The 72,089-nt window shown below is 34.6% G+C and overlaps 2 protein-coding genes and 2 long non-coding RNA genes across 5 annotated transcripts; 1 reads left to right on the top strand and 3 right to left on the bottom strand.

Moving 5' to 3' along the window:
- Positions 1-7,350: 7,350 nt before the first annotated feature.
- On the bottom strand, positions 7,351-13,047 carry LOC18424440 (NAD(P)-binding Rossmann-fold superfamily protein). The gene is made up of 2 exons (XM_006829027.4): positions 12,868-13,047; positions 7,351-8,578 (listed from the first exon to the last, which is right to left on the bottom strand). Exon 2 carries the CDS (start codon positions 8,536-8,538, stop codon positions 7,495-7,497), a length of 1,044 nt encoding a protein of 347 aa, XP_006829090.1. The 5' UTR covers positions 8,539-8,578; positions 12,868-13,047; the 3' UTR covers positions 7,351-7,494.
- A 21,145-nt stretch (positions 13,048-34,192) lies between these two features.
- On the bottom strand, positions 34,193-39,245 carry LOC18424441 (BEL1-like homeodomain protein 10). Of its 2 annotated transcripts, XM_011630702.3 has the most exons (5): positions 38,843-39,245; positions 37,865-38,549; positions 36,416-36,810; positions 36,133-36,193; positions 34,193-35,131 (listed from the first exon to the last, which is right to left on the bottom strand). In XM_011630702.3, the coding sequence occupies exons 2-5, from the start codon at positions 38,534-38,536 to the stop codon at positions 34,529-34,531; spliced, it is 1,731 nt and encodes a 576-aa protein (XP_011629004.2). In that variant the 5' UTR covers positions 38,537-38,549; positions 38,843-39,245; the 3' UTR covers positions 34,193-34,528. The 2 variants fall into 2 exon arrangements, with proteins under 2 accessions (XP_011629004.2, XP_020517349.2); XM_020661690.2 differs by having other exon boundaries at positions 37,865-39,245.
- A 22,145-nt stretch (positions 39,246-61,390) lies between these two features.
- LOC148780411 (uncharacterized) lies at positions 61,391-68,797 on the top strand. Its single transcript, XR_016041451.1, has 2 exons — positions 61,391-62,085; positions 67,653-68,797. It is a non-coding gene; the product is annotated as an uncharacterized LOC148780411 (long non-coding RNA).
- LOC148780412 (uncharacterized) lies at positions 65,285-67,864 on the bottom strand. The gene is made up of 2 exons (XR_016041450.1): positions 67,613-67,864; positions 65,285-65,544 (listed from the first exon to the last, which is right to left on the bottom strand). It is a non-coding gene; the product is annotated as an uncharacterized LOC148780412 (long non-coding RNA).
- Positions 68,798-72,089: the final 3,292 nt, after the last annotated feature.

Genomic DNA, 72,089 nt, shown 5'->3' on the forward strand with positions numbered 1-72,089 from the left:
GGTCTTCTTTAAAATATGCATTTTAGTAATCTCTAAGCTCTAACTTATCAATTGTTCATAGTTTTTAGGTTTTTGACCTATGAGGTATTATGGTAGAATGAGGCATAGACTTATCGTCAAAGAGGAATCCATGAGCTAGGATTGTGTATCATTCATTTATTGGTTGAATGTGATAGTCTAAACATGAACCTCTGTGAAGGGCTATAAGTAATGAGAACTGTTGAATTAGTCTGAGAAGATGATAGTGAGATGCAATTTCTAAAAATGATGGAGTCTTCAGTATATTTGTGATATTCCTAACATTTTGGATCCAATTTCCATCAAATCTTTTTAATTATGTTTAATTATATTTAAATTATACTTTAGATAATTAAAATAAATTTTTAGATCTCTCCGGATATTATATTTTAGTGAAAAAGTATTTTTTAATAAGGAAATAAATAACTTTTTGGATTTATTTAATTCAGATAGGGAAATAATATTTACTGGTTTTTTAAAATTATTTTTATTTATCTAAAATTCATTTTCGGATATGGGGGCTTTTTGGGACTTCGAGCCCACCACAACTAAGCCCATAAAGTTGGAGTGTGAGCTCACATAACCCACTATGTGTAAGAGGTCCCACACTTCACTTTTGTCCTTTCAGTGTGGCTTGTGATGGAAGCCGCCTACTTGTTTTGAAAAATTAAGAGGAAGTTTGTATGGAATAAGTTTGACTGATTTAAAATAAGAAGGTGAAAAGATTGATTGAAATCTAATATGTAAATACATAGTGTTTTTTTGCACAAATATTTGATGAGAATAGAGTTATGAAAACTTGGGGATGATGGTTCTAGTTTATTCCTTTAATCATGATGGCTGATTTAAAGAATGAAGGGCTTATATCTCTTTACTCCACAAGTCTTCATGATTTATGATCAATATTAAATATCATAATGATGGCAAAACCTAGCCTCCTCTCTATAGTGATTTATTATGGGTGTGTATTTTCTACTCGGATTTAAATTGGCCCCTCTCTCTTTCTCTCTCTTAAGGTAGGTACTCCTAAGCCCTCTCTCTTTCTCTTGTTCATTTTTTAGGATTTTTAATTAGTTTCGTAAGTCAGAACCCCTAAGGGGGGTACGCCCATGCCACAAGGGTGGTACTCTCCACTCTATGCACTCGACCCTTTGAGATTGTGTGTTATGCTTGAGTTTGGGTCCATCCCATGTCATGCTTTCAAGAGGATTTTCTTATACTCCCTGAGTTATGAGACGAGGTTAGGACTGAGATTCCATGTGCCCCTGGAGACCCGGTGTAGGGTGTACGAAGTCTTTGGGGGCAACCAAAGGCAAAGTATGTGATATTGCTTTATTTGATATTTTGTTAAGTTTATTAAAAGTCTTACATAAAATTTCATATTTGTGTATTGAATAGGAATTTGTTTGATGACATGCTTGTGAGAATCCAAATTTCCGTATATTGAATGAGAAATTGTTTTGATAACATGCAAATGAGAATACTAGATATATTTGTTATTTTTGGAGTTCATAAGTTATATATGGACCCATGTAAATGATCTGGGAGGTAAAAAAAAATATATATTTAATTGTTACGTACTTGCCTGGGTCGCTTGATAACACGTTTGTTTCGGGTACAAAATGTCATGGGTTCAAATCCTGTCATCCCTACCTATTACTTCTCCTATGGGCAGTAACGGGGAGTCAATTGGAAATCACTTAGAATCCTTAATGAGACTATATAACATAGTCCAACTTTCAGATCTGTGAGAGTATTTTTAATTGATGTTTGGATAAAGGCATATCTCTTGTATCTAAAATTGTAATCTTGATTGTGATAGTAGATTTCTATTTGCCGAGGCCATGTATGCAACCCTACGGGGTAAACCACATAAATTTTGTGTCGCTGTAGTGATTTTAGATTTTGCTTTATTTTTTGCACTCAATTTATAGTTGTATTCATCTTTTTCATATTTAACCAATTGTGTGCATAATCTTGGGTGGAATCCTTATATTTTTTACTCCTAGTTTCGCAAGCGAGGGGTTTTCGAGAACCCTACAATTGGTATCAGAGCACAAGGTGTGTACAACACTAAGGCTTATATGAAAACAAAGATGAATGGTGAAGTTAGATGAGTACATAATTCGAGGTGGAGAATTATGGAAACAGAGTCCTTATCAATTGTGGGGTCCTCAAGAACCCGTCATTGTGGAATTGGGAACCCCAAATACTAGGATCTTACCCAAAATTATATACATAGTTGACTAAATATAAAATAAATGAATACAACCATAAACCAAGTTTAATAAACAAAACAAAACCAAAACCACCCCAATGACACAGGTTCACCCTATAGGGCTACTTCCACGGCCTTGGCAATTGGAAATCTACTTTCACAATAAAGATTATAGTTTTGTTTTACAAGAGATATACTTATCTCTAAACATTGGTAAATAACTAACTTCAACGATCTTCCCTTCTAAACCTGCTCTCCTAACTAAATCACACCATCGATCAACATCTTCTTTCCCATTGTAACTTTGCTACTAGAAAGATAACCTTGAGAGTAATCGAGAGACTCTCTATATGTAGAAGTGAAACCCAAACAACCCAAAATCCCATGGAAAAACTGCATCTATCTAAGAGACCACATCTCTCTCTCTTGGAGACGTATCTCTTTCTTGGAGACCCATCTCCATTTAGGAGATCCCTTCCCATATGACCCTCAAAGCGATGACCCTGAAAATGATATATTATATCTTCTTTGACCCCCTTTTAAAAAGATCACCATGCTTCTTTCTTGTTCTCTCAAAAAACACAATTTTTATTTTGCCATAATGCCTTTAATCTTTTTAAAAAATATAAGTGTGATGCTTTTGACTATTATCAAACCTAATAGTAATTCTCTCGGTATATAATAAGAAAGATAGATACTTAGATTGAGCATTCGTTGTTATGCCAAATGCCTCCAGCCTGCTTATTAGGGGGTGTTCTATCTAAAAACAATGAAAACTAATAATTCAAATGTTTTTTTTTACTAGAATTATCATTTCTATTTTTTTAAATTTATTTGTTTTTTCATATTCATGATCTTCATGTTAGAGATTACAAGTCGGCAAAAATTAAGTCTTAAAGTTGATCTCAAAAATAGATTTATTAAGAGGCCCGTATTGGTATATATATATATGGGTTTGGCCTCATAGAAACCGGGTCCCAAACCATTAATAATCATTAGCTCATAGTAAAGGTACGGACTTGACACCCAACTCTCTTGCAAAACAATCATAGAATATTGGATATTTTTCTAAAGCATATCAGACTTTGGATCGTGGCTTTGTATGGTGCCAAAATCATGTCATATCTTTCTTGACATCAGTTGGTGTAAGTCATCCTGTCCCAATATGCCTTTGTAAGTCGGTTTTAGAAATGGGTGCAGTTTGTATAGAGCTGAGGCTCTAAACAATCAAAGTAAAGCACGCTTTCAAATCGTGTCGAGAAATCTAGTTTTAATTCTGAAAATCTTTGTGTTATCTTTAAATATATTTTCATCTTTAATTAAAAAATTTAAGCCTTAAAAAATAGTGCTGATTGGGCACATCTATGAAAACTTGAAATTGTTGAAAATTGATAGTAAGAAAATGTGTAACAAAATGCACCATTTCCAAAATTTTGAGTTTTTTTTTTTCCTTTCTTTTTTTTATGATGTCTATGCATATTGATGTCGAGATGATCAATTTGAAGTTATTTGAGCATCAAAACAACTTTTTCTAGTAAATTTTTTGAGGTGGGCTCTAATTTGATCATTTAAAGACTCATTTCTATATAAACTTTTTTTATTTTTTATTAAAAATCTCTAATAAACTCACTTGTATCTTCTTTCAAACATAAGGTAATGTAAAACAAAGAACAGTGTGAGATGAGATCATTTACTTTTGAGACGAGGAAGATCACATTGACTCCGATTTGTCAAACGTAAAATCAAATCGTGGCAAGGACGGAGTACAAAAGGTCTTGATGATCGATAACGAACTTTTCACCCCCTTTTCCTTTTTTTATCCCCAAGGGACTACATGGAATTTTCGTGGAAAGAAAAAGAAAAGAAACCTTTGAATGCAGTATTAAAATCAAAGGACACTGAGAATTGAAGGTTGAACGCAACCCACTTATTGAGAATCCAATATGTTGTCTTCTATGCTCGAGGTAAGGGGTAGCAATGCAGTCGGTTCGACCACCAACTCGAAGGATTGAGCTAACACATGTTCAGGTTTGGATTCAAATATTGGACTTAGTGTTTAGAGAATTGTCGATCTGGATACCGATCTGAATCGGAAAGCGCCTTGAAGGATCTGTTTCTCGGAACTGGCCGTGTCTCCCCTGAAATCGATGATTCCACTTTTCAACTACGAACAATGCAGTTTGTTCACGGGTTTTCATTGTTTGATCAATTTTTTATCCGCTCGTGACACTTTTGTGGAGAATTATTGCTCTAAAATATTGAAAAATGGCTATAAAACCAATATTCAATTTATTATGAGTGATATGATAATATGAGATTTGTGGACCAATAATGGGGTTTTTGAAGGTTTTATACAAATCTGCCTTCCTTGAGATTTTAGCATTGATTTGCAACCAAATTTTCTGAATTTGGTTTTTTTTGAAGATAATTTAATCCTACACAGCATTCGAGTTCAGATTTGTTTGATTAAGCTAGGATTCCCCATTGATTTTTCTTTGAAAATCAAGAAGGTGAAGTTCCTGAAATTTTATGGTCAACCAAAATCAAAGACGAAAGTGCAGATTTGGGTTGCTTTTGATCCAATTTCAGTGGGGTTTGTAAACAGATATTTAAATTTCATATAAATAAGCTATATTTAATTTCCATTTCATTTTATTTTTACAATTTTTTTTCCGCCTATACACCACAGATTTTAGGGTTCCTCCATTTCAATTTCTTCTGCCTCAAACTTGAATCAAGTTTATTGAAGTTTGATTCAAAATGATCGCAGTGATTCTGTATTCCATATTACAAATGCAATACAACACATAGAAATCGAAAAGAGCATGGATTTTGCGTCATAACGCAGACCAGTTTTGGAGATTTTGAGTAATCATATTTTGAAAATTAATAATTTTTTGAATAAAACTGGGGCTTTTGATGCACATAGTTCATTGATTGTGATTCAATATTTTTCATTTTTTAAAATTTTCAAAAATTTGTGTCATTATATTCCATTTTTTATGGAAGAATTTTTTTTTTAAGAAGTTCTTTTTGTTAATGTCATTCACATTGAAATTTATAAGGGGTTTTACTTTTATTTTTAATCTTATGATATGGAAGTGAGTTTTATGTTTTATGTTTTTTGAATCATGTTTGAAACAATATTATAATATTATAATTAATAATTATACATTAAAATTTAAATCTTGTATTTTATTTATTTATTTTTATTATTACAAATTATGCAATGGTGTGGTTTCTATAAGGTTGCAACATTAAACAATCCAATTAAGGTGCACTTTTAAATTTTATCATGTAATTTTGGTGGAAAAATTATTAGGATTATCTCAAAATCTATTTTCGTATCTAATTATAAAATTTTAAACTCAAAAAATGGTTAAAATCAAGAAGATCTATAACAATATGAAAATCTTGAAAATAGACGGTCTAGATAATGTATTGCAAGATGCATTATTTCTGAGACTCAAAATACTTTTTTCCTTTCATATTCATATATCTTGATGTTGTGATAATCAATAAGAGGTTTTTTTCAACATTAAAACAACCTTTTTCCAATGGATTTTTGAGATAGATCTATAATTCTACATTTCATGGTTGCAACCTTATATAAGCTTTTTCCATTATGTAATGTATTATTTTTGTTATAGTTGTAAATAAGACTTTTAAAATTAGATAATATTTTAAGATAAAGTTTAAATTTAGGGCACAGGTTCTATATGTCCACGGACTCACATGTAGAAATGCACATCCTTTAAAAATTTATTTTTGGAATAGAATTTGATCCTAATTTTTAGGGAATATATAATCTTTAACATGTAGATTATTAATCTTTAAAAATAAATAAATTTTAGAAACTAGAAATGATATCTTTTTTGAAGAAAATATGCGAATTGTTGATTTTACTTCTTTTTTTTTTTTATGAAATACTATTTGTGGTGTAGATTTACACTTTCTTTGGTGAATGGTGTAGATCTCCAAACCAGCATAGTAAAAGGTGCGGGCTTGGACGCACCAAACAATTCTCCTAAAATTTATTCTTGTTTGTAATAGTAAAATAATTATAAAATATAAACTAATAATTCCAATTTTAGTATATAGTATTATAGTTGGTTAGATTGTGATACTTTTGGATGAATAGAGAGAATTAACGAATGTTTGATGTGATACTAATTTCACTTTATAAGAAGTTTTATTTTCTTATTCTTATAGCATAAAAGTGTTTTTTATTTTTTTTTAATCATGATTGATGCAGTATTATAATATAATATTTTATTATAATTCTGGGTTATGTTAAGGTGTTCACACCATAGAGCATAATTCTACTCAACAAACTTTGAACACTTAAATACTATTGTTTTGCAATACAATATTTTTTTAATAAGGATATTTTTAGTCATTAGGAGCGGTGTAACATCATCGGCATTGAGCATATTTAATACTCTTCAGACCCCATGCCGATGATGTCAGACCCATCTTGACCAAAAATACCCTTACTAAAAAAATATTAAATATACAAAACAATGGTACATAAGTGTCCAAAATTTAATGAGTATCATTATAGAATGATCTATAATGTGAACGCCCTAACATAATCCATAATTAATAATTATACAGACATCTAGATAGGGAAATATATAAATATTCACTTTTTTTACAAATAATGAAAGTACATAATGTAACACTCTCAATGTTTTTTTTCAAAACTCAAAAAACATAATTTTCAAGGATTTTTAGTAGTTTTTGATATTTTTTTGAGGGCAAAACCAACCGATTCTCCAATCTAGCTCGCCGATCCACCATTCTGATGTGGTTTTTAGGGTTGCCGATCCATGCCACGGATATGTTTTTTTTATGCCTTGATTAAGATCCGATGGGTTGGGTTTGGGTCTAAATTACTTGAGCCTGACATAGGTGGGTGTGATCGGTTCCATCCAGGACCTTATTAGGTTGGTTCAGGTGCAGGTCAAGGTCTACTCGATATGAAGGTATCGACCCCGTCCAACATTATTTACAGTATTTTATAATAAATTATATTTTCTTCTGCCCAAGCGACCTCACCAACAACACGACTCATTAACACCCTTGCTAACATCGATTAAACAATCCAAATATAACAATAATACGAAATTTAATAGATTACGAGACTGAAATTACATATAAAAAAAAAGAAACACAGAATAGTCTTCATTTCCAATAGTTAATAAACCAGGAATAAATGACTACAATATCATAAAGAACTATCAACTCCAATAAGCCTAAACGTTCCCTTGGATATAGGTCTCGTACACCATTTGTGCACTCAGCAGGTCCACGAGGCCCGAGCCCACCGATTTGAACACAGTGAGTTCCTCTCTCTTCATCCTCCCTCTCTCTAGGCCCTTCAACAAATCCACCAGTAAACCCACCTTAATCCCTTTCTCCCTCATCCCCACAATCTCACCCGCCTCCTCAAAAGCAGCCTCACAATCCACAAAAACCCTCCCTCTCTCAATGACCTCCTCATCGCACTCTCTCATAGTGGGCCTAAACGAGCCCACCAAGTCCAAGTGAACTCCAGGCCCACCAATTCTTAGCAGCATCTCACCCCTCACCATAGGCACCTCCGAACCAGTGGCGCAGCTCACCAGGTCCCCAGCCCTCACAGCTTCCTCTAGCCCTCGAGCCAACTCCAACTTGACCGAGCCCACTGCGGGCTCGAGATCATGGACCAGGGTTTGAGCCTTTTGCGGGGTCCGGTTCCATATTATGACCTTGTTTATAGAGGGCCTGGCCGAGAGGTGAGCTCGGATGAGGAACGGGGCCAATGAGCCGGCGCCGAGCATGGTCAGGGTCTGCGGGTCGGGGTCGGATAGGAAGGAGGAGGCAAGGGCGGAGAGGGCCGCGGTGCGCCAGAGTGTGAGCGCGGTGCCGTCGATTAGGGCTAGGGTTTGGCCTGTTAGAGAGTGAAGGAGGAGGTAAGAAGCTTTGATGGAAGGGGAGGAGTGAGGAAAGGAGGTGAGGAGTTTGATGCCGAGGTAAGGGAGGAGAGGGGAGGAGGAGAAGGAGGGCATGAGGAGGAGGGCAGAATCGGAATTGGGGATGGTGTTGTGTATGATGGGGTGGATGTGCCGATGGGGGGTGTGTATGGAAGGGGAGAGGCTTGGGAGGGTCGAGCGGAGGTGGTGTATGAGAGAGGGGAAGGAGAGGATGGAGTCCACGGCCGAGCCGTCGATGACCGCGATGCTGCTTATTTGGCGTGGAGGAGCGGGAGCAGGGTTTTGATGCTTCACTCCTTCTCCGTTGTTGGTTGAGGAGGCCATGTTTTTTTGGGGGGTTCTGCAGCGTTTGACTTGTGGACTCCTGTTAAGTAATCAGAAAATGGGAAGAAAAATAGTGATGCACATGTGGGGCATGGACGATAGACGGTGGATTTTAGGTTGGGTGAGTGTGCATCATCTTTCTTTTCTTGGTCTAGGTCATGTGAATTTCCCTCTGCGTAACCTGGATGACTTGCACACATTTCTATAGGAAGTGGGTGGAAATTGCGGATATTCATTTGCTATTCCACCCAAATTTCGAAAAGTTCCTGGGGGAGTCCGCTTTATATTTACTAGATTTCTTTCTCAAATTTAAGATCCTACATCTTAAAATGGTATCCTCCCCTAAATCCTAATATTGATTTTCTTTATATTTACCGTCAAGTTAAATAAATCAATAGATTTAAGACAAAAATGCTCTTGCTTTCTCTATTCTACTCTATTTTTCACATTTATGTTCTCTCAAAGTAAAAACATATTCTCTCTCTCTCATTCTCTAATAATGCATGCAATACGGTATATAGGGTACCATACCAAAATTTTTGAGTTCCAATAATGGTGGCTTGTAATTTGGTTTAGTACATTGCCTGTTAGAATTTGACTTAAGGCTGGTAATGTGGTTTGCGATCTGTGTCGGACTGCATTACCAACCTCAACTCAGATTCTAATTGGACCACAAAAATCTTAGTTCATAGCTAGAGAAAAAAAGAGAAAGAAAGAGAACAGATTTTTACTTTGGGAAAAGGAGTTCAGGCAGAGAGATAGTCATGTGGCCCCAATATAGAAAAAAGAGAGAGTAAAAGCATTTTTGTCTTAAATCTATTGACTTTTTACTTAAAGGATAATATAAAGAAAAACAATATTCGAATTTAGGGTAGGATATAAAAAGTTTTGAGTGATAGAACGTCTAAAAAGTTGAATTTGAGGGTATCTATAAATTATTGTATTTTCTAAGGTGTATCTCCATAATAGAAGTGTGGCAATGTGTCGGGTGTTGTTCTGGCTCCGGTCGGAGCCGACTCGACCAGACCCGAACTTCTCGGACCAATACCTAAACCTGCCCAGACCCGACTGGATTCAGACCAAGATCCAATTGGACCCAACCCAAAAATAATAAAAATATGTATATTTAAATATTATATTAAACATATACATATATTATTTAAATATTATAACTAAAAATATATAATTATATTTATTAAAAATATTATATATTACATATTATTTAAATATTAACACTATTCGGGGCCAGGTCACAGTCAGGTCTACCGGGACCTACCCAGACTTGACTAGTTTTCGGATCCAAATCTTGGACCCGGACTTGACTCGTTGGGTTCAATTTCTGGACCCATACCTGGATCTGGGTCAGCTTCAGTCGCCAGATCCCGGTCCATTGCCACCCCTACGTTATTTTGATATTGGATATATATGGACATGATACCAGATTTTAAGTCCTAAAAATAGTGTGCCTTCTAACACATTATCCGGCGTGCCTATCTTTAGGGTAACCTTTGTATTTGTATATCTACTCAATCTGCACTATCTTTTGAGTTTTAGGGGTCGTTTGGTACGTGTGAAAGTTTGACAGAAAAATATTTACACTTGCTAACAATTTACCGGAAAAATATACTCAAGCATGCTTTTTCCCATCTTTGAATTTTGAGATAGTTTCTTTCTCTAAATTTTTTAAAATAGTTTGTCTCTCTAATTTTTTCAATTTGATATAGTTTCTTTCGCAAAAAATTTTGAGACAGTATTTCTCTTTAAAACATAATTTTTTATATAGTTTGTCTTTAAAAAATTTAGAATTTGCTATAGCTTCTCTCTCTATAAACTTTGATATAGTTTCTCTTTGTAAAATTTGATGTAGTTTCTCTCTCTAAAATTTTAAAAAAATTTCTCTCTCTAAAACTTAAATGTTGGGATAGTGTCTCTCTAAAAATTTTGACCTAATTACTTTTTAAAATTTTTTAGGTATTTTGTTTCTCTAACATTTGATATACTCTCTCTAAAATTTTAATATACTTTCTCTCTCTTAAACTTAAAATTTGAGATAGTCTCTCTCTCTCTCTCTAGAAATTTTGGGATAGTTTCTCATTATAAAAATTTCTAGTGCTTCTCTCTCTAAAACTTAAAATTTCATAGAATTTCTCTCTAAAAATTTTGAGATAGATGTTTAGATAATTTCCCTCTCTAAGATACTTTCTCTCTCTAAACCTTAAAATTTGAGATAGTTTCTCTCTTTCTTTCTTATTCATGGATGTGTTTTGGCGAAATTAATTATACTAATAAAATGGACGGCACCAATATGTGAAAATAAATCGACATAAATGTTTCCCCACCTCAAGAGATGTGATTTTATTTTCACAAAAAAAATGTTCAATCCGTATTAAAATATTTACTATGAAAATTTTTTCACATGTATTTGTCGTGTACCAAATGTGCGTAATATAATTTTTACACGTAAGTATTTTAATACCTACCGAACATGCACAACTAAGATTGAAAACAATAGTAAAATAAGGAAAATTGGGGAAATAGAGTAAAATATGAAAAAGGATAAAAATACAAAAGATTTAAAAATCTTAGAAAATAATATGACTGTTTTTTTTTTTCTTCTTTTTTCTATTTTCTTGGATTTTCTAGATTTTTTGTGGTTTTTCCAGACCAAAAATTAAAAACTTAAAGGAAAAAACAACAAAAAAAGAAAAAAAACCAAATATAGTTTTATTATTTTCATAGTTTCTAAACTCTAGTAAATACTAAATATTACTAAATACGAAAACAATAAAAAATGAGTGGGAGAGATAGGGGGTTTTAAAGGCGAAAGAGACGGACGAACGGAGAAAACCTAGAGACTTCACTTTCTCTCTCTCTCTGATCTTGTGGGACGATTTTCTCTCTCTAAGATCTCGTGGCTTAACTCTTTCTCTAAGAATGTACGGCTTGTGTTTGATGAGTGGCAATGGACAGCGATGGGGAGGCCTTTGGGGAAATCAACGGATGTGAAGGCAGTTGGGGGACCCTGATTCAGTCACTTCCCATGTAAAATTGAGGAGCAGGTGATGAATAAAAATGGCCGATTCAAGCTTGGCAAATTCTGAGCCAGCAAAAAGCCTTGGACCACCACCAAATGGCATGAAGTTGTCTTACTAAGGCCCTTGCCCTCCTCCAATCGAAACCATCTCTCTTATCAAAATCTCTCTCTAAAACCACTTTCTAATGGAAAAAGTTTATATAAAGATGCAACTTTATAATGTAGAACTACGGATGCACCTTAAAAATCTTTTGGAAAATGTAGTTTTAGTGTTGAAAAACCCTTTGAATGATCATCTCGCATCGTGATGTATGACCATGAAAAATAAAAAAAATTTAAGTCTCAGAAATAATGCATTTTACAACATATTATCTACAACGTCCATTTTCAAGATTTCATATGTTTATAGATCTACTTGATTTTAACCATTTTTAAAATTTAAAATTTTATAATTAGATATAAAAATAGATTTTGAAATAATCCTAAAAACATTTTACATCAAAATTATATACCATGATAAAATTTGAGGATGCACCTTACGTCTACCGATGCATCCGCATGCCAACTGCACCCCTTTCTAATCTCTCTTCCTCTCTCTAGATCTCTCTCTAACAGTAAGACCAATCTCATCAAAATCTATCTTCCTTTCTCTAACATCTCTCTCTTTCTTTTTACAACCTCGTTCTAGTGCCCTTGATATGGCCGGGATTTCGCTGGAGTAGTTAAGATGTTCTTCGTACTCCAATGTTATGACCAATCTCAAAAAAGATAAAAACAAAAAAAAAAAATTCCAAAAAACCTTGTATGTGCCTCAAAATATAGTGTCATAAGATTGAAAAGAGATTAGCTATTTTTTCGAGAGTCAAATGTGTGTTTAATAACCCCAAATCCTAATATTTGTTTTTAAAATAATCTTATGACTCTTAAGTGGATCCTAAAATTATATATTGAAAAAAAATCTCCTAAATAGCTCTTTCACCAAAGAGAAGTATCTCTTTCACAAAGGAGTAAGTGCAAAGTACATTCCCTCATGAAAAGAGCACAGGCTTAATTGGTTAGTGCTTGATGAAAGATCATGGCTAGTGCTTGATGAAAGATCACTTGCAATTAGTTTTATTACAATAACTCTTGCTTCAAATAAAATAAAAATTTATAAATCCAATATCTTAAAGATTTTGATGCCACTAAACCAAATTTTCTTTAATCAAAGAAAATAACCATGATTCTTGTGCTTGAGAATATAAAGACAGTACAATTAAATATGCAAGAAAAAAAAAGAAAATGTCGAAAATTACCTCAACTGGGTTTATTATACCCCACACTAAGTCACCACTATCCGATGACGCGAGATCGATGGTCTTCGTTCAATCTCAACCGAAAAAACCAATTTTAGCCAAACTCTTCAATGAGACCCTTATGTTCACCCAAAACTCCTTACCATCAATTCCCAACCAAACTGCTTTAAAATTTTTCCCTTCCATTTTTTTATTATATACAAAGCCCAAAACTAAAGAGGGAGGAGTGCATTGAGAATGGGGCGTGACCCCTTTATATAACGTTGAGAAGAGGGAGAAGAGATAAAATCATAAAATAGGAGAGAAGGAGTTGGGTGAGAGAGGAGGGAAGTACATAGGATAGAAGATAGAGAGAGAGAGGATTGACGTGACTCCTCTTTTTTGTTTCTATTAGAAGATAAAGTTTGAGAGAGGAAAGAGAGAGATATAATATTAAGTTTAAGATTTCTATTGCTTGCTTCACAATATTGAATTTTTAATCATCGATCTAAAGTGACTTGTGGGGTGAGAGATTTAAGTCATTCATTCTATAGATGAGCCATCAACATTCTGGAATGTGCTGAACCATTATCCCCCTTTTCTTTTGACTATTATCCCTTCAAATAAAAATTAATTAAAATATTGTGCTCTATAAAAAAATATATTCACAAGCCTTGTAGGCTTTCTAAGAGATTCACTCAAATCTATTAAAGATAAAACACTTTATTAACTCAAACCAATATAATATATCAATATATCCTATAAAGATAGGGCATGCCTCCCATGGGGATACACAAGCCCCTAAAATAGGGGCGTGCCACCCAACGGATGACAACGTGGGCCCCCAATAAAATTTGGGTATAGTGGGCCCATGTGCATAATGGGCTCCCCCCCAAAAATTTCATATATTAAAAATATATCTCGGAATATTATCTGAATATTTAAATCATTAAAAAATCAATATCTTTTATTTTATAAACCCAAATTTATAAATAAAATATCCAGGAGTTTATAAATAAAATAATTCAAAAATAATAGCTACCATAAAAGAAACATAATTAAATTAATTTAATGGAAAAATGATCCATATGGTCAAGGAACGAAATCAATAATGGGGTACTCCACCTTCAATATTAGACTACAGACCACACTTGCTTTATCATGCGGACCCAGCGTTGCCTATGACCCACAGTCCAAACAGGGGCTCATTAGCGGGTCACTAAAATCTAGCCGATGAGCCAAGGGATCGCAATCCCAGTCTGTGGATTTCAGGTTTTCCCCTAAAGACGAGTCAATGTCACTTAGACCAGATGCGACCACAGCTCTATGACACATAAGGATATCTCTCGCACATGCACACGCTTCACCCTAAAAGGTGGCTTGCTTGCGTTCCCGAACGGTCAATCATGTGTGATGGTACATGGATGAGGCTTTGGTCCCCGTCTCTGTAGGCCATCATCATTCACAAGGTCACACAATCCCTCGGCTCTTTCATCTGGGCATATACTCCGACCTCATAAAGGGATGACCCATTAGAACCCTTCTCGGTTTATTCACTATACCCAGGTAACAAGCGTTTTTTTGAACCGACTACCCTAAACCGTCAAGCATAGTTCGATATCTACAAACATCGTTGGTATGATATGATCCATGAGGGACCACACTTCCACTGAGTTCATGATCCACTATATCAAATATCTCATCAGAATCACTCATAAGGCCTTTAAAGGCCACATAAACCCAACAAAGCACACATTCAAATAGTGTCAAGAAATATGGTTTCGAATCTGGAAATTTTGTGATGGCTTTAAAATATATTTTCATCTTTAATTATAAAATTTAAATCTTCAAAAATAGTATAGATTGGGCAGATATATGAAAACTTGAAAATCTTGAAAATTGATAGTTCAAAAATTTGTTACAAGATGCACTATTTCCAAAACTTGAAAACCATTTTTTTCTCATGTACATGCATCTTGATGTCGTGATGATTAAGTTGAAGATATTTAGGCACAAAAAACTTCTTCTAGTGAAATTTTTGAGGTGGGCTCTAATTTGAGTGTTTAGAGCCTCAACTCAATATAAACTTTTTCCTTAATAAAATCAGCCAAACAAAAGAGTTGCCAATCAAGCCTAAAGCTAGAAGGAAAAAGGGGCACATGGTAGCTTTAGGTCGACTCAGGAAGGTCACCCACAATAGATACTTAGGGTTTCCATCAATTAGAGAAAATTAGGGTTTAAATGGATTTTTGGTGTTTGCTATTTGGACAGTCATAGTAAGGCAAAATATAAAAAAAGAAGAAAACAAATTACATTACATCATGTGCACATAAAGAGCAATAAAACTAAAGTAGTTTGTAAGAAAATAGGCTATAATCTTAGATAGGTGTGGTTTCCATAAGGTTGCAACCTTAAACAATCCAATTAAGGCACACCTTCAAATTTTATCATAACATATCATTTTGATGTAAAATATTATTAGGATTATCTCAAAATCTATTTTCGTATTAATTATAAAATTTTGAACTCTAAAAATGGTTAAAATCAAGTAGATATATAAACATATGAAAATTTTGAAAATAGACGGTCTAGATGATGTGTTTCAACATTAGAACAACCTTTTCCAGTGGAATTTTGAGGTGCATCCGTAGTTCTACATTTTAAGTTTATCACCTTATATTTTTCGATATTAGATTGATACTTTGGAATACCACTAGCCCACCAATGCTATGCCCCAAAGGGAGTAAACCGTTCATTCACTCTCTCATGAAAATGAAATAGAAGGCTTTTTTATATGAAATTTTGGATCAAATAACAAACATGAAAATCACCATACGAGAATATTAAAAGGGTAAAAGATAAAAAAGTGAGTAACCACGTACCTAAACACAAAGATATAACTATCCACAAATTGAATGATCCACATGCATTCCTAAGATGTTATTTCTCATTAATTTATTTAATGAACATCAAAGTTTTTAGGCCATTCACCAGGTTGGGTATGTCACATCCCAAAACTTGAGGTTTATTCTTGCCGAGGGTCTTGCTTGAGGGAGTAATATAGAGCATGTATATATTGATCATTGGGAAGCATAGTTTATTTCTACTCCCTCGGCCAGGAGACTTATTTCATGTTAGGATGTCGTGAGGCTAACCCGGATTTTTCTTGCGCTTTTGAGAGAGAGTAGATAATTTATTTTTGCTTACAGATGAAACTATGTGTTTCTTTCTTCTAGCTGCATTCTTCCTCTCTTTGGCTTCCCATTTATAGGAAGAAGAAAATAGCTTAATGGTTATCTTTCCAACGGATCTATGAAAAAGGGTCTTTCCTGATCTTAGGGATATTAATCCAACGTTCATATGGACGTTGGTTCATGTGAACATTGGATGTGATAAGCATATGATTCTTCCTACAATTGTAGGCCTTCCAGCCTACAATTGTAGGCAAATTCACGCTAGGCCTTATGGTCATACATATTAACATCTCCCACTTGCTATGACGGTCGAGCGTAATAATAAGTCACATGCATACTCCCACATTTGAGTATGACCTTTAAGAAAATTTCTTCTCATGAGGTTTTTCTCATGCTTTCGCAGATATGCCTCTTATAACAAATGTCCATTATGAGGATGTTCATGCTAATGCGGATTTGTTATTCATGAAAAACTGACTGACTTAGATATTTTTAAGTCTCATTAAATTAGTGTGCTTAGACAGTAGCTCAACACTTGGACCCTTTGTTAATAGATCAATAATAATATCTGATGAGGGCAAGTAATTGACAGTTACTTCACATTTCTCAACTACATCCTGAATGTAGTGATATTGAATATCTATATGTCTTCCTTTAAATCTATTTGCTCAACTTTGAATTAATTTAATTGCCGTTTGATTATCATAAAATATTTGGATAAGTCCGTCGATTATTTACAGTTTCAAATTATCTATGAAGTGCTTTATCTAGACGGCGAAAGTACCTGTGTACCTAGCTACACACCCTTATTTCTCACTAGACCAATAAACAACAGCCCCTCCAAAGAGGAAAACATGTCCTGAGGTGGACTTATTATCATCTTTATCTCCAGCAAAATTCACATCTGAATATCCTACAACTTCAAGTTTATCTGCTTGAAAACACAATTTGAGATGCTTTGTTCCCTTAATGTACCTCTTAATTCTTTTTACTGTTTTCCAATAAGCTATGTTTAGATTACTTTGATATATACTAACAAGCCCTACGGTATAACTCAAATCTGGTCATGTACATCTTACTGCATATACCAAGCTACCAATAGCTTGTGCATATGGAACATAAGCTTTTCTTGTTCGTCTACTAAACAATCATTCCTAGACAACTTTACTCCCTTTTTAACAAGAGTAGACAATGGTTTACAATTTTCCATTTGAAATCTTTTAAGAGCAGAGTCAAGATATTCCACTTGGCTCAAGCACACCATATTTGTTCTATCTCTAGTTATTTTTATGCCTAGGACATAAGATGCTTCTCTCATATCTTTCATCTCAAACCGAGAAGAACGCTATGACTTAGTTTTATCAATTATTTCTAAGTCATTTCCAACTATCAAGATATCATCTACATATAATGAGAGTATTGTGAATTTACTCTCACTCTTCAAGACATACACACAATGGTCCAAACTATTTACTTCATATCCCATATGTAGAATGACATCATGAAATGTTAAGCACTATTGTCTTGAAGATTGTTTTAAACCATATAAAGATTTATTTAATTTGTATACTTTATTTTCTTGACCTTTAATTATGAAGCCCTCAGGTTGCTTCATGTAGATAGTTTCATTTAGTTCATCATTCAAGAATGCAATCTTTACGTCCATTTGATAAAGTTCCAGGTCATAGTATGCAACGATTGCCAAAATTATTCTAATGGATATAAACGTTGCAACTGAAGACTAATTGTCAACATAGTCGACTCCCATTTTTTGGGTAAAGCCCTTTGCAAATTTATCAATTGACCCATCAGATTTTAATTTCTTTTTAAGTACCCATTTAGAACCTATAGGTTTTATATCTGATGGTAAATCACATAAATCTCAAACTTTACTTTTCTCAATGGAATCTAATTCTTCTCTCATGGCACTAAGCCATTCTTGAGATAGCATCATTGAAAAAAGAGTCATCAATTTCATCTAGGTCAATAAGGTTGTTTGTCTCCTCACTCAAATAGACATAGAATTCATCAAGGTATGATGAAGGAGCTCTAGATCTCTTTTGACCACTTAACATTAGGTGTGTGAGTATTTCAACTTCATCATGTTGATCAAGTTATCCATATCCATTGTAGGTAGTTGTTCTAAATCATTTATGATATTAAGTGGATTATCATTATCTACTATAGGTATGTTTTTTTCAATAAATTCTTCTAGGAACTCAGCATCTCTACTTTCAATGAGTCTCATATCTATATGATAAAATCGATATCACTTTGATCATTCGAGGTATCCTATAAAATTGCAAACTAGGGTTTTGTTTTCTAACTTATTTCTATGCTAATATGGAATTAGGAGATGCGCATTCGACCCCCCCACTTTTTTAAGTTAGATAGATAAGGTTTTCTACCTGTCCACAGTTCATAAGGGTAGAATCTATTGCCTTAGTTGGAACCCTATTAAGATATATATGGATGTGTATATTGCTTCTCCCCAAAAGGTCTTGGGTAGATTAGCATGAGCCATCATGGATCTAGTTATTTCTAAGAGGGCTCTATTAAGCCTTTCAGCTATTCCATTTTGCTATAGTGTATAAGGTATAGTAGTATGTCTTTTAATACTATATTCTTGGCAATAAGCATTGAAAGCTTCAGATGTGTATTCACCTCCCCTATCAGTTTTAAGAACTTTGATGTTTTTACCTAATTGAATTTCTATCTACCTAATTGAATTTCTACTTTCCTTTTATATATTTTAAATTTTTCTAAAGCTTCTGATTTATGATGAATTAGATAAACGTATCCAAATCTAGAAAAATCATTAATACAAGTGATGAAATATGACATTCTCTATGAGTTTTAACATTGAGGGGCCCACAAATGTCTGAGTGGACTCATTAGCTCTCTCCTTTTTATCGAATGATTTCCTAGTCATTTTTCCTGATAAACAGTGTTGACATGTTGGAAATTTCACATTACTTAGATTTGGAATAAGATTCCCTTTTATTAACCTATTTATTTTGTTTTTTCCTATGTGACCAAGCCTAAGATGCCAATGATATGCATCAACAACCATTACACAATCAACATAACTAGAATATGATGAAATTTTATTATCAGCTTTCTCATTTTCATGAAGAAAGAACAAGTTGTGGTCATCAACCCAGTGTCGCTTAGCATAAATTTGTCTATTCTTTCCGATGGATACTTTCAATGATCGGAAGCGGATTTCAAAGTCTTTTCTTAAGAGCAAGGCGACAAATACAATATTTTGTCTTATACAAGGAACAAAATATACATCAGTTAATACAAGGTCGATTGTCCCCACATACAACGTCCAAGTTCCTACACCAGGTCACTTCACGTCTCTTATTTTCCTTCCCATTATTCTTTGGATTTTGCGGGTTTCTATTATGTGGGCAGCGGTCCTTGAAGTGACCTGGCTGACTACATAAGAAGCATTTTCCCAGTTCTCATTTAGCTTATTGATTGCAGGGCTTAGTTCGTCTGTTTTTTAACCTATTGATCATCTTATTAAACTTTCCTTGATATTTCTGGTTATTAAGCTTGGGTTGGCTAAATTTGGTAGGTCCTTGATCAAGCATGAGTTCACTCCTTTTGTCTTTGTTCATATGCTATTGCTTTAAGGCTAGTTGCATATGTAGGTCCTTTAATGTAAGAGTTTTGCATTCAACCTAAGTGCAATTATTATCATCCTCCATGAAGGTTGACAACTATTTAAGATAGTGGAAACTTGTATGCGCTCGGGGACTTCATTCCCAATAATGGGTAAGTCCTTAGTTATAACAAACATCTTGTTAACATGCTCCACTACATTATTGCCCTCCTTCATTTTAAATGTGTTATATTGCTCTAATAGCAATTGGAGGTGTGTTTCAGAAGTTGATTCATATTTAGTTTTTATTACCTTCAGCATGCTCTTTCATGTTTCATGATGCTCAAAAACCTTAATAAGGTCATATTGCATAAAAGTTAACATGAAAGTTTTTGCTATGAGGTCGTCTTCTAAAGAAATTTCTAACTTTTTATTTTCTTCTTCAGTTGGTTCATCACCAACTACTGGTGGATTATCTTTTAGTACATATATGATTCTATCTTGGATGATGAAATATTTCATTTTCATCTTCCACATCCCAAAATTGTTTCTAATTAATTTTTCAACTTTAGAAAGTTCAGCCATTACAATTCTACTAGCCATTTGTTAAGTTTTATGTGAACAACCTAATACTTTCTAAGTTCTAAAGAAGCTAAACAAGGCACCAAAAACTTTAATATGTGGTCAATACTTGTACAGAAGGAGTTAGATGCTTTGATACCAATGTTAGCAAAAATTGATGGAGCGCGAGACCAACCCGAGATCAGAGAAGATATGATGTGAGGCTGGTGACCGCAGAGCCCGAATTTTTCTTGCCCTTTTGAGAAAGAGTAGAGAAGTTAATTTTGCTTATAGATGAAGCTCTATGTTTCTTTCTTCTCGTCGTATTTTTCCTCTCTTTGGCTTCCCATTTTATAGGGAGAAAAAAAGGGCTTAACGGTTATCTTTCCAACGGGTATCTAAGAAAGGGTCTTCCCTGATTATAGGGATATTTATCCAACTTTCATTTGGGCGTTGGTTCATGTGAACGTTGAATGTGATAAACATAGAATTCCTCTCACAATTGTAGGCCTCCTAGCCCACAATTGTAGGCAAAGTCACATCAGGCCTTATGGCCATACGTGTTAACATTTCAGAGGATGTTTTCAATATGAAATTTTTAGAAACACATTTATAGTTGAAAATTCCGATAAGAAACGCAGTCCCTGCCTCATTTTTGGGCATAAACTCATCGAAAGAGATAGGTAGAGAAATGAGTCCCATCAAATTGCTATCTGGGTGAGATTCATGCCACAATACCCTCTCCCACTTGAGTGGTCGGCAGAGCTGGCTCGTGACGCAATTGAATCTGAAGTCCGAAAAAAAGTTCTGAACTTGGGGTTGAGAAAAGGGGGAGTTTCTAAAGAAGTTTCAGAAATAGTGTCGAAAGCAGATAATAGAGAGAACGAAAATAAAAGTGTACCTGAGGTCAGGCTACCAGGCAGGCGCCAGGAGTCGGTGTCGGTTTAGAGTCAGTAATCACATGACTAATTATGATCTTTCAGGGGTCTGCCAAATGAGGCAAATACGAGTAGTCGAGGTTGAAAAGTCGGGATATTTGGGGTCTTGGTTTAGTTAAGCTGGGCAGGAGTTTTAGGGGCAGGGATTTACGTTCAGTTTTTGGTATAGTTGGGTCTGGGGTTGATGCGACAGAGTCTAGGTGCATGAGTCAGTTTTGTCTTTTTAAAAATTAGGGAATTACTCCCATATTTATAGACAAACATCCCCTTTGATCACCATTAAAGTTCGGGGTCAAATCTGAGCTATTTAAATTGATCAATGGTGTGACAGTGTCTCCAACGCATTTATCACAGTTGCCTGGGCATTTATTATGGGACGCATAATATGCCATTTACGCAGCCCGTGATTTTATAATACAATGCAGTTTTGGGAGACTGTGTGTCAGACGTACAATGAGGGTGATACCCTCGTTGATGACTCAGGGACCCTTAGTAGTTGGTGACTGTGTATTGATGCGATGTGTCCCACCTCTGGAGCCGGCTCTAGACGATTATTTGTCCAATCAGAAACTGTAGAAAGTGGCATTATTGTTGATGCAAGTGTCACACTCATTGTAGTCAAGCTCCATTAAACACGCTTATCTAGATGTTGGGTGATTTGATGATTCATTCGACGAATTCGAGGCCAACAGCATTGCCGAGGTTGTCACCATCATTACTGTACAGAAGAATATTATGATCAGTTCGTTCATCTTGGTTGCCGAGCAATTGGTGGTCGATTTGACTGGACGAGGACCGACTTTGTTGTTAGTGGCGCCAACGAGCATGAACCATCATTGCCTACATTCACCACTTGGTGCCCGCACTCCGAGGCATTTGTTGGCATGTCGATTTAATGATCTGGACAACCGTCACCTTATTGCCACTAAGACTTTCTTTGGCGACTCTTACAGTGTAGTCAGCTCCGCATGCCGCGTAGTTACTTCCAAATTGGTCATCCTTGATTCTGTAACTGTTTACTTCAGATTTTGTCTAGTTTTTTGGCCTTTTCAGGATGTTTTCAAAAATTGTGGACTCTATCTGGTGGTCTGGGTGTTGGGGCATGGTTTATTTAAGGTCATGGTTGGTTCAGGTTTTTGGATGGATATCGGAGGGGACTTTGGTTTTCCCCTGGTGTTCTCGATCGGGATCATGGTGTCTACAAAACCATTTAAGAATTATTAGATGATTATTCTAAAGAAAATGAAATTTATGTTTTCCGACACTTAGCTCTGATCATGTAAAATTTGATGGTCTATATTCAATCTCGAGACATTATTATTTTTTTAAGTGCATAGAGGGTACGATTAAAAGCTTTTTTTTTAATGATTAATCTTTGGGTTAAAGGGGTTATATGTTGGTGCGTGTGTGTGGCCATGGGGCCTTTAAACGTGCAATATTTCTCTCTCTTATAATTTAATACTTATCGCTAAAATATGAAGGCTTCTTAAAGAGAGAAAGTGATGTTATCTAACGGCTAGAAAGTAACCACCTACTTCCCAGGATTACAGGGCCACGTTTTCTCAGAGAATTCAAGAGGAAGCTGAATGTTGGATAACAGCCTCTTCCATCCCTCTTTAAGAAGGGTTTCATGGCCATGGAGACGTACACAAAAATTTACAGAGTTCTCACTGTTTTGGTAAAAGCTTGATCTCTGCGATCGATAGTTTCACGACACTACCCCTAATCCTGGGAGTGGGTCCATCTCATTCCTCAAGTTTTTCAACATTGGTATCAAAGCAGGTTGTGCAAGCGTGGTGGGCTCATAACCTACAGGTCCCAATTTTTTTTTGGTATTTTGTATCTTATTTTTTCCTGAGTTTAGTTTACAGTAACTTTGATATTGTGTTTTGTCATTCATGTATATCTTGCAGTAAATTTTTTCTAACCTTAAATTTAATAGTCTGAATTTTTTTTTATGAATTTCTCTCTCTCAATTTACTGCTCCTCATTTACGATTCAGTGTTTTTTTTTACTGGTATTGTTGGTTCTGAAATATTTTCTCTCTGTAAATTCTTTTGCCATATTTTCTCTCTCTAGATTACGTTCGGCTTACGTGATCGTAGGGCACTCGGTTAAGTCCTCTGTTTAATCTTTTGTAGATAAAAGTTAAAGAGATAGAGACGCTAGAAGAATCATCAAAAGAATAGGAAGAGAGAGAAAATAAGTTTAAGGTTGTTGCAGGAGAGTTATCTTGACTTAACATACGCTTCAATATTAGGTTCTCTCTATAGAGTAGGAACAAGTTGTGTAGTTATTTTGTCTCTCTATAACATCAAGTTGCTGATACAATACATACTTGAGCCCATGGTCAAGTAACAAAAAATAAGGCAAATAATTCTTCTCTCTATTTTCTAATAAAATTAATAATAATAATTTGTAAAGATTGCCCAAATATTTTCTTCTACTCTGTGTTCAGTAGCTGAGCATCTAAATTTGTGTATTGTTATATACTTTTTACTGACCATAGGAGGCGGACAACTTCTTTCTTCCATCTTTTTGTTGCTAAAAATTATTGCATATTTTATTTATTTATTTATTATTGAATCTTATTATGCACGTACCAATTCTATTGGAGTAAAGGCCTACGTATCAATAGCATGTATTTTTTATTTTATTAGTATTATTTTTTTTTTTTTGTGACCTATAATTTTGGGATTTTCAACATATTTTATTTACATAATAATTGTCACTACATTGCATAATTATCCTATGCTTTGGTCTCTTTAAGTTAGAAATTTTCATGATCATGATTTTGCGTATTTTTTTTTTTTGTGATTATGTAATGCCATATTTTTTGTTGAAAAATATCAAATATCATTGTAGACTCTCTATATTGTGCTAAGACATATTCGCATATTTATAAAAATTATTCTTATGCAAGATTTGACATAAAAGTAGTTGTTGTCTTACTTCATTATTTTTTTGTTGCTTCACAGCAGTGCAAACATAACTGTTCGAGAAAATTTTTCTTTGAAGTTGTAGCTCACTGAGAATCGACAAACTTATTGATTTAATTAGCAGACAATCTTTTCTTAAATACAATTAAATTTGTTTTTGAACTTTTAGGTATTATCTAAAAATTTAAAATGGCATCTAGACTAGTCATGTCAGAACTATCCAAACTTGAAAACTCAATGGGACCAATTTTTCTATGTAGAAAAGAAAAATTGGATATATTCTTTTCCAAGATATGGTAGATTATGTCCTAGACATTGAACCACCAGTTTTAGAGCCTAATGCTAATGGTCAATCCAAAAGACGATTTGGAAAATGTTTAAAAGTTGACAAAGTAGCTAGGACTACTATGCTGAGTTTTATGGAAGATGATTTAATTAGAGTCTTCGAGGATTACACCATAACTCAAAGTATGATGGGCGCCCTATCTAAAAAATATGGGACCACTTCTGAGACCCATGTACGATTATTATTAAAAAAATACAATTCTTGCAAAATGAAAGAAATGGACTTAGTGACCGAGCATGTCAATAAAGTGACAGCGCTCGCAAAAGACCTTGTTGCAGTCAGGAATCCAGTCCCCGATCGCATGCAAGTGTCCGTTGTCCTTAACAGTCTCCCTCCATCTTGAGAGTCTGTTGTAATTGCATTGAACCATTCTGCACAAGGGATAACCATATTAAATCTTCTCATGCATCTTAGTATTGAAGCTGAGAGAAGAATGCGGAAGAAGTCAAATGAACTCCACTTTGCCCAAAGTTTATCTTCTCAGATCCCCAAGAAACTTTTCAATTATTAGAAAAATAATAGGTATAAGGGAATGGGGAGAAATTTTAAACATCAAAAGAATAAGGTTGACAAGACTTGTTTTTATTGTAAGGAAATTGGTCACATCAAGTTTAATTGTCTTAATTTGAAAAATAAAAATAGGAACCAAAATAACAACCTTGCTCGAAATAATCAAAATAAGAGAAATGACTCGATCTGCATAGTTTTAGAATCAATAGTTACTGATCAAAACCTGAGAAATTGGAGGGTCGACTCAACCTCCACTCAACATGTCTCGAGGACCTAGGACGGATTCACATAATTGAAAGAGATTGCAGCCGGTAATCGACGGATTTATATGGGAGATAACACTTACTACGATGTACTAGGTGTTGGTACTTTCAAGCTGTGTTTACCAAGAGGAACAAATATCCTATTGACTGATACATTATATGCGCTCAATATAAGACACAATTTGATTTCTGTTCCCAGGCTAACTGCCCCAAGAATTTACAATACAGATATTCTTGAGATGTAACAGTCCAAAACATATATACAACTCTTGATAGGACAAATTTACAGTGGCGAGGTCTTACAAAGTAAATAAAGAAAGCTAGCACAACAACAATATCTTCCAGGGTTGATCTTGACTAGCACTCAAAATGAATCCGCAGTTATCCTGAAAAAATGTTTACCATAGTTTGATGAGTTTGGCTACTCAGTAAGTGATCATCATAATCCTAAAAATAATCATGATTGAAAGATATCAATATTTTCAAAAAGGAGATCTATTAACAGGAATGCATTAACAGTTTCACTTTAAAAAATGCATAATTAAGTATAATCCGAATGATTGAAATACATATCACATTTTAACATCAATGCATAATTAAAAAGATTTCACAAAATACCCTACTGGCGTCCCAAGTAGGTCACCTATATACCCCATCAGCGTCCTGATGGGTCCACTTAATCCCTATCGGCATCCCAGATAGGTCCACTTAATCTCTGCATGTCCACTTATACCTCACCGGCGTACCGGATGAGTCCACTTAATCCCTACCGGCATCCCGAATAGGTCCACTTATCCCTCACCGGCGAACCGGATGAGTCCACTTGCATACTTAAAGTATTTCTAAATCTCTTTAAACATTCGAAAGCAGCAATATCATGTACTCAACATATCACTGAAATCATCAATATGAATCTCACTGAAACCATTAATAACATTCACTTTCAATAACATTTCAAAAATAACCGATCAAATATTTTGGGCTCAAATTTAGAAGGTAGCAGTTCGTAAAGACATTCTAGCATAATTCCCAATTTAATATGTATAGAAAAACTCTTATAGAAATTCAAGAATACGGAATTATCACAATTTATGGGATATCAATTGACAAATGAACATTTCACAGACAATGCTATAATCAAATGCAAAAATATCAGTTTTCAAATAATAAGGTAGCCATTTGTACATGAAAATTTACAATGTCTAAATATTCAAAAACAGTAGAAAGAATTCTCACAATTTTACTAACAGCAGAAGTATTATATTTATTTTTAATAATTTTACAGTATCTAAAATTTTCTAACAATAGACAAGAAAAATAAATAAATTTATTTTTCTAAGAATTTACAGCATTTAAAATTTCTAACATAGATAAAATATCACAATTTTTATTAAAAATATTATCGTGCGCATAAAATTTATCGCGCCTAAAATTCATGATAATAAGTAGAAATAATTATTTCATTTTATTTTTAAAAAGAATGGATTATTTTTCAAGACAATGAGGTCACTTACACACAAAACTTATAAAATAAAGATCTTGGACAGAAATATCACTATTTATTAAAAATAGACTATTTTTCAAAAAAACGATGTTACTTACCTAAAATATTTTTTGAAAAGAGGCGAGAAGACATGACCTACTTTAGGAAACACGGTGAGAGAGAGAGGGGTAGATTCTTCTTTTGACAAAGTGCAAGGGAAATGACTTTCCCTTTTGATTATCTAAAAGAGGTGAAGAGAGTACATGTTCATTGGAATGATGAAGAGAGGGAGAGAGAGAGACGAATGAAAGGAAAACACCTCAGATGCAAGGTGTTGTAATAAGAGGTGTTAACATAAAGCTTTAAGATGGTGGACCTAAGGTTCACCCAAATAAAATTGAACCCTAAAGTATATTAACAATAATATCGTTTATTTGTTGTTAATATAAAAGCAACAATATCCTAACAGTATATTAATATTATTATGATTATTATCATTACTAATATATACTTATTATTTTGTATATTTATTTATTTATTTGTATTTATTTCTGTTAATACTATTAATATTATATATATATATATATATATATATATATATATATATCTATTAAAAAAAAAGTTTAGGATTGTTACACTAGACGACAAGGGTTATGAAATAAAGTTCACGTTTGGTCCAGTTACTATTGGGAAGCATTCTAGAGCTTTGGTGAACGATACTAAAGTTGACAATTTTTACCGATTGAATATTAATAAAAGTTCATCATTTTCTGGTTATATTGATGTCTCTTTTGATGCTTTTATGTGTATGGATAATTCATATTTATGGCACTTAAGATTAGGACATATAACTAAAGACAAAAATGAATCAAATGGTTAAAAGAAGCTTGCTCTCCAATTTAGGAGAAATTACGTTCGAGCCATGTGTTTTCGATAAATTAACTAAGAAGCCTTTCCCTAAAGGGTAAAGGTCTAGTGAACTACTTGGTATTGTTCACTCTGATATATGTGGTCCGCTAAATGTGAAAACACATAGAGGTATGGAATATTTCTTAACATTTATAGACGATTATTCACGTTATGGATATGTATACCTAATTAGTAAGAAATCAGATGCATTTGAAACATTTAAATAATATAAAGCTGAGGTTGAAAATCAGTTAAGTAGACATATTAAAATTCTTCGAACAAATAGAGGAGGTAAATATTACTCCGCCTTATTTTTCGAATTTTGTAAAGAACATGATATAATTCACCAAACAACTATGCCATATACACCACAACAAAATGGTGTAACTGAAAGGAGAAATAGAACTCTAATGGATATGGTTAGGTTCATGATGAGCCATTCAAATTTATTATCTCATTTTTGGGGTGAAGCTCTCAACACTGCAATATATATCATTAATCATGTCCCAAATAAATCTATATACTTGATCCCATGTGAATTATGGACATGTAGAAAATTTGACCTTATCTTGAAAGTTTGGGGTTCTTAGGCATATGTGCTTATACGATCACAAAATAGAGATAAATTACAAAGTAAAACTATGAAATGCTCTTTTATTGGGCTATTCAGAAAATTCTAAAAGGTATATATTCTATAACCATGATACTAGATCATTAGTAGAGAGTCGTGATGCTCATTTCTTAGAAAATATAGATGATAAAAATATTTTAAATAATCCTATTGACTTACATGAAATTGATAAAGATGAGGGTCAGGAAGACCCTGTTTCTCTTACGCCCTCTACATTTGGTAAGAATGATTCAATTCAATTAAGTATACCAGATAGGCCTAAAAGAACTAAAGCCCCACCTACAACTTTAAAAGAATTTTATGTATTTATGAATGAAGATAATTACTCTTGAATGAGTGAGGATACAATAGATGAACCTCGAAGCTATAGTGAAGCTATTAGCTCATATGACTCAGATGAGTGAACTTAAGCCATGGATGATGAACTTGATTCTATTAAAAAAAATCAAGTTTGGGAGTTGGTTGACCTCCCTAAAGATATAAAAGTCATCGATTGCAAATGGGTCATTGAAAAAAAGCTTAATGCAAATGGATCTATTGATAAATATAATGCTAGGTTGGTAGCTAAAGGATTTACCCAAAGGGAAGGCATAGATTTTGTAGAAACTTAATCTCCAGTAGATAAATTTTCATCTATTGGGGTCATCCTTGCATTAGTTATATATTATGATTTAGAATTATTTCAGATGGATGTCAAAACAACTTTTTTAAATGGAGAATTAAAAGAAGATATACACATGAAACAAACAAAAGTATATGCAATTAAAGGCCACGAAGACAAAATATATAAACTTAAAAAATCTTTATATGGTAAAAAATAGTCTTCTAGTCAATGATACTTTACTTTTCATAATGCAATTATTGAAATTGGTCATATAGCTAATGGGTTAGACCATTGTGTATATGTCTCGGATAGTGTGAGCAATTTTGTTATATTGTCACTATATGTGGATGATATTTTGATAGACGGTAATGATATTGGCATGATTAACCATACCAAATCATGGCTAAGTTCCTATTTTGAGATGAAAGATATGGGATAAGCCTCATATGTATTGGGCATTAAAATAACAAGAGATAGGAGTTCAAGACTTCTACGTTTATCTCAAGAAAATTATTTAGTTTTAAAGAGATTTAAGATGAAAAATTGCAAGCCCATAAATACAACTGTTTGTAAAGGCTTGAAATTATCAAAGCAAAGGTGTCGATTAAATGATAGTGACAAAGCTGAAATGGAAAGAATTACATACGCTCAAGCTGGAGGATGTATATATTATGTCATGTTGTGTACAAGACCTGATTTGAGTCATGCATATGGTCTTGTAAGTAGATTTCAAAATAATCTTGGGATGTCTCATTGGCAATCTGTAAAAAAGATTCTCATATATATTCAAAAAACTAAAAATTACAAGTTGTGCTTCCAAGCTGTCAACTTAGAGATTACTAGGTACTCTGATGTAGATTTTGCAAGAGATCCAGATAATAGAAAATCAACCACAAGAATTGTATTCCTTTTTGGAGGTGGATGTGTTTTTTGGTCTAGTAAGAAACAAGGTTGTATAGCGCGGTATATTATGGTAGCCGAGTATATTGCTTGTAGTATTGCTACAATTTATGTTGTTTGGATTAAATGCTGCATAAATGATTTGAAGTTGGATATAACCGACGGATCAGTTAAATTTTTTTGTGATAATCAGGCTGCTATTTCATCAATTAGAAATGGAGCTTATAGTTCTAGGGGTAAGCATATTGAAATTGATTATCATTATATTTATGATATTATTGGAAAGAATGAAATAACTGTAAGTTATTTACCATATTCAGATATGATTGCAGACCCTTTGACAAAGGGATTGAGTGCAGAAATATTATCAAAGCATGTAGCTTTGATGAGACTTAGAAATATTTAAGTCAAGAACTCCCAAATGGGATTTTTTTTTTTATGTCTTCGTCATGAGAGAAAAAACCGCATTAGCATGAAAAACCATGACATGACTTTGGATATTTTTTGTTATGAGATGTATAATCGCATTTGCATGAAAAGCCTCATGACAAAAATATGCTCATAAATGTTAAATTCATTAAGTGATAAAAACTTTATGATATTTCAATATATCTGGCCATCATGGTCAAGTGGGAAATGTTGGTACGTGTGTGTGGTCATGGGGCCTTTAAACGTGCAATATTTCTCTCTCTTATAATTTAATGCTTATCACTAAAACAGGGATGCTTCTTAGAGAGAGAAAGTATCGTTATCTAACGGCTAGAAAGTAACCACCCACTTCCCAAGATTACATGGCTACGATTTCTCAAAGATTTCAGGAGGAAGCCGAATGTTGGAGGACGACCTCATCTATCTCTCTTTAAGAAGGGTTTCATGGCCATGGAGAGATACACAAAAATTTACAGAGTTCTCACAGTTCTGGTGAAAGCCTGATCTCTGCGATCGATAGTCTCATGACACTCCCCCTAATCCTGAGAGTGGGTCCATCTCTTCCCTCAAGTTTTTCAACATTACATCTCCACAATTTAGGTTCCTATAGTTAATTTTAGGTGAGATTTATTCGAGAGGGTCGATAGACCACCAGCAAGAGCACCTCAACCTCTATAAGAACCAGTGGCCATGAGCACAAGAAGGCAATCAACAATTGAGGAAAGTAAAATGATCAGTGAGCAACTACACACAAGCGGTGAACTTCGGAGACCAGTACGAAGACAATTGAAGATCCTGCTTATATGAACATATATGGTAAACTTTATTGTTCGTTGTCTTCATTTTCGTCATCTATCTGATTAAATAGAGGTAATTCAGTATCCCCCATCATTGAGGAGGTGAATATAATTAATAAAGCATGCGACCGATTTATTCAGAAATAAAATAAAGTTCTTTTCAATATCATCCTCTTATTCAGGTGTTGTTTGTGTCTCTCTTGTGTTGTTACGTGTATTCCCATGGATAGCTTAAGAACCCGTAAACACATTACTGGAGACCTAGACACTATGAAGTTAACCTTTCACGATGTAAGGGGAGTTGCATCATGGCAGTCCAAGTTACAAAATTGTCGGGCTCTATTGACTATAGAGGCAGAGTATGTTGCAGCAATATAATCCAACAAGGTGATGTCGTAGATGAAGAGATTCCTTCAATAGAGTATGTTGCAGCAACATAATCCAACAAGAAGAGTTGGGCTTGAAATAAGGATTATGTCAAAGCACCGTCCAATTGAACAAGGATGCTGGCTTTCTTTTAAGGATGAAGCACATTGATGTGGGTTACCATTGAATTTGAGATTTCCTAGAGAAAAAGTGAATGCAGCTAAAGACGATTCATATTGACAAGAAGACGTCGAATATAACGAAGAAGACCTTGGCTAGAGAAAAATAGGAGCTGTGTAGAAGTAAGAGTTTCACTGCGCACTCTGCATACTTGCAAAAGCTCGAGCAGGTGAGCCCAATAGTTTCATTAATATCCATTTGTTCAGCAACCAATCTTATTAGATAGGAGGTATTTCCAACTTGAATTTTCTTTAAATCGTCTAAACCTCAACATGTGATAATACCATTATGAAAAGACTTGATTTTGAGCCAATATTTGATCCTATAGCAAATTGGTGGCCAGGAATCATCTTGGAGGGGAATTGATTTGGGGCATTTCATAGGCTCTTAGTCAGTTTGTGTTTCATTTTTTTTTTTTTTATTAATATTAGTCTATTACAGATGGACCAAGGTGACTTTAGAGTATTTTGGGGTCAAGCAAGTCTTCCTATCGAAACATTTTATTAGGTATATGGCAAATAACGTTTGGAGCGTCTTTTTCCTTTTTTTTTCGCTTTGGAGTTGTTATGCATGGCAACAACATTGAAATCTTTACATAAATGGCGGTGGTTTTCAAAATGGTTTGATTTATCCAAATGCGAAAGATGAAATACAAAAAATTCACCCTCTTGGGTGAAACCCTTTTCAGGATAAATTTAATCATTCTGCCTCTAAATTTTATCGTTAGACGTAATTTTGGTATAAATTTTTTTTAGAATAGCCTGAGAATCTAATTTCATGCTAATTATAAAATTTTAAACTACAAAAATGGTTAATCAAGTAGATCTATAAACACATGAAAATATTGAAAATGGATGGTCCATATAACGCAATATTTAGGACTCAAAATCTTTTTTTTTTGTTTTTTTTGTTTTTCCATATTCATAATCTTGATCCCATAGTCATACATGCATCTCGATGTCGAGATGATCAATTAAAGGTTTTTCCAACTTCAAAACAACTTTTTTCAATAGATTTTTGAGGTACACCTTAGTTCTACATTTTAAGGTTGCAACATAAGCTTTTGTTTTCCTCATTTGTCATGTTAAAAGAACTTTAAAAAAAAAATACTATCCCCAATTTCTGGATGGTCAGGTCTACTTATGAACTCAGAAACCAATTTTCTCTACTAAGATTCTCGTCATGTGATTCTAAAGTAGATTTGAGAATAGTAGGCCTGAGGGAGTAGATGTACAGTATTATCCCGCCTGGAGAACGCTGCACACGTTCACGAAGTAACAGGAGTAGGCCCGCATTTTATTTGCTTCTATGAAATTAACGAAAAGTCACCAACAACTTCGCTAGATATGAATGAAATGCGATGAGGGCTTTGATTGAACCACCGTTATGGTTTACATTTTGTAAAATTGAACTGTGTTATAATAGGGGCTCAAATCCCCACTAACATACCACTTCTTCCTTTTTTCACTTACCTAAAAAAAATAAATTATACTATTGAAGGAGCACCTCAAAAATGCAGTTTTGGGGCGACAAAGCCTTGTGATATGAACATTTATTGTTTTTTTTAATTATGAAATTTAAAGTTCCAAAAATCATGACCATCAAGTAGATTTATAAACACTTGAAAATCTTGAAAATGGACGATCCATATAATGTATTAAAAAATGAACTATTTTTAGAACAAGTCCCTTTTTATTTTTTTATGTCTATGAATCTTGATGTCGAGATGATTGATATGAGGGTTTTTCAGTATAAAAACAACCTTATCTGGTGGGTTTTTTAGGTGCACCTTAAACTTTTTCTTTGTCAAAATGCACCTAATATTTTTACTATCGGGTATGGTTTGGATAAGATGGAGCACCTCTAAATCTAAATCTTGCCGAAAGATACATTTTGATATCACGGACCGTTACTATGAAAATCTATTTTTACTTTGAAGTATGAAATGTAAAGCTGTAAATGTAGTGTAGATTGAGTGGATCTATGAAAACTTGAAAATTTATGACCTAGATAATTTATTTCAAGATGCATTATTTTTAGAATTTGATATCTTTTTCTTTTCCTCACACCAATACACTTTGAGGTCGGGGTCGAGATAATCAATTGTTCAAAGCCACATTTTTAGGTGAAATTTTGAGATTCAGCTTACATGTGGAGTATAAGATTGACACTTTATATACACTTTTTTCTTTTACTATTTAAAGGGTGAGCTTTGTATAAGATGCCCACCGTATACAATGCGTAAGGTACAACTCTAAATTTTGCTGAAAACAAGTAATTATGGTATAAAAAACCTTACTTTAACTTCAAAATCCATATTCCGCTCTAATTATGAAATTTAAACATTTAAAAAAGAGTACACATCAAGTAGATCTACAAACACTTGTAAATCTTGAAAATAAATGATCCAGATAACAATGATGTACTAAATTGAGGACTTTAAGTTTTTTTTTTTATATATATATTCATACATCTCGACGTTGAGACGATCAATTGGAACGTTTTCAAACTTCAAAACACTCGTTTCTACTGAATTTATGAGGTGTAGTTACTTCTATAGTATAATATAAGGTTGCTTCCTTATACAAACTTTTCCTGTAGAAATTGGTATCAACTCCAACAATGCATCCCCCATGAAAAATCACTAACAACATGCGACAAAGAAAAAGCTAATAATCAAACATTGGAAAAAACCTCGTGCAATATACATATATGTCGGTTATCGTATCTAAATTTAAGAGAGAGAATTTCTTGTTTTACGTCATTTCAAAATGTACAGTATAAAATATAACAGGTAAATAGCAGGTCTAATGGCCAAAGGAAAAAGGAATGATAGCGGCCCTCCCTTTCTCCTCCTCCAAATCCAACGGTTAAGACCCCTTCCTCCAGGGCAGCCAACCGGATCTCGACCGTCCATCTTCTTAACTGAAAACTACAGTGAGGATATACACGTACACACCTACTTGCACCATTACAAACCAAAATACGCCCCCAAATCCCACCCGCTCCCTTTCGAGCCCTAACCCACATAGTCCCTCATCAAGTGTCCACCCACTAGGTTCCTGTACCCTCCCATTTGGGACCCAAACCCAGTCCCATGGTCCTCCCCCTCCAAGAACAAGAGAGGGTTTTGCGGATTTGACGAAAAGCCGAAGTTCATCGCCCCACCTTGCTGTAATCCCAACGTTAGCGAAACACCCTCCCCACTCATAGAAATCTGTCTGTGTGTCGAATTCTCATCGGAATAATTGCCCGAAAATTGCAACTGTACTGAACTCTCTTCGGTGTAGTTGCCGGAAAATTGCCTTTGGCCAGAGTCCTCACTGGGAAACATGCCGGAGAAGTGCCTTTGGCTGGAATTGTCGTCTTGTGCATATGGGAAGCCCAATTCGGGAAGGTTTCTGGCGACTTGGTCTTTTGTGTCGGAGATGACAATGGAGGATAGGGATTCTGAGTCTCGATCTTGTGCGGTTGCGTTGGGTTCAGATGGCATGAAGGGGCTGTTGGAATTAGGGTTAGGGTTTTGTCTGTCTTCTATGTCTTCTTTGGCTTCTTCAAGGTACATTTCCTCCACCATGGGCTTCCATAGTCTAACTCTTGCATTTATGAACCAATTGGACACCTGAACATTACAGGCACGAATAAAATTACAACAGGACTAAGTTTTCAAGATGAATTTATCTCTACTATTCAAAAAAAGCCATGCAAACTACTGTAGTTTGGAGCTCGACTGCTAGCGGGCTCGCCCGAGCAATTCGGGTTTGCCGCCATGGCAAGCCCGAGTATCCCGAGTTTAGTGTATATTAAAAAATTTATAAAAAAAGTTTCAAAAAATAAGAAGTTTATTTGGTTATATTTTTATCATTATGGCAAAGTTTGAAAAGTGTTTTGATCAGATATTTTTACATTTTTCTCTTTATTTTTTATAATTTTTAAAATACCCCTGGTCACATTTATTTTTTCAAAATTCATTTTCTCACTACTTTTTTTAACCCCATTTAAAAATGTTTTGTTTAATTTTATTCTAAACATATATTTTTCATATTTTTTGGATTTTTTGTAATTTTTATTTTCTAACATTTTTGTTGTCGTGGTTGGACCCTACCCGACTAGGGCCGAGTAACTCATAACTCAGCCAAGTTCCGTGGCCAAGTCATGGTTTCCTACACAAGTTTAGAGACTTATCTTCGGGAGTGTCTACATTGATAATGTAGGGTATGGTACACCATAGTTCTTCACCACCGGTATTTCCGATTAGGGACGGTGGAGATTAACAGCAGCAATAATCGAGCAGAGCTAAATATCCACCATCCATCACCTGCAACTGACAGTGGATGCTGCCATCATGGTGTCATTATCACTATGCTCCACTGGGGATATGATATACATTCCCCTTGTCATATGCCCATAAGATACGTTCAGTACGCACCTTGCGGTTGTGAATTTGTAAAAACGTTTGAAAATACGGATTTTCAAAGACAAATGGGCCAAATATGTTACAGACTAGAAAAACAAACGGTGCTTTCACTCATCAACATTCTTATAGAAAACCAGAGAGAGAGGCCTGGCTTCTTGTTTAACATTCCGCACAGAAAACCAGAGAGAGAGGAGAGAGAGAGATGCCTGGCTTCTTGAGAGTCCAGTCTGCCTTGCCAGAATATGCTTGTCGACGTCACTCGGGTAACTGCACCACATAACAGAAATTTTAAAGATCATTAACAGAGATATAACAGACTTTAGTCGGTATTCATGGAGTTGCAGAGAGATCGATCCCAGAACCATGAATTTCTTTGAGAATTAGAAAGAGGAGGGAAGGAGGTGATCATAGTCCCTAGCCATGTGCTTATTTTGAGAGAGAGAGAGAGAGAGACCTGTATTTCATTAGAGAGATAAAGAGAGAGCTTACGGGTGAAGAAAGTGCTCGAAGAGCCAGGCCCGAAGAAGGGAGACGGAGCGCTCAGGCAGGCCTCTTTGCGGCCTCCAGGGGTGGGCCTCCATCATCCCCATCTGCTGCAACGCCCTTTGCCGCCTCAGTCTCTGATCCACCAGCTTCAAGCTCGGCGTCTCCCCCCTCGTCGCGCCATTCAGAGACACCATTACAGCAGCCTCCTTCTCCCCAAGAGCCACCCTCGTTGCCCTCAACTGAGCCACTATCCCATCCCTCAGGCACCTGAAGTGCCTCGACATGGCCCTGGACGCCATCCCCAGATACACATGAGCCGCACCCGCTCCCGCCACCGCCTCAAATGAAGACGCCACGCTTCTCATTCTTTCACAATATTGCTTGTATCTCTTATCAACCTTACAAACAAAATTTTCTTTCAACATAACTCAATTTCAACGGTTACACCTCCAATTTAGAAAAAGAGAGAAAAAAACAAAAACATTTCCTTCACAACTTTAACTAATTTGATAGAAACACAAAAATAATCAACAGTTATATTAAAATTAAGAGAGCGACATTTCATGAAATATATTGATGATCTTCAAATTTAAAGAGAGCAATATTTGATAAAATGTGAAAAATATAGTGTACATGGGCTCTTTTTTTTGTTTTTTTTCTTTTTTTTTTTTAGCGTTATGGGCTTCTAGTATTCGACATTAAAACATGCATACATACATAGACCAGCATAAGGTACGATTGAGGCAAATGGGCATATCGTCCATCATATTCAAAGTGGAGGAGAGGTACATAATCCAATTTGTTTCTAGAGATAGATGTACATGTCATGTGTACCATTGGATGATAGGCATAACATTAATGGCCGTATACAGATGCAGAGGCATTGGGAAAGAGCTTTTGGACAGTGTTTTTAATCACTAAGGGAAACTGTTTGCTCCTTTAATTGTAGGGAAAAGATTCTCAAAGTGTAAGAGAAGCCAGGTCTGCTTTTTAACCATTTATGAACGGAAACTCTGCACCATCCAACTCGTGAACCCCCACAAGACAGCCTCTCATGGAAAATCCCTTTTATCAAGAAACCCAATTGACTAAAATGAGAGATAAAGAGAGAGAGCCCTTTTATCAGGAAACCCTAATGGCTAAAATGTGTGTGCGTGTTAGAGAGAGAGAGAGAGAGAGAGAGAGAGAGGGACAGTAAGGAAGGGAAGGTAAAAAAAAACTACAAACTGTGGAAATTCCATCTTAAATTTAATCTAAAGCCAACTCCTAAAACACAGAGAGAGAGAGAGTATATACTAATCGGAATTTCATCATATTACTAAAGCCAAATCATAAAGAGAGAAAGATTAAAAGAAAGAGAGAGTAAAACTGTATCTCATGGAAATTCAATCTTATTACTAAATCCTAATCTTGAGAGAGAGAGAGAGAGAGAGAGAGAGAGAGAGAGAGTACCTCATCGAGCATGGAGACCAACTTGACCTTGCGCTTTTGGAGCTCGAAAAGGTCTGAAGAATACACAGACGGAGCGGGCTCCATATTCGCGCTTGTTGAAACACCGTGACTCCGACCATTGATTGACCGCATGCTCTTATCTCTCTTCGATCCAAGGTTACAGAACTCATAGAGAAGTTTTTGAGCAGGAACTAAGTACCTTGAATTCTTAATTTCGAGCATGGGTTTCTCAGATGACAGAGAGAGAGTAGGCCAAATGTTGGAAGCATTGCTTTGAGAATCCAGGAACCTGTTTTGCAATATAAATTGGTTTTCTCCAATGGGGCTTTGATTTGACTGTGGGTGATCCAACTGTTGAAGCATATCAGTAGAAAGACCATCCATTGAAACACCAGTGACTCTGGATGGATTGTTCTTCGATTGAAATCCTAATAGTTCAAGGTTGAAGATGTCATGGTTAATCATCTGCGATGTTTCTAGGGTTTCGACCCCATCGAATACCAGAGCTTGTTGAGGATGCTGATGATGGTGGAGATGGCTATGTTGTTGCTGCTGCTGATGATGGTGGTGGTGGTCAAGGGACCGAAACTCCATGCCTTGTTGAAACTCAGAAGGGAGAGACCTTAAACTCAATGACCTTCGATCAAGCAATACACTATCTTCCATACCCATATCAAACCATTCACTGCAAACCCATTTCATCAAAACGATCCAACACTCAAAATAGAGCTCAGATCAGTCTCTTGTTCACCATTAAAACGAAATATGCAGGTTTTATATATGATCGCAAAGAAACATCGGCAGGCAATTCTCGAGGAAGGTGACAATAAGGTTTGAGACAGGTCAAGCAGCAATAAATAAGTAAAAGCAGGTGAAGAACATACAACCCACACAAGCAAGAGAGATAGAAGAAGGATACTTTCAATTTATCAGAACATATCCAATTCCCATGATCCTTTAATGGAAGAGTAAAAGCACCTGCAGAGTTGTGGAAATCGTTTTCGGCTCTGAACGTGTGCAGAAAGAGGAGAGAGAAAGACTATTGCTTTCTTTGGTTGCTGATTAGCGGCGGCCGCATGGCAAGTTCTGAAGCCTGCGATCAATCATGGAAAAAGAGCGGCGCTACTTTCCAAGACTGTGCTGCTCAGAAGAATAGAGAGAAAGAGAGAGAAAAAGAGTTGAGGATTTTTCTTAATTTCATTTCTCCATTTTGATCATCTGGTCCTTTCTCTCTCTTCTTTCTTGCCTTTTATTTATTTGGGACTTTCTCTCTCCTCGAGTTTCTCTCTCTTCTGCAAAAATGGTGCTAAAAACAGGTGACTGAAGCACCGGGTCACAATGTGGTCCAACGTTCCCCAACTAACTCCAATTAATCATCCCCCACCCATTTTAAAAAGTGGGGGCCTTTGCCCATATGACAATGGGACCGCATTCTTTTCCTCTACTTTTAGCATTTGTTTTTGTGGTCCTCTCTTTTTCTCTCATCATTTCTATGAGTGTCAGTTTCCGGCATCTGAAGGAGGCCTTTGGATATCACCTGACACCGCCGGAAATCGACATTAAACGACGAACTCCGAGTAGCCTTGTTTACGTGGTATGTCAATCATTATCTATCCGTCTGTTTATTTATTTATTTATTAATTTATTAGGAGTATTTGGGCCACACAATTCCATTTCCTTTGTGCCAAAAAGGGTGCGGCGGTTTATTGCCTAGGGCTTATGTCAAAAAGAAGAGCGGCAAGTAAGTCAGAATGAAATGCAACGCGGCACTACGTATAGGGGTTATTTAGGTAAAAATAAAAGACCCGGGCTCTAAACGGCCAAGCCCGCATACGTAGAAATGCGGGCCTCTTAATAAAGCTATTTTTGAGATGCATTTTAAGACTTAATTTTTAAGGACATGTAATCTCTAACATATATATCATGAATATGAATAAATAAATGAATTTTAAAAATTTAAAATAACAATTATGATAAGTGAACATTTGGACGGTTAGTTTTCATTATTTTTAGATAGAATACCTACATGCATCCATCTTTACGATGCATGATTTACACTTTCTGGACCGGATATGCAGAAATGCGGTCCAACCCACATGAAACAATTTTTCAAAAAGAAGGCACTGAAAGTCTAATTTTAATACTCCCCAAATAAAAAAAAGAAAGAAAATATGTTTGGGCCTACCAAAATAATAAAAATTAATGTTCTTGTATAATATAATATTTTGTATATTTTCGACAGTCAGTAAGTTGGATTTTCAATCAGTCCAATCACTTATATTAGGTAAATCAAAAGTTTGACTTTCGAGTAATCCAAATTATTAGTTTTTTGTTTTTTGTTTTGAGATGTTTGAAAATTAGATTCTCATTCCAAAGATGAAATGCAAATAAAACAAAAAACTTGAAAAAGTAGGACCTCATGAAAAACTGACATCTTTTTCTAATACCGCATCTTATTTTCAAACCGTACATCATTTCCCTAAAAAATAACCTGAAAATTTCACCAAAAAAAATGTAGACTTCAAGTGTATTTAAATTAATCATCTCAACTAGAGATAAAAAATATGAATACAAATAAATTTTAAGTCCTATACATAATATGGCTTGCAATATATTATTTCTACTATTTATTTCCAAATATTTACAAATTTATCATATTTGCACGATTTGTACTACTACAAGGCAACACTAGAAAACCCTTTGATCGCTTAAATTTTATTCACCTTAAAATGTAGAATTAGGGTGTACCTAAAAAAATCCGTCGGAAAAAGTTGTTTTGATATTGAAAAATACTTTAATTGATCATCTCAATATCGAGATATACGAAAGATGGAAAAAAAGAAGATTTCAAGTTCCAAAAATAACACATCTTGCAACACATTATTGGAACGTCCATTTTCAAGATTTTCACATATTAATAGATCTACATAATTTGAACTATTTTTAAAATTTAAAATTTTATAATTAGAGTTGAAAATGGATTCTTAAGACATCTTAAGAATTTTTATACTAAAATTACATCTTATAAACACTTGGTATCTTTTCATTTTTGGCCGAGTTAAACTTTCAAACTAACGGTAAAATGAGATTCTTGGAAAATAAGATCTCACCTTAAAATAACCCAAAATATGGATCATTTTCTAATACCGTAAATCACCTTAAAATAACCCAAAATATGGATCGTTTAGCAATACCGTAAATTATTCTATCGTCCCTACGTAAATTTACGAAATTTACATAAATATCCCATATTATTTGAATATTTTACAAATATCCCCAATATTTTATATTTTTCGTTCATATGCCTTTTTTAAGATCACATCCAGTATTTCAAGTTCTGTTTTTACACCTTTCACCACAAGGGGTTGGTAAAAAAATACTAGTTTTAAATAAATAAAACGATCAAAATAACTGAAATACCCCTAAAATTTGTATAATATTTGTTATTTTATTTTTATTTAATTGTTTTTGTATTTTACATACTTGTCATGATGAAAAGTACGAACACACAAATTTAAGCTCAATCAGATGAATAGAATAAAGATAAATTTGAAATGCTGGATGTGTTTATAAAAAATGAGACACAAACATCATCATCATCGTCATCATTTGAGATGAATCCGAAATTTTTGGGATCGGCTATACAAATTGTGGAAGGCCATTTCGCTCTATTAAAAACCATACTATTAGTCAAAACATGAGTCATCATATTTTTTCTCACTACTTCCATCAATTTCTTTTGGGGTTTTTTTTTTTCTCTTTTAAAGCCTTCCACTTGAACGGAATCACCTCTCCTAACTTGTGTTGTTATGTGAAGGCGGCACAAAGCCAACCCATTTAATTCTGCACTCTCTTATTTTATCACTTATTAGATATACTTTAAGTTCTTTTTTTTAATATATTCACTTCGAATTCTATCTTTCTTTGTCCTTGTTTTTGGTACTACACCCATTATATGGACATGTTGTTTTTTGACCGCCTCAGGTTCCATTCTATAAAGCATAGGTGGCCTTACAATTTTTTTACATAACCTTCTCTTCAATTTAATAAAATATAAAATATTAAAATTAAATATTAAAATATTAAGAAATAATTTTTAAATTTGTAGGGGGTATTTAGGCATTTCCTATTTTTTTTTCTACTTTAAGAGTGGACTAATATAAGTTTTATTGAAACATAAAATATGAGGTGGGTAGAAGAAGCCCTTCTTACGTTTTCCACGTGTGTACTTTAGGTGGCATGATCAAAAGATTGATGTTGGCCATTGGTAATGTCATACCCATGTCTTTTACTAATATGGTATGGTATATGCACGCATGCATGTATGTATGTAAATGACATGCAACGTCATCACCGCACAATCCAGGCAGCATAAATGGGCCCGGAAGTAGGCCCCACGAAGGCTCTCATGATCGAAGGGACGACGTCATCCGCACGGCCCCATGCTTGTCCGCGTTGGAAGAACGCGTATTTTCGCTCCTGCCCTACCTCCGTGCTTATTAATCCCCCTCTTTTTTTTATTATTTTATTTTATTTTTAAAATTTTTTATTATTTATAATTTTTAATGCATCTTATGATTATTTTATTATTTATATTTTAATATTATTTACTATTAATTTATTATTTATAAATTTTTAATGCTTTTTATTATTATTTATATTATTTTATTGTTTTAGTTTGTTTTCTTTGTTAATTGTAGTAATAGATTTTTTAATATTAAATGTATTTTAATCAATATAAATTGGGGGTTATTGAGGCTAACCCAACAACACACGTATCCATAACTTGAAACAAGATGGAAATTTAAATACGATAAAAGGTGATTTTTATAGGGGAAATAGTACCAATATTATGAGATTATATACAATAAGACTATTTACTTTGGGTAAGGGAAGTCACAAATATTTATATCCATCTGATGTGAAATATGATAGTTTGGGTGTGTCATAAAGTTCGAGAAATTTTTTTTTGAACTTTGAGCTTGATCAATGAATAAATACAGCCATCTAATTTCACATCTAGTGCCCAAGATTAATTGTGACCACTTTGTAACAAAAGTAAATGATATCATTATATACTTTTCCTATTATTATTTACTCATACTAAAGCTTTCTAATAATAAAAATTTATGATTTAGGAATCACAAAAGAGAATGAGCATGCCTCTTGAACTCCGGTTTAGCCTTAATGATACAAATTGGGATAAAAGCACAAGGGAAAAAAATAAAAATTCTACATATCCAAAAAAAAAAGAAAGAAAAAAGTCTAAAATAATAGGAAATGTATACAATGAGACCATTTACTCTTAAGACAAGAAGGTTACAATTATTATTGACTATTAGATGTGAAATTGGATGGTTGGAGATATGTAATTGATTGGGTAAAAAGTTTAAAACAAATTTTTTATAATTGTGATACATTAAAATCTATTGGATTTCATAATTAGAGGTTAAAAGTGATTGTGACCTCCTTGTGGTAAAAATAAATAGCATCATAATAGACAAGCCCAAAAGAATATTGGGTATTTATGTACGGTACACTTATTATTAACATTTTTATTCAATGTGTACTTCCTAGAAAACTTATCCAAAAACAATATTGAAAGGTACCCAATTCAAGTGAAAATGCATGCAGGGAAGAACTATGCTATATGCTTCCCTATTGGTTATGATGCCTAGCTTTAAAGAGGAAATTCTTGGAGTGTTTGGTCTTTCTGCTTGTGTGTATAAATTAAATTTTATTTGTGTGTATGTTTATGAAGACTGTGTCCCCACCATAAGAAGGTATGCTCACCTACTTAGGAAAATGAACCTTAGCAAGCGAAAATGATGCCTTGTCATTTAATTTCTTCAATGAAACGGATAGCAACCTTAGTGTGTGCATACTGATGCAGCAAATTAAGGTAAACTAAATCACCCTAACTCACATGGATAAGGGCTGGCAATGGTTCGGCCCTTTTTCCTTATTGTCTTTTTGTTTATTTTTATTATATTTGGGAGCTTGGCTTGGATAGGGCAGGGTCAGGCTTGAGCTAGGGCCTCTTTGGCCCTACTCTTTTAGGGCTGAGCCAGGGCGCCCAGGCACCACCCCTATGCAGCAGCATAACTTTATCAATGTTTGCAAAACGGGCCAAGTTGACCTCGACCCGACCAATTTACCGAGATCCGATAACATTTATCTGCCGGGTAATGAAACCCTCTATCCCCCAAGTCAGTACAATCCAAAAAATAAAAAATTTGTTTGTAAAAGGTTTTTTTAATGTTTCTATTATTTTGGAAATGATTGAGAAGTATTCTGGCCACAAATATTTTTCACATTTTTTTTTATTTTTTAGATTATTTCTATAATACCCCTGAGCACAATTTTTTATTTTTAATTTTTTTATTTTTTATCTTTTTTTCATTTTAACCTTTTTAGCCTGGCTAGGACATGCGCGGTTAGGCCTCGGTTACCTAGACTTGTTCCAAGTTATCCAGGGCCCGAGTTATGTTTTCTGAGTTATAAAACTAACCATAATCACTAGGAGAAAATGTTCGCTGGAATTGTGAATCTTCATTGAAATATCTCACTTTTCTCAAACAAAATTACCATCCTCGAACAATCTCACATTAAATAAATGGGCGTTTGTTTTGACTAAAATGCAATGCCACACCAACGTACGACCAAATCAAGGTTTACTCCTCTAATGTTCCACAGCAACACGCCTCCTCCTTTGTCTTCTTATGGACAAAACAACGTCCACGCGCCTTCTCTCTCCCCCTCCCCCCTCTCCCTCTCTCTATATATATATAAAACAATAATTTTACCAATGCTTTGTTAGAATTCATAATGTAGAGAGAAAAAGAGAGAAGACAATTAAAAAAAAAAGAGGAGAAGAGAAAACACGATATTTACGTGGTAAGTTACATCTTTATTATTTTTGGATGATTGTTTTACCTATATATATATATATATATATATATATATATATATATATATAAGACAATCACATAATTACATGACATAAATATGGTATGATTCATAGAGATCGAGATAAATAATAGGAAGCCTTATCACCAAACTAAATTAATGATCAAGTAACTTTGACTTGATCTCTTTTTATCTTCTAGATACCTAATATTATCAAGAGATATATACTCATAAATTCATAATGATGTATATCAATATGAATCTGAGATATCCGTCCAAAGTTTATCGCACGGTTACGATTGTTCAGTAGTATTTTATTTTTTATTTTTTATTTTTATAAATTGAAATGATCTAAAATTTGGACCGTATGTATATCTTAGCGAGACGCACCTAATAAAAATATGAAAAAAATATTTTGTAAAATATAAATTGACCAAAATACCCCCATAAATTTTCAGGGGTATTTTGGTCAAATTATATTTTGCAAACTATTAGTTTTATATATTGACTAGATTCTCCTATTTTTTATGAACACACGATCCAAATTTCAGATAATTTCGATTTGTAAAAGAAAAATGAAAATTGAAATACTACCGGACAACTATGATCATGCGATGAACTTTGGACGGTGATGAGCTTCATTTTAGTCTATAGGCATTGCGTAATATTTTCCTTTTCCTAACGCAACGCCTTTTCCTATAGGTGTTGTGTAGTCTTTCCAACGCCTATGGCAAAAAATGAACAATAATTTCGCTTACCCTCATCATCGTCCAAAGAACTTCGTACGGTCACGATTATCTAATAGTGTTTCATTTTTCATTTTTTTTCTACAAATCAGAATGATCTAAAATTTAGAGCGTATGTACATCTTAGTGAGGCGCACCTAATAAAAATATAAAAACAATAATTTGTAAATATATATACCCAAAATACCCCCAAAATTTTTCAGGGGTATTTTGATCAATTTATTGCATGTAAAATATATTTTTTATATTTTTCATATATTCACCTATTTTTGGTCAATGAAATAATTGCAGCCACCGAACTTTACATCCAATGGCCAATATTATTGTGACCACCTTGTATAAAAGGTAAATGGTGTCATTTTATACTTTCCCATATATATATATATATATATGGGAAAAGATCATGTCAGCCCACAGACTGATAGCTACAGTGTCAACCGATGGCCTAGAATGAATATAAGCCTATATATATAGGAAAGATTCTGTTAGCTCAGATAGCTACAGTGTCAGCCAATGACCCAGATTGAATATGGGCTTATCTGATGGCCACGACCTCATTTCGTATTTGAATTTTTATTTTTTTTCTACAAATATAAATCGCTTAAAATTTGGAGCGTATATTCTTCAAAAATAGAAAAATCTATTAAAAATATAAAAATAATAATTCCTATAATATAAATTGACTAAAATACTCCTAAAATAGTATTTTAGTCAATTTATATTTTACGAGTTATTTTTTTTATATTTTTATTAGGTGAACCTTGATGAGAAGAATGAACGTCTAAAATTTCAAGTAATTTAGATTTGCAGAAAAAAAAATGAAAATTTAAATACGAAATGATATTGTAACTATCAGATCAGCTGACACTGTAGCAGTCAGCTCGTGGGCTGATAGAATCCACCATATATATATATATATATATATATATATATATATATGGGACAATATGGGATTAGCTCACTAGCTCATATGAATATATGATCCCAACGGCCCAGATTGAATCTGGGCCGATCTGATGATCACTGATGTATGATAGTATTTGAATTTTTTTTATTTTTATACAAATCCAAATCACTTAAAATTTTAGGTGCGTGTTCTTCTCATCAAGGCGCACCTAATAAAAATATAAAAAAAAATTATCTGCAAAAAAAAAATTAACAAGAAATACCCATCAAAACTTTTTAGGGGTATTTTGGTCAATTTATTTTATGTAAAATTGCTTTTTGATATTTTTTGAAGATTCACCTATTTTTGATGAGCACATGACTAAAATTTCAATTAACTTGGATTATAGAAAAAAAACTAAAATTCAAACACTACCAGACATCCGTAATCGTCAGATCGACCCAGAATAAATCTGGGACATATGAGCTAGTGGGATAATCCTATCTTTTTCCTATATATATATATATATATATATATATATATATATATATATATATATATATATATATATATATATATATGGAAAACACTGCGTAAACGCCTATAGGCAAAAATGAGTAGTGATTTCACCTATCCCCATCACCGTCCAAAGTTCATCGTGCGGTCACGATTGTCCAGTAGTATTTTATTTTTCATTTGTTTTTTACAAATCAGAATGACCTGAAATTTGGAATGTGTATTTATAAAAAATAGGAGAATCTTCAAAAAATATAAAAAAATTTTTTTTACATGAAAAACATTGACCAAAATACCCCAAAATATTTCAGAGGTATTTTGGTCAATATGTTTTTTGCAGATAATCTTTTTTATATTTTTATTAGATGCGTCTCAGTAAGATGTACATACTCTCCAAATTTCAGGTCATTCCGATTTATAGAAACAAAATGAAAAATAAAACACTACTAAACAATCGTGACCGCGCGATGAAACTTGAACGGTCATGAGGATAGGCGAAATCACTATTCATTTTCGTCTAAAGGTGTTAAGAATATTTTTCTTTTATATATATATATAGTCAAACCCGCATACGTAGAAATGCGAGCCTATTAATAAAGGGAAAAGTTTATATAGAGCCGAGGCTCTAAACAATCAAATTGAGCCTATATAAAAAATTGCACTAGAAGAGGCTGTTTTGATGCTTAAATATCTTCAAATTGATCATCTCAACATCAAGATGTATGGACATGAGAAAAAAATGGATTGCAAGTTTTGAAAATAGTGTATTTTGTAACGCATTTTTGGACCATCGATTTTCAAAATTTTCAAGTTTTCATAGATATGTTGATCTACACTATTTTTGAAGCTTTAAAAATTATAAATACATTTAAAAATATATTTTGAGGCTATCACAAATATTTCCAATATTGAAACCACATTTCTAGACACTATTTGAAGCCTAAGCTCTATACAAACTGTACCCATTAATAAATCTATATTTTAGATAGATTTTTGGACATAATTTTTAAAGACATGTAATCTCTAACATAGAGATCATGAATATGAAAAAATAAGTAAATTTCAAAAACTAGAAATAATAATTTTAGTAAAAAAACATTTGGACTGTTAATTTCCATTGTTTTTAGATGGAACACCTACTTGCATCCATCTTTAAGATGGATGCTTTATACTTTTTGGACTGCATATGTCGTCATGTGGTCCAGCCCGCATCAAACAATTTTTCATATTTTATATATATATATATATATAATGATTTATTATTAAGTCCAAGACCAAGTGAGGTGTGGTTTCCCTCGTGCTATTATCGAGACTGGCAATTGGTTTTCATATTGTTCACATTTCGGGCATGTTTCTGCCGTAAGAAAGTGTTTTCCAAGGTCCTTGGTAGACTTCTCTTTTCTCTTTTTTTATTTTTTATTTTTTTTGTCCCAGTCAGAGCTTTCCCTTCTTTGGGAAGCACTTTCGCATTCTAGTTAGGTATGAAGGTACTTTTAAAATAAATAGTGGGCCGGAATAAGCTGGAAATACTTACCCAAAAAAAAAAAAAGGGACAGCTTTCTTAACCTCTGCAAAATATACTAGTTTCCCACGAAACAAACATGAGAATGAGACGGTCCAGCCGGAAAAAGGCTTTCTTAGAGGGGTTTCTGTTCACTTCTACTTCCCAACAATTTAAGGAATCCTCCTAGGTCTTATCTCATTAATGCTTTTTCCTTGTATCGCTAAAGGCCAAAGAGACTACTACGCGTTTTCTCCGGGGGTCCGTCGTGTCTCCCGTTCTTCTAATGCTGCCTAATTACGGCCAGTAGCCGACGGGCCACCCCGCCCGGCCCCATTTCCATGAGGGCCATGCCGGTAAAATGAAAGGAAATCAAAAGTAGAAAAATAGTTTGATAGGGCTGCAGTCCTATCAAAATAAGTAAAACTTCACCTCATAACTCATCAAAAATTGAAAAACCTTTAAATTGATCATTTCAGCCTGAATATTATGGCCTTGGAAAAAAAAAAAAAAAAAAGATTTCAAATTTTCAAAATAATGTATATTGCAACAAATCCTCTAGACTATCCATGTCACCTTAAAAATACGTGTTCATAGATCCACAATATCTGTACCATTTTTTGAATTTCAAATTTCATTGTCAGTGTTGGAAATTGATTTTAAAGCGAATATTCCTGATGCCCGAAGTGTTTTTCGAATTCAATATCTGTTCCATTTTTTAGTTTCAAATTTCATTGTCAGAGTTGGAAATTGATTTTAGAGTGAACATTCTTGATGCCCTTAGTGTTTTCCCGATGAGGATTTGAGGTTAGGCTATATTTTGTTTTCATAAAGTCTAACCCCCTATATAAATTCATCCAACAAAGTAAAGACGATGAAAAAATAGAGGTCCGGTTGGCCACTTTTTGTGGCCCAGGCCGTTATTTTCTAGGGTGGTGCTCAGCTACCTAATCCAACTGACTTGCCTATCATTTTCTCCCAGACACGGTTTCTATGAGTCCATAGAAATGAGTCCCCTATTAAAAATTTATGTTTGAGATGGATTCTTGGACTCAATTTGTAAAGAGATATAATTTCTAACATGAAAATCATGAATATAAATGAATAAATAAATTTTAAAATTAAAAAAGACAATTTTATAAAAAACCAAATTAAAACCGTTAGTTTCAACTGCTTTTAGATGCATCCATCTCGAAAATGGATGCTTTGTACTTTGGGGAAACGCAAGTCTCCGGACTCGTGAAACAATTTTCCCTCTCTTTCTCATGCCCACGGTGGGAATTGAGAAATGAGAGATGCACCGACACTAAAAGGGTCAAGTAGGCCCGGCGACCAGAGAGGATTTATTCGTTGGAAACCAACTTATTCTTTCAATACGTCCCCACCTTTGCGACCTTTTCTGCTTGTCTTTTCTCATCCCTTCAATTATTTATTTCCAATCAAACAAATCACCTTAAATAATGACTAAACTTTTCTAACATTGTTAATCCTTCTTAATAATATTTGAACCCTCGCATTACGTCACTTATAAACTCCAAAGATTGGGATTTTTTTCCCCCATTTTTTTATTCTGATTTGGCATCCTTCAGATCCTAAAAGTTAACCAGAGAAACAGTCTCAGCCGTCTATCATATTTTTTTGTCAGGACCCCATTTGAATAGTAAATGTTTCCTTTTATTGCAACCTTGATAAAAAAAAAAAAAAAACACTTATTATGAAAAAAAGTTATGATGATGATAAAATAGTACTTAATATATATTTTGTGAACGACATGAAGTCTCTACCATTCATTCTCAAAGCAGAGAAGAAATTCATCTTTGTCGTTTGCCATCGAGGACAGATGGTTGAGACTCCACGTTGTTAGGACCCATATTATATATGAACACCCTGCCATGCATAACGAGCCGGCGCATCGATGTGGGTCGGGTGTATCTTTCACTTCTAATCCAACAGTTCAGATGTTGTTGATGGATGGTAGACCAGTTCTCAGTTGGTGGGCATTGAGCAGATGTCTACAATGATAATTGACGGTTGAGATTTGCCTCGCATATGTTTTTCTGATAGTGACCACAGGATGCGTCCATTAAATGTAGAGATACTGCAGTCTGATCCCTGTGGTCACAATAACTGTATGGCCATAAGGGTTATCATTGTCCGATCAAGTGATTGGATATTGATGGAATTATCTAACCGTTTAATAGACGGTGACAATTGCCATGGCGATAATGTTATCATGACCGTATGAATCATAATATACTTTTGCTTGATACTAGGAAAATTGTTTGGTGCGTCCAAGCGCGCACCTGATACTATACAGCCTTGGAGATCAACACTGTGCACCAAAATCGGGTCCCGTAAATAATAATTCTCCAAAGAAAAGTGAAAAAAAAAATTGTGTTCAAAACTTCCCTGATTTGATCTATACGAAATGTATGGTCTAGATTATATTTTGAAGAGCATTTTGATTTGGGTATCTTTTTCTAAATCAAAATTCTTTTCTTTTTTGATCAATTGATATCAGGAGTGTTTTGAGGGTTCATCAAACCCCCCAAACCAGGCCTTCTGTTGCCTTTGGTGAGTAGCCTAAGGTGTTTTGAGTAACATAATGAAACACATGGTCCTACAGGACCACTTCATTTTTCTTTCCCTACTAAATGTTGACTTTAAATAGTTGGTATAAAGCTTTGATGATGATGATGATATTAAGGTGTTTGATTCCCATATAATATAATGAAATGAAATGCTTGGTCTAGTAGGACCACTTAATTATTTTCCATCAGGTACTAACCTTAAATAATTGATATAAGGATGATGCTGAATTGACGTAGTGTAACTTAAAATTGACCTAAGGCTCCGGTCTGCAGGTTCTTACTATGAACATATAAGACTTCTCCAACCTGACTTTGAACTTTCTTGGGGTATTTTATCCGAATCTTTTTATAACTACTCTGATGCGTTCTTTCTCGTTGATTTCTCTTTTCGACTACAAACTTGGAAAATCTATGGTCCTCTATTCTAGGTTAAAACAGTGACATTTCACTTTGTGATTGGCTTAAATACTACCAAACAACCAGTGTGTGAGACTTCCACGAAAAAAGAAATGACTTGGATGATCGCTATGGTCTTGGCATTAATTGTTTTTCTGTGTAGGAAAGCATGACTCAGCCCCGGAACCTGGCCGTGGGCCTGGCCGAGTCTGAGTAACTCGGCCCAAGTTGGGTAGGTCGTGGCCGGGCAGAAAAGAAATCTTAAAAAAAATACAAAACAAATCTCAAAAAATGTAAAAACTATATTTAAAGTAAAATTAAACAAAACACATCTAAATAGGTCGAAAATTTAGTGAAAAACAATGGATTTTGTGACTGGGGGTATTTTAAAAATAATCTAAAAAGAAGATAAATAGATAAAAATAAGTATTCATAGCCAAAACACTTCCCAATCTTTGCCAAAACGATAGAAAACATAAAATTATATATTTTGGAGTTTTTATATTTTTTTTCTTCATATTTTTTTTATTCCCCCATTCACTCGAGTACTAGAACATTGGTTTTTCTCACTAGATATTTATCGAGCACTTAGTCACTGAACATGATGATAATTCAAGGGGGGATATGGTTTGGGGGAGACACAGGTTAAATTATAAGAAATGGAGATGATATAAACATTGTTGTTTTGGAGGGGCCTTCCACAGTGCCAAATATTGAGGACCCATAGAGAAGCTTGTCCCAAATTTTTTTTAATGACATCGATATAAAGAGAGAATGCATTAAGGATAAGCTCCAATATGAGCCCAATACTAAAAGTTGATACTATGCAATGGCTTTCAAATCATCATCATAAGAAATGCATATATCACTCTTTGAATATGGTGAGAAGGGGGTCAAGGTCAAAAGCACGCGAGTCCTTGTGCATTCAGAGTTCGTTTCTTCGACCAAATCATTGGAATTTTCGATGCACAAAATACCCTATGATTTATGCCTCCCTCGTCGAATGTTTTAAACCAAAAGATCCCAACCTTTGTGGTTTGTTGGCTGTGATGGAACCGGCAACCCAAGGTCCTTGACCAAAAAGAGTTCGAACTTATGCTCAACCAAAATGCCTTTTCAGCTAGGAAGTAGTTTACACGAAACATTTATGCATAGCATTTACCTCAAAAATCACCACGGAAAGTTTGTTTTTTCTAAAAAGAAAAAACTTCAACAAATTATATACGGACACCTTTTGGGGGGCCTTACGAGGACCACCTCTTGCGGCCTCTTTTTTTTTTCCCTCTAAGTTGCCTTCTTTTCTGACAATGGAAACACCCGACAAGAGGGTTATTCTTTCCACAATCACCAAAAGTTGTCTGGCGTTTGCATTACTGGACAATTTGCTATGTTTAAGTTTCTAGTTTTTTGTTGTCCGGTATTCGAAATACCAAAAAACTCTTTTCCCTTTTTGAACAATTACCGAACAGCTCTCTAGAATAGTCAAAACCTAACAAGCCCTCTCTTCCCATCATTTTTCTTCTCTCTCTCTCGCTCTCACTTTCGCTCTCTCTTTCCTCTCTATCTCTCACATGTGTACTGTTATCAAGAAAATCTCACAAATGTGTAATGGTTGTGTATTAATTTGGAGAAAAATATGATTAATGACAGATTGGGGTATTGGGGCTTAAAAAACCTAATTTTTAAATCATAAAACCACTTTAATGATATAATATTTATATGTTTGAATAGGCTTTTGCTAGTGGAATGCATTAGGAGTATTAGGGAATAAATTTGAAGATTTTTTTATTGAGATTTGAAGTAGAACAAGAAAGGGTGGCGGATTGAGGGTTTTTATGTTTGTTTTATTATCTTTTTAGCGTGTGAAAGTTCAATCTAATAGTGACCTTATGCTTTATGTTCTTTGTTTTCAAGGATAATATTATTTTAGTTTAAGAATGAACTCATGAAATTTGACCAATGTCCATAGCCTAACTTCCTTATTTGAGAAAGCTCTAAATGATCTATAAAAAATTACATAAGAAAAGTGATGAAAAATATCCCTAGTTTTTACATGAATAAAATAAGAAATTAGCAACCACAACAAATGAGAAGCTTCTCATTATCCTCAGATTCAACACTACTTCAGCTAAATTCAATGCAAAATCTACTGCGACATTCAACGTGATATGAAAACTAGGGTTTCTTCACACCATGAGTCATATTCAATAAATTCGTACGGTTCTCCCCAAGAAATCCATCAAAAAAAATATCAGTTAACAGTCGAAAGAAAGGATTTCTCAAGTAAAACCCGAAATGAATGGATTTGCAGACCGATTACCTGTAAATGAAGAAGAATTCGAGGAATTTTGTCGGTTGAAATTTTATATTTAGAGAAAACGTCCTCGTAAAATGAGCTCTAAGCAATCAATTAAAGTTATTTCTTACTAGTTGTAATATAATCAGAGAATTCAAACACTGAAGAAAAAACTCAAGGACCCCCAAATATCCTTATTCTAATATTTTTATTCAACAATCCTGCCTAAAACAAACATCCTGATTCAAGCGCAATGTAGAAAAAAATCCAAAACCCTCGAAAAACTTTTTATGAAACTGCCATTAAATCAAAGCAAAGTACCCACAGAAAACCCAAATGCTTTTTCAAGGTGAATGTGCCAATAACCACCATTAAAACCACGAGATCATCATGAAAAGAAAGAACACAAAAGAAATCACAAATAAAGTGTTTTTTAACACGTTTTGAGGTATTTCTATACCCAAAACCCTAATCCACAATTCATCTAATTTTCCCCAAATTTAAACAAGAGCAAATTACACAGCTGATTAGAGGGCGGAATTTCTGTGGTTGTGGCTCCAGATGGCTACTCCGTGGAGAGAGAGGGCTCTGGGTTATAGAGAGAAGAAAGACATAACATGAGAGAAGAGAAACGATGGGAAGAAAGGGCGGACTTGGTTTTGGGGGATTCAGTTGTCTGGCAATCCAAACACCACACAACAAAGAAACAAAGAAGCTACTTGTTCAATAACAAGAACGCCGGACAACTCTTTGCATTTTAAATTAAAACTGGCCAGTGTTTTCATTGCCGGACATGAAAGACAAATTAGGGGGGAAAAAAAAAGCCACAGAGATACTACTCGTAATATTCGGGAACAATATCACTAAATGGTAATAAGAGCTCCCAAATAGTGTCCTATCTTTCAATTGATCATCACAACTTCGAAAGAAATGGATATGAAATGACAATGATATCAAGTTTTAGATGTTATTTACGATTCTGTTTTATTTACACCATTTTTAAAGCTTTATTAAATTTCATAATTAGAAACGGAAAAGATTTTAAGCCATCGTAGTATAGTAGGGGTCTTCAGCAAAAGACCTGCATCTTCTATCAAGGTTTGGACGGTGCATTACTCTACCGTATAAGGGTGATGCCATTTATAAACCTCACCCTTTTTAAGTTTCCTCAAATGTTTTAATTCATTGAATAAACACTATTTATATTTAGAGTTACCTTCCTTTTCTCGTGTCTAAGGGTGGCATGGGTCTGGTCGGGTTCAGTGCGGCCAAACATGGACCCAGACCCAAAATAATATTATAGAACACTGACCCGAAAATATAATGTGGGATCCGGCCCGGACCCGATTACACCCAACCAAAAAATTAAATATATTTGAATGTATTTCATAAAATTGTTAAATATATACATGCGTAGTAAAATATTATAATGAAAAAGTTTATATAAGGTTGCGACCTTAAAATATAGAATTACATATGAAACTCAAAAATCCATTGTAGAAGGTTGTTGTAATGTTGAAAAACCCTCTAATTGATCATCTTAACATTGAGATGTATGGATATGAAAAAAAAAAAAAAAGAGATTTTGAGTTTCAAAAATAGTGCATCTTACAACACATTATCTAGACTGTCCATTTTCAAGATTTTCATACGTTTATAGATCTAATTGATTTTAAATTTTTTTGGAGTTTACAGTTTTATAATTAGATATAAAAATAGATTTTTCAGATAATTCTAAGAATTTTTAATACCAAAATTACATGTTTTGATAAAATTTGAAGATGCGCCGTAATTGGGTTGTTTAAGGTTGCAACCTTTTAGAAACCACACCCTTATTTTAATTCTATTTAAATATCATATATATCATTTAAATATCAACACTATTCATGTCAGGTTGGGTCGAGTCTACGTAGACCTATACCCTACTCCTCGCGTCCAATTTTTTTATCCTTATCAGGATCCAGGTCTAGTCTAGGTCCATTGCTTGCCCTATGTAGGTCTTGTCGATATGCATGGATACTTAAACACGTGTTGACACAAGCTCACACGGCGTAGGCTAACATGTCTCTCCTATTGCAGGAAAGTTTGATTATTTTGACATTTTTTGTTTTCTTTTTGACAAAAGTTCCAAACTTTATTAACAAAAATTACTCAAAGGAGATTACATCATTAGAAACTAACAGAGAAGGCAAAAGAGCCCCTCCTTTAGCAACGGAGCCAGCAACAACATTGGTTTCACGATAAACATGAGTAAAGGAAATAAAAAAGGGAGCAACCAAATACATGATTTTTAGCCAGAGAGACCGAAGTAACCGCAGGGTGTTCGACTCCTTTTTACACCAACTTATAACATTTAAAGAGTTTCCTTCATAAATACAACAATGAGCCAATTTTTTAATGAGTTTAAGTCTTTGCAATAAAGAAGCCAACTCCACATGATTCACCGTAGCTGAACCAATAGGGCCCGCATAGGAGACGACAATCTCACCCAAATTGTTCTGTAAGACACTACCTATGCCAGCCAAACCAAGATTACTAAAAGAGATGCCATCAAAATTAATTTTGAAGCGGCCCATCTGTGGTGGAGTCCAGAAACAATAAGGATGCATCTTAACTTTCCCCAATAGAAATAAGTTTTACAAATTAACCATAACATCCGCTTGAGAAAGGCCTCATCCATCCTTAGTAACCGAATACCACTGCCAAATAGTGATCATAATGTTATCTAATAACCAATCAAAGGATAGGCTAATACCATCGAAGATTCGCCTATTCCTTTCCTTCCAAATTTCCCATAGCATTGCACCACGAGCTATACTCCAAACTAAAGAACCTCCAGAAGGTAAATGGGAGAGAAAGTAGTGAAACAATGTCCATGACCGATCTCGGAATAGAGGCATGGATCCATAGTAGATCAAAGAACCAGTACCAAATTTTGGATGCAACATTGCAATGGAGAAAAAGATGGTTCCCAGTTTCCTCATCAAGTTTACAAATCATACAAATGTTAGGGAACATTTTACCCCTCTTGATAAGGTTATCAACCGTCAATATTTTATTCTAGGCAGGCAACTGTAACAAAACCTGTACCTTGTGAGGGATAGTCCACTTCCAGATTTTTGCCACAAGGGGTAGAGACCATCTCCATCTATCATGGAAGAGGAACCTGTAACACGATTTTACAGAAAAGGGACCATCAGTTTCCAATTCCCACACAAGTTGATCCTCAGAGCCCGGGGAGATATAAAATGAATCAAGGAGTTCCAATAATTGCAATCACTACTGGAAAGCGTCGTCATTGAGTCTATTATAGGGGAAAGAGATATGCCAGGAAGGATGAGGACCTTTCAAATCTACTATACTGGCAATCTTTGCTTCTGGTTGCGAAACTTTGGCATACAAATCAGGAAAAGAAAGCTTGAGAGGCACCTCTCCAAGCCATTTTTATGACAAAAAGAAATTGCGCTCCCACTGCCCACCACCCAACGGAAGTGACTAGCAATCATTGGCCTGCATCTATAGATAGGCCTCCAAAGAAAAGAAGTCTCATTAGGATGACCACCACCCAACCATAAGTCTGCCTATCCATGCCATATTTTGATGAAAGAGTTTGAAACCAAAGTTGATCTTGCAGTGGAAGCTATACAACCACCATTTACATAGTAAAGCTTCATTCATAAACTTGAGCTTGTGAATTCACAGTCCCCTTCACTCTTAGGCGTACAAACCTGATCCCATCCAAGTAAATGATACTTTCTTTCAAGCCCAAAACTCACCCACAAGAAGTTACACATCATATGTTCAATCTTCTTGATAACTAAAGCGGGCATAAGATGAAGAGACATAAGATAAATGGGCAAATTTGCAAGGCAAGCTCGTAACAAAGTGACTTTACCACCCAAATAAAGGTCTTTCGGCTTCCACAAATCCAACTTAAATTGGACCATTTGAATAACCTGATCCCAAACTGAAGAGGACGACTTAGACTCAGAAATAGGGATACCCAGATAGGTGAAGGGAAGGATCCAACCTTACACCCCAATCGGTTAGCCAAAGAGAGAGACAGATCAGGGGAGCAATTTACCCCAATCAAAAGGGTTTTACTGTAATTAACCTTAAGACCCAGGGTGGCCTCACAGCAATCGAAGAAACAGTCTAAGTTAGCGATTTGAATTTCTCAAGCATCGCTAAAAATAAGGGTGTCATCAGCATACTGAAGATGGGAAATAGTTGGACCCGACTTAGCCACCAAAAAAACCTGCTTCCACATTCTGTATCAATATGCTAAAACATTTTGCATAAAGGGAGAAAAGAAATAGGGATGGAGGATCCCCTTGACGGAGTCCTCTAGTGGCTCTGAAAATATTAAAACACTTTCTAATCTTTTCCAAATTGATAAAAAAAAATTACAAATAAACTTCTAATTTTTATAATTTAGGATCCTAGGGTTGGACCAACCTAGGAGATACTCCTGACGAGTCCGAGCTGGCTCACCCGATTAATCAAATACTGGATCAAAATATCTATTACTTGTAGAATGTATCATTTGGTCGCACGTTCCGAACATGCAGTTTTCATGTTGCAAAATGATAAATTGTATTGCAAGAATGGGGTTGGGGCCGTGGTGGTAGCAACCCACGCCTAGTCACTACATGTGGTTTTCATTCCTACTGCTAATACTACCCTGCTAACACCTTTAAAATCTAACTTCTAATCTAAACGGATAGGGCATGTCTTCCCATTGAATTTAAAAAAAAGAAAGAAGTTAAATTGTAAATAAAGTATATGATACACAAGAAAAATAAATTTCTGAGACATAGATGGCATTACTCTATTTTGGGTATCCACGAATTATTCTATATGCCGAGTTATGGGATGCGTCCATTTGGCATTTGACTAGCTTGAGGCAAATAATAGCGGGTAAGTGGAAGAGATATAAAATGATGAAAAACCTAGCCATAAATATCATATAAGCCAGCCGTTAGGCCCTATTGAAAGAGCAATGTATTAAAACGAAACATATTTTAAATTATGTAGTATTTAAAATTTCTCCCGTTTATCATAATACACCCAAAACTTAACTAATCAAAAGAAATACTTGAGATGTTAAATAGTTTATCCCTTGAATCTTTCAAACAATAATGTCTATATTAAAAAACGAAAAGCATACTAAAATGTTAAAAGACATGGTTTTTATGAGCCCACAGACTCGCATGTAGAAATACAGCCTCTTAATAATTTATTTTTGAAATAAAATTTGATCCTAATTTTTAAGAAATATATAATCTTTAACATGAAAATTATTAATTTGTATAAATAAATAAATTTTAAAAACTAAAAAATATCTTTTTTGAAGAAAATATTTGAGTCGTTGATTTTATTTTTTCTTTGGAGGACTATCATTTACGGGACCCAATTTTGGTGGACGATGTAGATCTCCGAGCCCGCATTAGTAACAGATGCGGGCTTGGACACACCAACCAATTTTCCAATGTTAAAACTACCAAGTACTGCCGAAGGCGTAGGGGCGAGAGGGGCATCCCTCGATTGATGTTTTAAGAGGGAAGTACGCAACTTGGAGTTATTCTGTACTCTTAAGTTTCATGTAAACCAGTTGATTACGCATAACAACTATAATGAGACAACAAAAAGAAGAAATAGTAAAATTAAATAATATATCAAAATAAAAATTAATAAATTTATATAACACACAATTTTTCATATAGTGGAACAACCACAAATAGCCATCGTAGTAGAACATACAAAAAACAAAAAAAGTAACTGGAAAAATTGTCATTAAAAGAATTGATTGAGATAGCAATAACTCTAAAAAATGGGAATAAAATAATGAAAAAATAAAATAATAATACAAAGAACTTATTTAAATAAGGAAAATGGTTTCATAGGGCTGTAGCCCCATCAAAATAAGTAAAGCCTCATTTTATAATTCATCAAAAATTGTAATTCAAGTGTTGAAATAGCTTTAAATCGATCATCTCAGCTTGAACAGTATGGTTGTGAAAAAAATCAGGATTTTAAATTCTAAAAATAGTGTATATTATAACAAATCATCCAGACCATTCAATTTTTCCTAAAACTAAGTGGTCACAGATCCACAAGATCTATGCCATTTTTTGAGTTTCAAATTTTATTGTCAGTGCTGAAAATTAAATTTAGAATCATTGTAAAGATTTCCAATGCCGAAATGCCTTCCGGATGTGGATTTGAGGTAAGGCTTTATTTTCTTTTCAAAAAGCCTGGATCGTATAGAAACTTCATCTTTTAAATGACTACAAATATATTAAAAACAATGAATAACTACGATGTCATGAAGTATACCCCCGTACCTAGTACAAAGATGTAAACAAGGCAAGAGAGAGAAAACGTGTAAATGTTTTGGATTTTCAATGAGTCATTTTCTGGCTTCAAGCATCCTAAAACTTGAGAAGAAGTAACGAGAAGAGGCTCACTTTTTTCTCTCCGCATTTTTACTATTTTACTCAATAAATTTTGGATGTTTATATATTTTTATTTTATAATACAATATTTTTTGTCATTAGGACGGATGTGATATCACATCCCAACCAAAAATTTCTTATAAAAAAAAATGATTCATATACAAAACAAAGATATATAAGTATCCAAAATTTGTTGAGTACAATTATAAAATAATATATAATGTGAGCACCCTAATATAACCCTTAAGTAAAATACATACTATATTCAAGCAAAGTCTTTGGAAGAAGAAAAATAGTTATTTGTAAAAATTAAATTATAATTAAATTATGAAGTAAATTATATTCTTCATAATTTTTGTATAGGAGATTATTTGTTATGTTTTTTTGTTTTTATTTTTTCCGATATATAGTTACAATTCATTTATAAATGTATTTATTTTTCTTGAGTTTTTCCCTTGAAATTTCTACATATTAAGGGTTTCTGAAATCCGCCTCAACATGGATTTTTCATCCTTTTTGCAACAAATTAGGTGAAATTTGGTTCAAATGAATCTTTACTGAATTTATCGACGATTGTTTTTCTCCAGCTTGTTTGATCTATACTGGTTATTATATAGATCTAGCTCAAAATCAGCTCCCGTTTGGGGTTTTTAATACATGCTATTTTATTGAAAAATATTTAATAACTTACTTATGTTTTAAGGGTTTTGATGCATATGCTATTAGAAAGGATAACTATTAGTAATCAGCTTTTTATATAATTATCATGATTTTTACGGCTCGATTTTTAGTTTAGGAAAAATAGCATTTTTAATTTTTTTTTTTCATGTTATAATATGAAAATTTGTTGGGGAATTTTGTTTTCAAGGTCTATCTTATTTCTTCATTTCTTATAATTATCGATCGTCACTAAGAATCATAAAATGCGTATAATTGTTTTTTAAGTAATATATCAAAATTAATATCAATAAACACTTAGACACAAAAATGCATCTCAATTTAATGTATTTTTGCAAAATAATTAAATTTTATAGTGTACTGTCTCTATTTCCTCTTTGGAAACTAAAAAAAAGTTATGTTTTTTAAAAAAAAATTTAAGGCCGGATCCGGCTGATCCTCCGACCCAAATCGCCGATCCACTAATCCAATTTGATCCAGATTCACCGATCCGTTTAAAAGATCAGCATGTATATATGGTGTTTTGTCAAGGTTCATAAGCTCAGTAACGACCGTGGGTTTTTTTTGCTGAGAAACACCAAAATTGGCGTCTTCTGTAACGCCTTGTCTAATTTATGCGAGTGAGCTTCTCTCTCAACCCTTACAGGGCAGATGACACATTTCCTGTTGCCACTCATCTGCTGCTCATTAAAATCTACTCTCTCTCTTTCTCTTTGGAATCATGGCTGCTAGGGCATCTCCATTTCTTCCCCATGAATTCTCCTCAAGTAATTCCGCAATCTCTCATCTGAAACAAGCAAATTATGCCCGCTGCTTCAAAACCCAAGTGCCGTTTCGAATAAAATGTTGTGAAGACACTCTAGGAAGAACTCGAGTGAAGGGAAGATCAGAAATGGAGATGCGTTTTCCAGAGATGAACAACGTTTTGAGGAGCTCTTGCCCTTGCCCTCGCCCTCGCCCTCGTCCTCGTCCTCGTCAAATAATTCTCGTTAGGCACTGTCAGAGTGAAGGAAATGTTGATGAATCTGCGTATCCTCGAATTCCTGACCCTAGAATTTGTCTCACTGAGAAGGGGTGGAGAGATGCAGAGGAAGTGGGGTAGAAGATAAGGGAAATGATATTGAGTGATGGTGCTGATGACCGGAAGGTTTACTTCTATGTATCTCCATTCGGAAGGACTGCATTTGAGCTTCATAGGATTGCAGGAGTGAGAGAGGAGCCTGGTTTGAAAGAGCAAGATTTCGGTAAGTGAATATCACTCTCTCTTGTTTCCTTTGCATTCAAAATTTCATTTTTTTTTAATGTTCAGTACTATTTCTCATTCTATTGAACTATCTATCTTGTTGGTTTGGTATGTCTAGTTCCGCATGTGCATATGCTACATGTTAATTTTTTAAAAGGGATAATCTATAGCAAGGTTTTAAAAAATGGATCGGTGACTCCGATCGGTCTCCCCAAATATGGATCAACATATCGGATTGGAGAATCAGCCGAATCCCTAAGTTTTGTCCCACATTTCTTTTAAAAAAAGCACTATAAATCTTTAAAAATAGTGTTCTTCTAGTTTTTAAAAGAAATTAGGAGTGATGCATTATGTAATTTCATTACTTTGAAAAAACAAGTAAATACTGAGACATCGTTTTCTTGTCTCGATGTCTATTAACCATTCATTCATATCAATGAAAAACATAGCCTATAATAATCAAAAATATAAATACAAAGTCCAAAATGGAGCATACAACAACTAAAATACAACCTAATATCAAAATGGAAGACAACTTCATTCTTTGTTGCAATCGCGCAGATGCATCTCATTACATTCTCTCGACAATTCATTGAGTCAACTCATGTATGCCTTAGAATCCTCGGTGCCAACCTGACTATACCCACATCCCTCACGGTTGGAGAACTGTTGTTGTTCTTGCCCAAAGTCTCGAAGACTTGCCCAACCCTCGTGATACCCCTACTCTCTTTTTGATCCCCATACTCTTGCTCGCAAGGGATGCCAATTGGCAAGGCCCGGGGCCAGCCCGGCATGGAGCCAATTCTCCCTAGCCCGGTGAGGCCCGGCCCGAAACTATGCCCGGTAAAGCCGACTCATTAAAGGCCATGGCAAGACCCGTTATGGCCTGGAATTACCCGGAAGCTCAGCTTGGCCCAATTTAGACTTTTTTTTTTAAAAAAATCTCTCCAAACTTTTCTTATAAGAAAAAAATATGCTAATTATTTTATTTGGGTTTCTAGAGAGAGATAATGGGTTTTTAGAAAAAAAAGAGAAATTGAGTTTCTACTTAGAGTAGATTTTAGAGATTTTAGAGCGATTGAGTTTTAGAGAAAAAAATAGAGGGGCACAATAAACCTAGAGCACCACATACAAACTTCTTTCCTCTACTACATGCCATCTCTCTGCCTAAAATTTGAGTTTGAACACAAAAGCTCAAAGTTGAGCACCTATACACCCTCGCTCTCTCTAAAATAGAGATCAATCAACTTTATGCTATAAAAGAATCTCATTGTTTGGGTTCAAATAGAGAGAGAGAGCTTAAGTTAACCTGTATGGAGTTCCATGTGCATCAACTTACAAGAGAGAGAGAGAGTTTAAGTTAACCTATAGGGAGTTCCATGTGCATCAACTTACAAACACCTTTCTGCTACAAGAGAATCTCATTGTTTGCTAACAAGCATCGTTAGAGAGAGAATTGTTTGCTAACAAGCTTTGCTAGAGAGAAAGATTTGATGCATTCGCCTTTTGGCAAACTTATAATGGATTAATGAATGTAAGATGTAAATGCATTGATCAATAAAAGGAGTTGCTTTCTGTCGAGAGAGAGAGAGAGAGAGATTACAATATTTATAAACATTACATTCATCTTTAAGTGATGTGTGTTTCCTCCATAACTCTCCAACCATGTAGCTGAAATGAGATGTAAAGTGCATTATAAAAAGATGAAATATTTCATAAAGAAAATGGTGTGAAAGAATATTTAATTGCATATTAGATTACTTAGATCCATCGTACTTTGAGAAGCCATGACAAGTATTCTTGCAAATGAACCTTCTACGTCCCTATACATAGACATTTGCAAAAGACATTATGCTTTAATGCTTTAATTATGCATCAAGTGCATCAAGTAATGGAATTTTTATAGGCTACAATAACTTTTGAATGTTGCTTCACTTAGTGCTGCTAATTGGGATCTACGGTTCCTCTCCAACATCTCGATACTATATTTCACCCCTTCTATAGCATCGTCAAGAATAATAGGCACAACGTAGAAACAACTGGGGTTGAAATAGAACCTATACAATACAAAAATAGAGAAACTATATAAATTGAAATCGATGAAAACTTTTAATCTAAACTTTCTAAGCATATAAATAGACATTTCACCTGCATAGTGGATTGAGTGGCCCAGTTGATTATTCCACCTTCTTTCTATGATATCTACCACTACTGGAAAAATTGCACTTCTCTTGAATATATCTCTTCGCCCTCTCTATCCCTTTATAGAGGATCCCCATGGTGGATTTCTTGTCATCATCCACCATTATTAGTAATGTTACTAAAAGAGTACTTGCAAAATGGATGTAGGCACACTTAATCCATAATCTCTATTAAGAAATTATGGCCCTCACGAGATTTTGCAAGTTTGTCATTTGTCCACTCCTCACTAGTGAACATCTTCTTCAATGCGACTTATAATTGTACAATAGAGTTCATGGCCATGTAGTGCGTCGCAAAGCGAGCCCGAATAATTCTGGAGTGGTTGTAGATAATTTTGTGATCGACCTTGTTGATGCAAGAGCCTCCTTCACATTCTTGAGTCCACCAATCTCCTCCAATATAGACTAATATAATGGGTAGCATACAGGGTCCATACTAAATGTTTAATTTTTGCCATCAGTTTTGACCTTGCTGAAACACCAGCCCTGGTGTTATCTGTAACAACCTGGACCATATGCTTCACTCTCACCTCCATGACAATCTGATACAATAGTTGTGCAATCAACTTTGCTTCCTTCGTTACCCCAAAGACATCTCTACTGGACAAGAAGGTCATACCAAGGGAGCACTAAACCAGAAAGTTTAAGTAGTCTCTTTTATTGACTTTGTCCCACCAACCGTTACCTATAAGATTGCTCCACTAAGCTTATATGTTGTAGGAGGTTTCACCCCAGTCTCTGCTTTCTGAATTTTAACAACTATAGAGGGGTAAAATGGGCTATTGCCTGCATTGACGGGGATCGCACTATCATACCACCATTTCTATATGCCCCTTATCATTAAATTACATGCACTTTTAGTCATGCCTTTCAGGACCATTTGTTGAGATTTACGCCTCGAGGGCGACAAAGCACGGGATCGTGATCGGAGGTCGCGAACGTCACTCAGGTGGGAGTGGCTCAACGCATAAAACGTGAAATCAAGAGCAAAACATGAAAGAAAACTAGAATAAATCCATTCAACTGACAAAAATCAAATTAAAAGTACATCCATCTCATTCATTCAACATCAAAAGTTCTTACAATTCTTTCAAGCCACTACTGGCCCAAAATACACAAAATGAAATGTTCATCATATGCTGAGACCACCAAAAACATACTATGAAAGTCTTCAGAGGACGGCTTTTCAACTCCTCGACTTCAAGCTTCAAACCCCCAATGGCCACCCACCTTTAGCACAGATGTCAATACTCTTCATTCTACAATTATGAAATTAAGATGGAATGAGCTAAAAGCCCAGTAAGCGAATCTACATCAATGCATCCCAACTAACATAACAGTGATAACAAAATGCAATGCACATACAATCACCAGGTATCAAGTGAATCCTCCAATATGCTCCTCATCATTCTAACAATAATATGATAAAAGAAATTTAATATACAATGCATAATTCCATCTTACTTAAAGTAGAACAACAAGGACAACAGATCACAGTCACAAAACTAGCAAGGCCCTACTCCCAAAGTAGAAGTTCTATTGCTCAGGTTAAGTCAATCCTGCTGCTTAAAACCTCTACGCTCATTCAAGAAAGAGGATAATGACAAGTGGGTGCCCCACTTCATAATGCCCTCACGCACATACATATATATCTCTAGCGCGCTTTGGGGTTTTTAATAGGCAGTAGCCTTGCAAGACACGACCATCTACTTATGCCCTTCTGGGGAGAGAGCGTTACACTACCATTGGGTGACCCAATGCGCAGTGCCCATGTAAATCTGGGGGGCGCAACCCTCTCAATTATTCACATCCTGACTCCCGTCCTATCATGGGAGACAAGGGAAGATCGCAGCTGCTGACACCATCATTCACATAGTAGTGCCATTCCCATTAGGCAGCTGCCAGTACCATCATTCACACAGTAGGTGCCCATTCACACATCACATAAGCAGCACAGTACCATCATTCATACAATAGGTACCCCTTTCTCATATCACATAAGCAGCATGATACCTTCATTCACACAGTAGGTATCTATTCACATATCGCATGAGCAGCATGATACCATCATTCACACAGTAGGTATCTATTCACATATCGCATGAGCAGCATAGTATCACATTATAACGATATCAATATTTAATCATGATAGCAACAATATCACATTCGATAGTGGCATATCACATTTAAGCAATCTCATAATGACATAACCATAGTACTAACGCATTATTCCAGTTAAGCCGTACAACTCGATTTCCTGCCATCAATGCAATGATATATGCTCACTATTAGGGTCGTAACGTTTAGACCGTTTAGAGTTTGAAGATAATTCCAAAATAAATTTTGTACTAAACCCACAATCCTTCAAATGGGATTATTTTGAAGACAATTGGACTCTGTTTGACCTCTTAAAAGTTCAAAGAGGTAGGGGTTTACTAGTTGCACCCTACGGTGCAAAGGGGGCAGCGACATACCCTGTTTCATATTACTATAACTCCCAAACCGTAAAGCAACTTGTGACGATTTCAAAATCAAAGTTTGAGCCAAGACGTACATATTTCTAACAAAGTTAATTTGAAAGCATTTGGATTTCATTTGGTAGTACAAAGATTCGTGCCAAGCGAGGTGAGAGTTTTAAAGTTTTATCAACTCTATCCACAATGACATTCCTTCATAAAAAAAAGGTATAATTTTCAATCTAAGAAGAATTTCAAAAATAGTTTCTACATGCAAATTTTAGCCCATTCAAAGATATTTCAAATAGCTATGGTTTGGCCAAAAATGAATCTCGTTTGGTTAGTTAAAATCAATGATCACAATGGTATTAGTGAAAAATCCAGGAAAATAGTTAAATGTGATATACCTTTTAATTTTGAAGCATAATTTTATTTTTGTAAGGAATTTCAACAGTGGGCAAAAACAAACATTTTACTTGATTCATACATCTTTCCAATGGCAGTGATTTGAGGTCAATCAGACCCCATTTGGTTATTGAAAAGTCTCCTTCAAGCACACACATAATTCTAGAATTTCACAGTGGCATATAACATATCTCAAGAACACATTCCATGACCTTCATTTCATGGTGAGGAACATAATAACAACCATTCTCTCAAGATGTACACACACAACATGCATTTCTTACATAATCTAAAAATCATACTTTTATTTACAATATCCACTATTATCATAGAACAAAAGCCCCAAATTTTCAGTGAAAAAGGTGTAAAGATTTTCTACATCACATATACTTCCATTGCTCATTACACATGCATAAATCCCCATGCATCCTTATGATTGCAATGCGATGGTGATGGATCCACTTACATAAACAACGATGGTGTCCTCTCCACTTCTCTTCTCACAGCTCTCACCTGCCCAACAATGGCTGCCTACCAACAGTCACTTCTTCAAACCTTACCTTAGCAAAAGAGAGAGAAATGGCGGAAAAATGAGTCTCGTGGGTTAGAGAAGAGGGTTAAGTACTCTTGAAGGTAGGGTAGCTGTCCTAGTGGCGCCAAAAGGCTTAAAAATCTGGGCAAGTGGCTAAAGTCAGCATGCACTCTCCAAGTGGCACTCCCACCTCAAGCATGCCAGAAACACGGGCGGTAGTGACCAGTCGGTGATAGCCCACTCTTCGCGCGGCGTTACCACTTGCTTGTGTCGTGCGCCCTTCACTTCGCCACACGCTTCTTCCTTTCGTTGCGTCGCGCGTCCTTCACTTCGCCGCGCGCTCTTATCACCACGCGCCTACCGCCTCGAGCCTCTCCAGCGCTTACCTGCCATGAACATCATCGCCGCGAGACCTATCGCCGCTCGACTCACATTGCTGCGCGACCCATTGCCACGCGACTCTTCTTTCCCTCTATCGCCGCACGGCCCACACTCTACTTATCCCGTCGTGCACTCAATCGGCCGGGATGGTCCAGGTCCTTACAATGCTCCTCTCATGCTAGCCATGACATGAGTAACATCCTCTACATCGTGGGACGAGGTTGCCCCTAATGACCCTTCTGTTGTGGAACTGACACCAGGTGCCCCTCTGCTAGGCCCTCCATACATGTTTAGGCTGGGCCCTCCAATACATGCTCGGGTTGGGCCCTCTATATATGCTCTGAGCAGGCCCTCCATACATGCTCGAGGCGGGCGCTCCATACATGCTCAAATCGAGCCCTCCATGCACGCTCAGACGGGGGCCTCTGTACATATCCATCTCACTCTCCCACTGGTGCAATTCTTCTAAGCTGGCTCTCATTGCAATCTCCATGTCGTGGTCGAATTGCTGTCTGGATCCACCGCACCTGATGACATATATAAGTTGGTGATCTCCTCATTCAACTTCTCTCTAGCTATCTTCTTACCCTTATAAGTCTTGAGGAGAGCTGCCATTTGTCTCCTAACGTCGGCATGTATATGGTTGCATCGAATGACCTCCCTCTTAACCCCTACCAAATGTTGTTTGAACCGGTTTATGCCACTAGTGGCAATAATTATATATTACGTTGCCTTTCTTATTTGGATCAACTCTGACCCCATGTTGCTATGCAGGTTCATCCTTAGATTTTGAAATCCTGATATCTTGTTGAGTATGCAAATGGTAAAAAAATCACAATGAATATTCAACGAGACTGTGAAAACTATTTTACCATTTCTTTATTTTTGAGAAAATATCATGGAATTTTCATGACCCACTAATATTACTTTAGTCAAATGACATTTGTGCTTTGGGCATCAAACCCAAAATATGTTTTTTCTTTTAGAAGTTGTGTTCTTATTACAACCAGCGATCTATGTTGAGTCCCACCTCAAGTTCTAGATGAGTCTTTCACCACCATGGCATGCTCCAAGGAGTCAAAGACAGATCATGTATGTTTTAAGGTGGGTGTCCATATATCAATATAATTTCAAATTTACACATTTGAAGTTAGTTGTTATAAAAAAGTAAGTACTCTCGCATAAATCAAACTAGAGTAATAAGCTAGCATGCTCCAAATTAGAATATTTTCAACACAACATTAAATCAAATAGTAGGATAAGAATAAGATACTATGAAGTGAGCATGGACCATCACATTTTTTACTAATATCCCAGTCAAGAATAATTTAAGTATGTATCAAGAACATACATTTTATTACATTAAAAAACTTGATGATAAAATTGAAAAATACAAGTTTTTTTCCCATGATAATTATATATTCATTACATAGAATTGAATATAATTACAAGAAAAATTGAAAAAAAAAAAGTATTCTTATATTGAAAGAAACAAGAACATATATTTGTCCCTAATTTTGTTGAGCATACATCAATTTTATCAAACATATATACATTCTACCTATCAAGAACATATATAAATTATGTATCAAGAACATATATACAATTTTGAAAAATGATCCTATATGACACTCCCCCACCCATATGTGTAGGACCCTAAAGGATGACTATTAAATGCGACACAGATCTCTAAAAAAGTCAAGTGCCACACCCATGTGATAACTTATCTAGAGATCTGTGTCAAATTTATTGGTGATCTTTTGGGGTCCTAGATATATGAGTGGGGGAGGGTCCTATCATTACTCATACATTTTATCTATCAAGAATAATTAATTATGTATCAAGAACATACATTTTATTGCATTAAAAAAATTGACAAATTGAAAAATCAAGTTTTTTCCATGATAATTATAAATTCATGACATAGAATTGAATATAATTACAAAAAAAATCGAAAACATGTATTCTTATATCGAGATAAACAAAAACATATATTTGTCAAAATTCCTAATTTTATTCAGCAAAATAATTTAATTATAAATTATGTACCAAGAACGCACATTCATTTATGTATCAAGAATAAATTAATTGTGTATCAAGAACATAAAATTTGTTGCATTAAAAAATTGATAAAATTGAAAAAAACAAGTTTTTTTCCCATGAAAATTATAAATTCATGAAATAGAATTGAGTATAGTTACAAGAAAATCGAAAAAATGTATATTATTATACCATGTGTATCCAGAACATATATTTGTCAAAATTCTCAATTTAATCAACAAATTAATTTAAAAGTAATTACTCAAAAAACCCTAAAACTTATCAATATGTATCTTGCAAAATCGACCTAGAAATCATGTTCAATCAGACAAATTAACTTCATGATCATATGGAGAAAATCAATTGTGTCAAAACACCCCAAAATTTATAGAAAATGGATCAAAATCGAGGCCATAATCGAAAAATGGTGGATGAACTCTAAATTGCCTTGAAAATCATGTTGAATTTTTTTAAAAAAATTCACATAGATAAATGAAATGATAAATCACGATACTGCTGGATATACAAATTGAAACATTTAGGATCAAAATACACACCTCAATTGGATTTAAATCGAGCTAATTTGACCGGAAATCAAGGATTTCGTGATTGTGTGAAGAACACCATTTATTGAAAAATCAAGCGACAATACTTGCTTAATCACACAAATGAGCTCCACGATCTTTTGAAGAACACCATTGCCTTCAAAACCCCTCTAATGTCATTCAAAATAGATCTTTTGAAGAACACCATTGCCTTCAAAACCCCTCTAATGTCATTCAAAATAGATCCCAATATCGTTTGCACTAGAAAGAATGGCGGAAAAAATAGATGCCGTGAACTGTTTTTGAAAAACCGGGGTCTCAAAATCGATTCCTTAAAAAATCAAGTTAAAATAAGTGGTTAATCATGCAAACAAGCTTCACGATCTCCTGAAGAACACCAGTGCCTTCAAAAGCCCTCTAACATCATTCAAAATAGATGCCAATATCGCGGAAAAAAATGGATGAAACTGTTTTTAAAAAACCGTAGCTGGAAAATCGATTTCATAATTTCAATGATGTGATACTATCTTTCACAATGCAATAAGCACTTATTGATGCCCAATAATGCAACAAAAAAACCTGCAATCAATCACTGGGCTCGATAATTAAGCAAAAAAGGTCAAACCGTGATTCAGCACTATTCAGTTAGGGATTTTCACGGGCTCGATGATTCAGTGCAGCGAATAACCGATCTGTGACGTCAGCCTAGCGATTCCTTTAGCGACACGATCAAATCCTACTTTATTGGTATATTCGGAACTGTTTCGATGATACCTAATCTGGATAGGATCAACATTTCGCTCGGACATGAAAGAAAGTCTCAATTTTAATATCGCAATTAGTATCTTGAATTAATATCTGAATGAGTATCAAAATTAATATCAATAAACACTGGGGCACGAAACGGAGTCTCAATTTTAATGCATTTTTACAAAATAATTAAAGTTTTTAATATATTCTCCATTTCTTTTTTAGAAACTCAAAAATAATTTTTTTAGGGATTTATTGTTTTTTAAAAATAATTAAGGCCAAATCCAGCCGATCCTCCGACCTAGATTGCCATCCAACCTGATTTTCATCCATATTTTAAAGGGAAAAGTTTATATATATCCAAGGCTCTAAACAATCATATTTGAGCCTACCTCGAAAATTTCACTAGAAGAGGTTGTTTTGAAGCCCAAATATCTTCAAATTGATCATCTCGACATCAAGATGCATTGACGAGAAAAAAAAAGATTTTAAGTTTTGGAAACAGTGTATTTTGTAATATGCTTTTGGATTGTTGATTTTCAAGGTTTTCAAATTTTCATATATATACACTATTTTTTAAGCCTTAAATTTTATAATTAAATATGAAAATATATTTTAAGGCTATCACAAAGAATTCCGGCATTGAAACCATATTTCTCGATACTATTTGAAGGTAGGTTTTAAGTTGGTTGTTT

This window comes from Amborella trichopoda, chromosome 9, assembly GCF_054954075.1.
Source record: "Amborella trichopoda isolate Santa Cruz 75 chromosome 9, AtrichopodaSantaCruz75HAP2 v2.0, whole genome shotgun sequence".
Classification (NCBI taxonomy): domain Eukaryota; kingdom Viridiplantae; phylum Streptophyta; class Magnoliopsida; order Amborellales; family Amborellaceae; genus Amborella; species Amborella trichopoda.

What these genes read in the sequence shown, in the direction of transcription:
- LOC18424440 (XM_006829027.4), bottom strand. Translation starts at nt 8,538, where the DNA reads ATGGCCTCCTCAACCAACAACGGAGAAGGAGTGAAGCATCAAAACCCT.
- LOC18424441 (XM_020661690.2), bottom strand. Translation starts at nt 38,566, where the DNA reads ATGAAATGGGTTTGCAGTGAATGGTTTGATATGGGTATGGAAGATAGT. An exon ending in TGGTCTCCATGCTCGATGAG is followed by an intron (nt 36,811 to 37,864) that starts GTACTCTCTCTC and finishes TTTGTTTGTAAG; the next exon opens with GTTGATAAGAGATACAAGCA. An exon ending in CTGGACTCTCAAGAAGCCAG is followed by an intron (nt 35,132 to 36,132) that starts GCATCTCTCTCT and finishes TGTAATGTTCAG; the next exon opens with GTGTCCAATTGGTTCATAAA.